Consider the following 72,089-nt stretch of genomic DNA (forward strand, 5'->3'; position numbering starts at 1 on the left):
TCCAATTTCTATGATTGGAGATCTCATATGAAGTTTTAGCCCCGAGGTTTCATTAATATGATTTTGATGATAATAAACTATTTTGCACCAATGGTTTTGCATTTAAAGTTGTAATTCAATGGATTAAGCCATTAAATGTGAAGATTTTAGAAAATACTTGAACAATTATATTTCTTATTTATTTGTATTATTTTCTCACAAATTATAATGAGTTTAATATTGTATATCTCTAAAAATATGTAGAACATGGCACATATGGACTCAAAATGAAAAAAAACAAAACAAAACAAACAAAATTAGAGACTATTCTAGGCTGCTACGAGGCTAGTTGGTCAATCATCTTGGCAAAATGCTTAGGCAGCCGACTACTCCATGGTGGCAGGTCGATTCACCTAAGTAGAATGCTTAAGCAGTTGACTGATCTAAGTGAGCGGTCAATCAATCTTATTTTCATGGACTCCAATGGTTAGTTTTGCACTCTGATAGCTAGTACCCAATCAACTGGCTTGAGAGAGTGATTGATTATCTAAAAAACATAGACTCTAACAAGTGGAAAATGACTAGTTTGTCCAAAAAACTCTACAAATACGCCCTTTTAAGACTAAGGAACTTGCGCCAAGGATTATATACTATTCTATCAAGTGCTCAAACTGCCTTTCACCTCAAAATATTTCTTTATGCGTAAACTTGCTCATCTAAGAGATCATTACCAAAACTCTTAAGCTATCTTTTAAATATTCTTTAGGAGTTACTTGTAAATAGTTCACTGTGAGGAAAATCACTTTGTATTCAAATCTCTTGTAAGATAGTATCATTGCCTTCGTTAAAGTAATGGAGTGTAAATTAGTGTCCTTGTTGCTATTAAGTAAGGGGAGTAGTGGATGCTCAAAGTGGTTGGTCTTAAGAGAGTAGACGTACATTGGATTATCGAACCATTATAAAAGCTTTTAAATTTGCACTCCCTTATCTCCTTTGTCTAATTGTTTTATTTGTTTATTTGATTGACTTGATTAATTTGCATTAAATTTGGTAATCAAACACTTAATATTTATTAAACCCAATTCACTCTCCCGCTTGAGTTGCCACTTGAGTCAACACAAAAGAGACTCAATGTGCAAAAACAACCTATAGAAGTGTGGTTTATAAAAGAAGCATGTATTGATAAAATGAGAGTGTCTTCTCCCTTAATCTATAATGACTGTGCTTGTATTGCGATAACGAGGAAGAGTTTATCCCTGAATGATCCCAAAGTAAAAACTCTTACTAGGCATGTCTCACATACCCTTGGGGGACTCACCTAATGATAATGGTATGACTATGGGACTAGGCTTGCTACTAAAAATTATTATGAGAATCAAGATCAAGTGCATAACCTTTAATAGCGTTAACCTGCAAACAAGTACATTGATTGGTGCTGTGTTGAAATTTGGTCAAAGGACCTAATTCAAGGTTTTAGTCCATTGTGACTCTCTCAAATGGAAATGATTAATACTATGTAAGGTTCAAGTCAAAAGACACCTATGCTCATTTATCAATATTTATTACCTATTAATATTATTTTCTCTTTATATATATATATATATATATATATATATATTAGTTTTTATAATTTATGTTTGTGATTATTTTACACAATGCACGCTACAAGACTCCTTGAATAAAAAACTAAAAAAATAAATAGGCAAATTAAATAATGAATAAAATTTAAATTTATTCGTATATGTATCAAACCATCCCTTATGCATATAACTGGAATATAAAAATTTCATTTCTATATCCTTCATAGTTCTTGGCATTTATATGTATGCGTGTGTGTGTATGTGTTTTTTTTTTTTTTTTATAATCTTGTGAAATTCTACTCCAAAATATGTATCATCCAACAACTATTTTCATTAATTTTTGAATTTATTTCCACCTCTCTCACACATAATCAATGTTTATTTTCCTTACCTGAATATCTCTTAATCAATAGTCAAGCTAATTTCAAAATTTTATCCATTTTAATTTCAAAAATTAAATTATATCAAAATCAAATTAATTTTAATATTTACTCACTCTTATCGTTTCTACAGTTTGATGGTATAACTTAAAACGAAATTGTATGCTATTGTATAGATAATTTGTAACTACTATTGACCCTATTGGTCATATCCCATTTTGATCATAACAAATACCTTGGTATTTGACATTTGCTAAGTTTGTGTGCAGGACCATATTAGTAAGATAATATTAATGACATGTGGTAACTTGAACAAAATGAGGACCTCGACATATTTATTTGTTGTAATTTCTATTTGGGTATGTAATTTTTAATTAAGAAAAGGTCTGTAATAATGTACATCATGCATGTAGAACTGATAAGCTCAAAGACCATAGATTGGCCTTACGGATCACCCTTCGGTCGACTGATACTGAATTTTTTCAGTGTCCTCGTAGAACTTAGAAAATACCTTAGGTCCCTACATAAATGCACAAAAGAGTCCCCATAATCACTTATAATATCAGGGGGAATAAATTGAAGTGTAAATGGACTTAATAGGAAAAAATGTGAGAAGTCGGGCGACCGAACCCTTGGTGTTCAAACATCTCAGGCACCTGGACCGTGGATCGGTCAACAAGTTGACCTGAGTTTGGCAAATCAAACTAAAATGAACATACCATCCACGGGCGACCGAATCGCTAATCTGACCTTTCCCCACCAACTTGGCAGCCCAAACTTCACGTTCAAAATATCCTCGGACGAATAAATTGACAAGTTCGGGCTACCGAACTTAGAGACAGGTGATCGAATCGCGGACCTTTTGAAAATCGCATCAGTTCAGCAAACTGAACCTTGATTCGGGCACCCAAACTTCAAAATAAAATTTTTCATTGTGTGTGTTTGGGCGACCGAATTGTGGATCAAGCGCCTAAAACTCTCGGGTTGTTTTATTTTTCACTGCGATTAAAAGGGATTAATTTTATTAAACAATTTTAAAACTTTTTTAATAATTCCCCTTAAGTCCCCAACAGTCATAGTTTTGCTTATGTCTATGTATACAAGCTCATTTGCAAAATTAAGAGGTGATTAACAAATAGGATTAACTAAAAATCCTCTCAAATTTTCTAAACCCTATTTGTTCATTCCAACCCTAGACACTCATATACTTCCATTCTCTTGAGAAATCCAAACCTTGTGAGTGTTAATATATTGTGCTACATTGCTAGAAACTCTCATTACATTTGATTGATATTTGATTTTCATATTGAGAGTTAAACACAGACTTTTCCACCGATTTAATTTGATAAATCTTGGGTGGGAAAAATCTTATAACTAAGTGGGTCTTTGCATTGTTATTGCAAGACTCATTTGGGCTTGTATTTTTGGTGTGCAAAATATTTTTATAAGCTCTGATTTGAATATCTCTTTGTGCCTTGTTATTTGAGAAACTAATTGTTTGAGATATTATAAATTTCTATTGGTACAAATCTTTGAAACCCTAAACTGAGATTGTGATTTTATCATTGCTTAGTTTTAAAGATTAGCTTGTAAAAACACTCGTGTGCTTGATTTGAGATAATCATTATTCTGAGTGTTGGTTGCACACATACACCATTGAGCTTATAATTCTTACATTATTTGTGTGCATTGATTTGTGATTGTGCTTAGTGGTACATATTCGCTTGTGTAAGAAACATTTCCGGGTACGCAAAATTTTACATTTGTTGTATTCCAGGCGTGGGTCTAAAGAGGGAGACTAGCCCTATTGAATAGTCTTGAATTGGCTTAAACTCGATTGGGAAAGTTAGGTGCACCATCTTGGTAAGGTGTAGGTTGAGGTCAGCCTCGCTAATTGACCTGATTGTAAATGGTGCCGCTCCACCCATTAAGTGAGCCATAGTGGAATCGTTATGCTGGTGAGCTAAGACGGGGACGTAGGCAGTATTGGCCGAACCCCGATAACATACCGTGTGTGTACTTTATTTTTTCGCGATTTATTTACTGCATGTGTATGTTATTGTTTAATGGTCGATGAATGATGCGAATGATTTAAATTTCCGCATATTATATTTATTTGCGCATTTGTGATTGCATAGAAAGACCCTAAATTTGTGTAATATTGGTTGTTGGATTAGTTGAACCTAGGCCAAAATTTTAAATATCCAATTCACCTCCCTTTTGGGAATACACCAAAGTCAACAACTACCCCATCAATATAAAATGAGATATTGATGAATTTCCTTTGGAGTTTATTATACTTCCTTTTAATCATATTTCTAGCAAAAGTTATCATGCCTATGCAACACTACACTTCCTGATAAAATGGGAAAAATACATGAAAATACTAGGTGATGTATCACAATATGATTTGCAATCTTTAGGACTAGAAATAAAGATTGGGCAAAAGATTGCAAGCAAGAGAAAAAGTAAAAAAAGTAACATATATCATTCGAATATTCTATTGCTAGATACTCTATTTTCATTGTCTTCATCAACAAGTGAGAGAGAGGGACATGACTACCTCTTCAAAAAAAAAAAAACCTAAGACAAACATATTCATAAGACATAGGAGGTGATAGGGATGGATGATGGGGAGGATTCATGCACATTTTTATAGGAAGAATTGTTTGTAGGGAAGGAAAGAATGCGAGCATGAGTGAATACTAAAATTAATTTGATTCCTATATCATATAATTTTTGAATTTGAATTGGAGAAAAAATTGAAGAGATATTCGGGGCAAGGGAGACAAAGATTAATTGTGTGTGAGAGAGGTGGAGATATATTTAGAAGACAAAATTTGATTAGAGATTTTGGGTGAGAGAGTGAGAAGAAGAGATATACCAACTGAGAGGAAGATGATTTGAAGTTAAGCAAAAAGATCCGCATGCTAATGCTATTTATGAAATTTGGGTTTGATTGGATAGTGATTTATTGTAAGAGAAATTTTAGGGTGATCGAGAGTTTCATGTCGAGTGTATAAGAGGAGAAAAAGTTAGGTACCCTTAGACCAAGTTGGACAAGTTTATTTATTTATATTTTTAAAACATATGAGAAGTGTGACTAGTCAATAGAATCTTTGAGTTAAATATTCCAGCCAATGAAATTTTTGATGAAAATTCAAAAATGGGAATATTTTCAAAAATTTGTTTCAATGTTTCAAAAATTTGAAGTTTAGATTTAGATTGAATGGTTTTGGACAAATTTCAAAATAATTTTATATTAACTTACCTTCTCCCATTTCAAATACTTTAAGTTACCCACAAGTCAATCTTCTCTTAGTTATTTTGCTAATTTCTTTGCATACAAAAGAAACAAATTAATCTACTCTACTCATTTTCCGTCCAACAAATTCTCGATTCATTTGAATGCATGTTTGAGGATTAGGACAGTAAATATTTAGGGGAGATATTAAATATTTTAATTATAAGTTTATTAAAATCTAGACCCATCTAAATTCGACACCCAAAATCAATTCCTTTTCACAGTTTGTGGTTAAATTTAGCTTCTGCATGACACCAACCAGACCTGCTTGAAAGCTTTTAAGTGTAATTTTATATTGCTGGTTTTATAACTATAGAATTAAATTCAGATCGGAGCGACGCCATTGCGCCAAATCCGCAAGTGCTCTCTGTAGTTGTCTCTCTTGTTGGCCAATGGCCATGGCCTTGAGCACCCTGTCTGGTCTGGGCCTCGCCATCCTGCTGTCAGCCATTGCAAGCATCGATGCGTCTAAGCACTTCTACCTCACAAGCAACTCCTACTTCAGAGAGGTCGGCAATGCCTTCCTCTTCTCCGGCGGCAGCGAGGGCATCGTCGCCGCTCGCACCGCCGACTCCACCGCCCCTTTCTCAGTCCACGACGGTCGCTCCTATATCCGGTACACTTCATTTTCTCTAGATTTTGGTGTTGATCCTGATCGAATGTTGCCGTCCAAAATGCTTCATTTGCTCTGACATTCGCCGTATTATTATTTTTTGTCTTGGTTATTATGTTTTATCTAGCCAGATCTGGGGCCTCATTGCATATTGTCACAGTCCCACATAGGATATGTACTAGGAAGATCTTGGACTCGTAAGAATTGTTTGGATTCCAATCATGAGTCATACAAACCTGTGAGACCCATGGATCAAAATGACCTCATTGGCTATACAAAGGCATAAGCTACTCTGACCAGGGCATCAGAGATTGGATAGGACAGCATGTCATGGTCCCATATAGGATGTGTAATAGGGAGATCTTGGGGTTATAAGAATGATTTGGACTCCAACTATGTGAGGCGCCTTTTATGGGACAAACTTGTGAGGCCAGTGGGCCAATGTGGACAATACCTATCCAGAGTTGGGCTCACAACCATTGCATGTGTGTATGTGTTGATATTATTTCAGTATAGTAGAAATAAAATGCTGAGTCCTTAAAGATGTTGATTCCTTACAACCATTCTTTCTTGTCTATAATTATGTTGATTTGCTCATCAGTATTAGCATATAATTTGTTTTTGGGCACTAAACAAACTAGATTCCTTGGTGAGGTCATTCTCATTTGGGAATTATCTACCAATAATTAGCCAATTTAGGTACCATTGGTTTCATAGGCTTGTTTGTGAGCTTGCAATATCGATACTACTCTTGAAACTTGCTCTAAGCAAGCTGGAATTCACTCAACATACGCAAAGAAAATTTGAAGAATACTGGTTTTCAAATCATGCAATCAACCAAGTTTAGAGCTATCTCTCACAAGGAATGATGAACTTATGTTTAGAGCTACAGCGATGCAATCTTGACAAGGAAGGTATGCGAGAGCCCGTTTCAAAACTTTGCAATCCCTTTCTGTTCTTTTCAATCTCCTCTCTCTCTCTCTCTCCAATTCTTCCCTCTTCTTCCTTCTTTAATTCTTGGAGCCGTTAATGTGGTTACTTAGGAGTTTGTTTACAGGATGATGGGAGCCCTAAGTTTCTTGTGAGGCTTAAGGCAATAACTTGACATCCCCTTAATTTGATCATGATGCTTGGATAGTTAGATATGATGCAAAATGGGTAAAAGATAGAGGGCACTAGGTTCAGCACCGTTGGTGATTGTATGTTAGCAGATTCTATTTTCGGTGTGGGGTTTGCAGCTTTGCATGGTCAAAAAGTGAAATGGTGGGAAAAAGAGAAGTTAGTTGCACTGATGTATGCCTTAGGGATGCCCCACGGCACTTAGTGGGGGAGTTGCTTGTAGCTTGCTCCCTTGTATTTTGGTTTTGTCCCCTCTCCCGATTTTTGATCCTCTTTCCCTAATTCAACCCAATCCAAAGATATGGCCCCAAATTTTAGGGCTTATTTTGTTGTGAAAACAATTTTCCTTTCCCATTTTATAGATTTCCAAACAATTATTAGGCCACAACCTTGTTTTTTGGTTTTTAAGGATTTATGTGGAAAAAAACCAAGAAAATGCCAGAAAATGCTGGAAAAGTATGTTAGTACCTTTGTATAAAAACAAAGGCGATATTCAAAACTGTAATAATTATTATGGAATTAAGATTATGAGTCATACGATGGAATTATGGGAAAGGATAATTGAATATAGAATAAGATTAGAAATGAAGATTTTAGAAAATCAATTTGGTTTTATGCTTGGGAGTTCAACAATAAAAGCTATTTATCTTTTAAGAAGTTTAATGGAAAAGTTTAGGGAAAAGAAGGACGTGCATATGGTTTTTATTGACCTAGAGAAAGCGTATGATCTAGTACCAAGGGAAGTGTTTTGGTGGGTATTAGAAAAGAAGGGAGTTGTAGTAGATATACGGAGGTCATTAAGGATATGTATGATAGAATAGTGACTAGCGTTAGGACTGTAGGAGGTGATTCTAGAGAGTTTCCAATCGCAATAGTTGTGCATCATGGTTCTACTTTGAGTCCTTATCTTTTTTTCTTTAGTAATTGATGAAATTATTAGGAATATGCAAAATGAGATCCCTTGGTATATGTTTTTTTGCAGATGATACCGTGTTGATTGATGATAGTAAGAGCGGAGTGGAATCTAAGCTAGAACTTTGGAGAGCCACATTAGAGTATAAAGGGTTTAGGATAAGTAGGAATAAGACTGAATATATGAAATGTAATAATGTAAGGAGTAGCAACGGAGAGAAGATTAAATTGGATAATCAAGAGATTAATAACACTGATAGACTTAGATATCTTGGATCTATTATGCAAGGTTAAGGGTAAATTGAAGAAGATGTAGTATATAGGATAAAGACAGGTTGGGTAAAATGGAGGAGTGCGTTAGGTATGTTGTGTGATCGTAGAATACACTTAAAATTAAAAGGAAAGTTTTATAAGACAGCTATAAGGCTAACTATGCTTTATGGTTCGGAATGCTCGGCAACTAAGAAAAAACATGTGCAAAAATGAAAGTTGCTGAGATGCATATATTATGGTGGATGATGGTTTAACGTTAAAAGATAAAGTAAGAAATGAACATATACACAATAATTTAGGCATAGCACCGGTTGAAAATAAGATAAGGGAGGAGAGACATAGATGGTTTGGGCATTTGAAACGCAAGCTTAGTAAAGCGCCTGTGAGGAGTGTTAATTTTGGTCATAATCCCTTTTCCATCAAGTTTTCTTTCATTATATAGAAGAGATTTACATAGTTGTTGCTGATTTTCAGCACTTAAGTGCTGCTAGATTTTCAGCATTATTTACAGCCTAAATGCCCAAATTATCTCCGTTAACAACCCCCCTCAAATTGATGCTAGTAAATCAAGAAGCATCAATTTGTCAACCAAGAATTGATGCCGGTGCCAAGAAAGAGCTTTAGTGAATATGTTTGCAGTTTGATGTTCGGTGGAAATGTGAGGAGGAGTAAACACTCGTTTGTCAAAGGATCACCTATGGAATGACAATCGACTTCAATATGTTTCGTACGCTCATAGAAGACAAGATAGCACTGGTATTACCAGCATGAAGAGGATTGGAATGAAGCTGAGAAAAACCAAGTTCACCTAGTAACCCACGAAGCCATGTGATCTCAGAGCATGTTAAAGACGTAGCACGATACTCAGACTCAGTGGAGAACTTGGAAACTCTGTCTTGCTTCTTACTCTTCCAAGAAATGAATGCATTGCTTAAGAACATGCACCAACCAGTAACAAAGCGACGAGTATCTGCACATCCGGCCTAATCAGCATCACTATACCCTACCAACTGTAAGGAAGATTCCTTAGGAAAAAACAACCCACGTTTAGAGGTGCCATTCGGATATCGGATAATGCAGCGGGCAGCAGCTAAATGAAGATGTCGGGGAGCCTGCATAAATTTACTGACTTGCTGCACAGCAAAAGAAATATTAGGACGAGTAATCATTAAATAGTTCAAACTCCCAACAAGCTGCTGATACAAGGATGGATCTGATAGAAACTCGCCTTCCTCTTGATGAAGCTTATGATTTACCTTCAAAGGAGAAAGAACAGAATTACCCGATTGGAGACCAACCAATGAAATCACTTCCTGCGTGTATTTGTGTTGGTGTAACAACATACTAGTTGGAGTAAGCTGCACCTCAAGGCCAAGAAAGTACTACAGGAGACCAAGGTTTTTCATGTGAAAAGAGGCCTTGAGATGCTGTTGTAATTGCTTAATTAGTTCAATTTTAGAGCCAGTAATTACTATGTCATCAACACATACCAGAAGCAATGTAATTCCTTTAGAAGTCTTGCGAAGAAAAAGAGAGGAATCAAATTGACTCTGAGTAAAATGAAAAGCAAGCAAGGTAGAGCGAAATTTATCAAACCATGCACGCGGAGCCTGTTTCAATCCATACAAGGATTGGCGTAGCTGACAAAACTTTGAGGAAGGTGTAGCAAACATGCCGAGAGGTGGAGACGTACAAATTTCTTCCTTCAAATCCTTATGTAGAAAAGCATTCTTCACATCCATTTGTCGAAGATACCGCCCTTGCGACGCAGCAAGTGCCAAGATAATCCGCATAGTAGTCATTTTGGCAATAGGTGCAAAGGTCTCTTCATAATCAATACCATACTCTTGCAGGTTCCCAAGAGCCACGAGATGGGCCTTATATCTGTCCAGTGACCCATTATACCAAAACTTGACTGAGTACACCCATTTACAACCAATAGGTTTGACACCAGAGGGACAAGTCACAAGATCCCAAGTGTGATTATCTTGAAGAGCTTGGATTTCTTCTTGCATGGCCTGCTGCCAACATGCTTGGGCGGTTGCTTGGGTATATGAGTGGGGAACAGAAACAATGTCGAGAGTGGCAGAAAATGAGGAAAACATACCTATCTGGTGGATGTGTAACCTGGGTGGAGCGCCGAGGAATCGCAGAATCAGATGACGGATCAGTGTCTAGAAGGGGTGTTGAAGAAGGAGGAGGACGTCGATGATACACCACACTTGGTTTAAATTGCTCAATAGAAGAAGACACATCATCAAAAGCGGAAAGAAGAGTAATAGTAGTATCATAAATAACCTGAGACTGAAAGAAATATTGATTTTAGAAGACAATCACATTTCGGGAGATCCGGAATTTGTTTGCATGAGCATCATAACAAACAAATCCTTTCTGAGTAGGACTATATCCCATAAAGGCACACGTGACAAAATGGGCAGCAAGCTTGTGACGCTCAAAGTGGTAGATGAACAAAACAAACACACCCAAAAGTATGAAAGGATTGATACTCAGGAGATATGCCAAATAATAGAAAATGGGTAGAATCATAATTTAGAGTGGCAGTAGGCAAACGATTGGTCAAATAGACAGCAGTAGATAAAGCTTCTACCCAGAACTTAGAAGGTATAGAAGAATCAATCAATAAAGTACAAACGACATCTAAGAGACGACGATTCTTACGCTCAGCAAGGACAAGAATGCTGGGAAATGATCCCCTTTTGCTCTGATACCATGTTAGATTACCACTTTACCTAAAAGCTTAAGCTATTAGGTTGTGGGCCAACAACGTATATCAAGTTTTAACACTCTCCCGCACATGCAGCTCGAAAAGGGGTAGGTATACGCCTAAAATAACTTGGAATGAGGTAGTGAGGAAGGATTTACAAACCCTTAATCTAATAGAAGAAAAGGTTTTGGATTGTGTGTATTGGTGGAAAAATATTCATGTAGCCGACCCCACCTAGTGGGACTTAAGGCTTGTTGTGGTTGTTGTTGTTGTATATTGAGAAAAGGGTGTCCTTAGGCCACAAGGCTCTTTTTTTGCGAGGGTAGGGGGAGGATCATGATCATGTACATAGCCTTACCCTTTTTTTTTTATTGTTTATTTTTTAATTTTTTATGTAGAGAGAGAGAGTTTCCTTGGACTCAAACCTATGACCAACTAGGCACAAAGTAGCGACCTTTCTGTTAATCCACGGCTTGCCCTCTAAGATTTAATGGAGAAAGAAACAATAAAAAGATGTTCTCCAAATTTTCTATAGATGTTTGAAAATTTGAAAAAAAAAAAAGTGACTCTTTTGTAGTTTTTTGGAAATCTGAAAATGGAAAAAGAATATTGATAACCACAAATAGATGGACCTTAAATTTTTCTCTCTATCTAGGCCTAGAAATACCCCTTGCATGCCGTTTGGCTCACATGTCCATGGCTTCTGGTTCTCTCATTTGTTTTGGGGCCCAAAAAATACGTGGAGGTAATCTCACATTTCTTAGGAATGAAATATTTCCACAAAAATATAAAATCCCATTTCCATGCTCACTTGTGAGAATCTTTTATGGGAATCCATTACCATGGACATCCCTTTTTGGAGATTAAATTGTCCTCTCTATTTTGGCTGGTTGGACATGAATACCCCCCATGATATAGAATTCTTACGCACTACTATTATATGCATAATAATAAGTTATAGCCATGGTCTTAAATTTTCACGAAATTGTCGAAATTTTCGCTGAAATTTTCTATTTCAATCACCCTTGAAATCGAAATGGTAGTTGATTTCCGTTGTACATAATTTCTGTCAAAATTTCAACGAATCATCAGAAATTTATCAAAATCTCGAAATTTTAGCGAAACTTGTCGAAATTTTAACTAAAATGAAATTTCCTTGAAATTCAAATGAGACGTTTAGGAGGGAATTGAAAATTTTCTCTTAATTTGTTTTATTTTTTTATTGAATAAAAACAATTATTACGAGGGCTTTTGAAATTATATGAAAAAATATACTTACAACAAAATTTTATCTAACCATTCATGTCTAAATTATCATTGTTTGTATAATAAATAATATTTAAATGATTTATGAATTTCATTTGTATTAACTGATAATATGTTTAATGCACATTATTTTATAAATATGTTTCATGCACACATTATATTACAACTTTTCCACCTCATATATAACATAAATGTATTTAACTTGTAATATATTAGTCCTAAAACTTATATTATTATGTCTATTAACTATTTCTAAAGTTTCATAAAAGAATTTCATGCTTTACTACTAAGTTCCATGATTTTTTCAAATCGAAATCAAAATTACCATCAAAATTTCCATACTTTATGAGCTTTGAAATTTGAGTCGAAATCAAAATTTAAGACCTTGGTTATAGCAATATTAAAAATAGAAAGCAATAAAAATGAGAGTACTATTATTATATACAATAATATAAAAATTATATTATTCAAAATTGTAATAATTATCACGAAATTAAGATTATGAGTCATTCAATGAAACTGTGGGAAGGGTAATTGAATTAAGAATAAGACTAGAAATGTGGGTTTTAGAGACTTGCATATGGTTTTTATTGATCTAGAGAATGCCTATGATAGAGTACCTAAGGAAGTTCTTTGGTGGGTTTTAGAAAACGAGAGAGTATGCAATAGATATATTGATGTCATTAAGGATATGCAAGATATAGTAACAAGTGGTGTTAGGGATGATAGGAGGGGAGCCTAGAGAATTTCCAATCACCATAGATGTACATTAAGGTTCTACTTTGAGCCCTTGTCTTTCTGCTTTAGTGATTGATGAAGTTGCTAGGAGTATCCAAAACAAGATCCCTTTGTGTATGTTGTTTGAAGATGATATTGCTCGATTCATGAAAATAGGAGTGGAGTAGAATCTAAGTTAAAACTTTGGAAACCACTTTAGAGTCTAAAGGTTTTAGGATAAATTTTAATATGACAATATATATGAAATGTAATTTTAGTTACATAAGGAGGAATATTGGAGATAAGATTGAACTTGATAATCGAGAAATTAATAGCACTAGTAGATTTCGTTATCTTGGATTTATTATGCAAGTGGAAGGAGAAATTGAAGAGATGTAGTACATAGAGTTAAAGCATGATCGGTAAAATGGGGAGTGCGTTAGGTGTGTTGTGTGATTGTAGAACCCTTATGGATCAAAATGTTGGGCAATTAAGAAAAAACATGTGCAAAAAGTAGAAGTTGCCAAAATGGGAATGTTTAGGTGGATGACATTTAATGATAAATTAAGGAACAAACATATATGCAATTAACTAGGCATAGCACCAGTCAAAGACAAGATGAGGGAAGGGCGGCTTAGATGGTTTGGGCATTTGAAATGCAAGCCAAGTAGTGCACCTGTAAGGAAGAGTGAGTTTGTTATTGTCTCTAGACTCTCTACTATAAAAAGGGATAGGAGTAGGCCTAAAATAACGTAAAATGAGGTAGTGAGGGAGAATTTAATAGCTTTTAAGCTAGCAGGGGAAATTGGGGAAAAGTGTGAATTCTACCTTTCTCTGGTGCCCAAGAAGAATAGATTGATTAAGTTTTGGATTTCAGCCTACTTAGTTAAGTATCTATAAGATCATAGCTAAGGTGCTTGCTAATAGGTTGAGCTCTGTTCTTAGTGAGATTATTTCCCTTGCTCAAAGGAAGGCATATTCTGCGTGCTATCTTGGTTGCTAATGAGGCAGTGGTGGATGTGGTTTTTTTGGGGGTGGGGGGGTGGGGTGGGGTTATGAGTTTCATGCTAATGGTTAGATATGGGAAAAGTTTGAATTCTACCTTTATCTAGTGGCCAAGAAGAATAGGTTGATTAAGGTTCGGATTTTCAGCCTCCAAGTTTAGTATCAAGTGTGTATAAGATCATAGTTAAGGTGCTTGCTAATGGTAGATTGGGGAAAAGTTTGAATTCTACCTTTATCTAGTGGCCAAGAAGAATAGGTTGATTAAGGTTAGGATTTTCAGCCTCCTAGTTCAGTATCAAGTGTGTATAGATCATAGTTAAGGTGCTTGCTAATAGGTTATGTCCTTAGTGATACTATTTCTCTTGCTCAAAGTGCTTTTGTTTAAATTAGACTTTGATAAGGCTTACAATAGAGTTAGTTAGGGTTTCTTGGATAGGGTGCGTAGGATGAAAGGCTTTGGAGTTAGGTGGAGCTGTGGAGGAGTTGGATTAGGGGCTGCCTGTGTAGTTCATAATTTTCTGTAATTATTAATAGGCAGCCTAAAGATTGGTTTTCTGTTTCTAAGGGAGCTAGGAAAGGGGATTGTTATCCCCTTCTCTTGCTGTCCTTGTGGTGGGTGTTGAGTAGAATGATAGATATGGCTGTTGATGGGGGGTTGTGAGAGGCTTTAAAGTGGGAAGAGGACGAGGTTGTTGTGTCCCATTTGCAGTTTGCAGATGTCACCATTATATTTTCTTTGATGATCATGTTCACTCTTTTGTGAACGTTCTCACTATTCTGCAGAGTTTTGAAAGAGTCTCTAATCTTGTAATTAATTTGAGGAGTGATTTTTGCTCGATCAATGTTAGTCCAAGGGTTTTGGAGCAGACTTCCTTACTGGATGTGGAAAAGTGCTGTCCTTGTTTGAGAGATTTCATAACCAAGGTTCTGGCCCCATTTGATTTCCATATAAACCATCATGAGTGTCCTTTAGGATGCATGTTGCTTTGTCTGGTCTTATGTAGCTCACATAGGGAAAGGTATGCAATCTCCTATAGAGTGTTCAGATGCATTGCATATTTGGCCAGCTTTTTTTTTTAATCCCATAGAAGTTGGCCATCTTGGAGGTAAGTAAATAATAGGATTGCTCCACCTCTGTGCTTATTGCCTCAACTGCATTGGCAAATTCACCGGTTGATGGCTGCAGGGATCCAAGCAGATCAATGTGAACAAGGTCTCTTTCTCTGGTGTGGTGCACAAACAGGGACCTGCAAAACTAAACCACACTGGAAGGGGTTCGGGGAATGGCTCTTTGATGCTTGAGCAAGGAACCGTAGGGTGTATCTTGCTCTAAGGACCGACACTCCTTTTGTTTGGATGTCTGCTTGATTTCTTGTAAATGTCCTCTTTAGAGCACATTTAACTCCAATATTCATTAGGGCAAATGATTTTTTAAATAATAAAAAGAAGGTATATTAGATTGAGAGAGAGAAGTTACAAACTAAGGGGAATATTAGATCGAGAGAGTGAAGTTACAAACTAAGGGGACAAGAAGTTCACCCAAAAAAAAAAAAGTGGAAAAAGAAAAAAAGAAAAGAAAGAGAAAATAAAACGAAAAAATAAAAGGACAACAATCAGAAAAATACCAATTAACCAAGGAAACCCCTTTTCAAACCCTTCCCATTGTAATTCACTGAGCACTTCAGATTTTCTGGCTTCCTTTGACCCTTCTTCACTTTGAATTTACCCCCAATAAAACACACTTCTGTTCTTGCAGCACTCATTTTCATATCTAATTTATTCAATATCTCTTGGGCTTCTAAATCCATCCTGGAAATCACCACCTCTAGTGTAGGTAAAATACCATCTTGCACTGCATTTTGTTCTCCAACCCCTTATTATAAAAAATAGAAACCCCCTCCAATCCTTTGAATGGTGCTGGATGAACATATGAAAGCTCCCGAAGATCGTCACAGAATTCAGAAACATATCCATATTGTTCCCGAATCTCATCCAACAGCAAACCCCCGTCACACTCAAACTCGCTAATGTCATCACTATCATTATCTGAAAAATCTCCCCATTTCTTTGCCTCATTTCCTTTGCTAGTTCCATTACTTCCTATATCCTTCATCTTACCAAGTGCATCTTCCACAATACTCAAATCGCCTGCAGAATCTCTTCTTAAAATATTTGACCACATCTCACCGGCGTACTCTCTCTTCGCATCATATATTTTCCTCATTTCTGCACCCGTAAGAGCAGCTTTCTGACAAGCATACACCTTTGGGCCCTTAGATTTTTTAGATTTAAAACCTGAAGTATCAGACTTTGTACCCAAACAAGCTTTAATTTAATTTAATTTAATTTTTTATTTAATTTTTTTATTTTTTTCCATTACTCCTGGATATACCAGCCTCTAACCCTACTGCAAAACCAAAATCAACAACCGATACGACTCTGTTATAAAAATAATAAATATCATCATTTTCTTCCTGAACAGTTTTTCAAAACCAAGCTAAAGTCTTCCTGAACACACTTAATGTTTATCTGCTCTAAATTTTCTTGTATAATTGGAGAGAGGCCTTTGACTTTGTTAGCAATTATCCAACTTCTGTCAACTCCCTTTTCTGACTTCTGTGAATTTTGGCCAGGGGAATGGACCTGATCACTAATGGGATTGGATATGATATGAGCCTGGTCACCCATACCCTCACAATGGGCCTTTCTAGAAGCAAGACCCAGCTGAGAAAACCCTGTTGAAATAAACCCTCTTTAGGACCCATAGAAAGGTTCAAAGAATTATTATTTAAACCTTGGCCCTGTTCCATTAAATGACCCAGTGTTTTTTTTTTCTCTCGATAGAAAAATGGCCCAGTTTTAATAAGAAAGAACTTCCTTTTTCACATACCTGTCTCAAGTCCAAGATGAGGACCAGCCAACCAAGCCCAGCCTTCGTGCTCTTGTCTTCGCAGCAGCAACCCTAGCCACCTCTGTGATGCTTGCAGCAACCACCAGAGCCCTATGTATTTTCACCTTTTTGATGTTCTCCTCCGGACATGATGTGAAGTTATTTGGAACTGTCACTCCGGAATCCTTCAGTCACATATCTCCCCCACACCAAAAATATAATGATCTGGTTTCAAACAACTTGTCGCCTTTGCCTGATTTACCTCCACCTTACTCCATGACCTAGGATGTGAAGAACTTGCTGCACCAGCTTCTTCAAGAATAAAGACAAAACTCCTTCGTGAACTAACAGAACACATCTGCAAATATTCACCATCCATTACCTTTTACACCGAATGATTGGATCATAGAATTGAATTCTCTTTTGTTACTATGGGTGTACCAACCCCGAGGCTGGTGTTTCCCCTCAGTGATCATTCTGAATTGAATGTGGTATTTTGCCGAGTTGACCAGGTTGAAGTGGCGTCTCGGCAAGCCAACTTGGATGACATGGCACCTCAGCAATCTGACTTGGGTGGCGTGGCACCTTGGTGGCCTTTGTTCCTCATTATCTGGAGTCAAGTGCAGGGCTGTCTCAGCATGCTTGCCGACCTCCTTTGTCAATCTCTAGTGAAGGGTTCAATTTTCACTGGCAAGGGATTGCTTTGTAATGGTCAGGATCCTCTTGCAGGAAAACGGGGACAGGTTTCATATTTGAGGGGTATGATATCTGATTATGGAATCTCATTGGTGAATTTGAAATTCTGAATGTTAAATTTTTTGTTGGGTTCATTAATTCTTTTACGCTGCATGGCATTTCATTTATCAAAAATTTGTGCTCCACTATTCTGCTTCTCGTTTCGTTCTATTCCTTCTCAAGAAATTGTAACTTTGTTTCTTCAAGACTTCAACCTTATGTTGATTTTTATTCCAATGCTGACTCTTTCCTAGTCATCAACTATAAGCTTAGGAGTTAAAGAGATAGGTATATGCAAATGTATCTTTTAGATGTAATTAGCTGGTGAATATTCTCCACGTGTCCTGCTCACTAAAATATGTTCTTCAATTCATTTTGGCTCATATGTCAATCCCTTATGGTGTTGAAGGGCTTAGATGTTTTCTTTTTAATAGCTATTTGGACTTGCTGTAATCTCTAGAGTGACAATCTGCAATAGAAATTTCTGTCAAAAAAAAAAATGTAGAAATGTTTACTGGATGCAGCAACTTTATTATGAGATTATACTGCTACAAAAACTGATTTAAGGGCTATAGAAATGCTTGAATTTTTCTTCTCAATTCAGCTTGTGCTCTCTTTGGATCCATGTCATATTTAGTTGTTTTATGCTGGCTGCTACCTACCTAAACCAACCAACTTCTCTCCATTTTGGAACCACCACTTTATATGTGTATTCATTCATGATTGACAATATTCAATACAGCTTTTACAGTGGTAACGTTTTCAAGTTAAAAGAAAGCTTTCTATGGTTAATTTGAAGTCATACAAACTTGTGTATTTATTCTATTTTAGTATAATTTATTTCTATAATGTTAAAGTCAAAAGTCAAAAGTCAAATTCCTCTTCTTTTTTACCTTCTCCCTCACTCACTGGATTTATTCTTTCATTAAAAGCTTAATTTCTGACAAATACAACTAAAATAGATTTGAGAACATCACCTTCTGGAGGAGTAAAGAAGCTGCCAACCAGCATTCAAGCACGGAACACAGTACTGGCTTGATACAAGTTATAATTTTTGAGGTAGCTGATCGTGATAATATTGGCGGTTCTGCTTATGGTGGGCAAAGGTCAATATGTTGCACATCTGATATTGCAAAGCTGGAAGGCTGTAAGCAAGGTGAAGTCATCAGGATACCTTCTGCAACGCATGTTAACTGGCCTATTGTTCTAAATGTACAGTTCAGTGGCAACTTTTTATCTACCAACATGGATAATAAAGAGGTCTACATTATGAAGACTGGAATGTATAACTTGTTCTTTATATCATGTGATCCAAAACTAAAGGGACTAACCATGAGTGGAAAGACTTTATGGAAGAATCCTGATGGTTATTTACCTGGAAGAATGGCCCCATTAATGAATTTTTATGTGTTTATGGTAATTGCATATGTGTTGCTCAGTGTTATTTGGTTTACTCAGTACGTTAGGTTTTGGAAAGATGTATTGCAACTTCAGCATTGCATCACATCAGTTATTGCTCTTGGATTGCTTGAGATGATTCTATGGTATTTTGAGTATGCAAATTTTAACAATACTGGGATGAGGCCAGTTCAAATTACAACTTGGGTTGTGACGGTAGGAGCTATAAGGAAAACAGTTTCACGCCTTATTATGCTTTCAGTTTCAATGGGTTATGGTGTTGTGCGACCCACCCTTGGTGGTCTTACCTCAAAGGTGTTGCTTCTTGGAGTAACTTATTTCTTGGCAACTGAAATGCTGGATATCACAGAGAATGTGGGAACAATCAATGATGTTTCAGGAAGAGCAAGACTTTTCATAGTCCTTCCCAATGCATTCTTGAATGCATTTATAATCCTGTGGATTTTCACGTCTCTTTCAAAAACGTTAGAACAGTTACAGGTACGTTTCTGCCATTAACATTGGTTTAAATTTTAATATTACATTTTTGAAATGAGTAGCAGACTAGGACTTTCTTTGTATTTTGTTTTCAATTTTTACTGTCTATATTTCTAGAAAGTAGTGTTTCAGATTATAATTATTTCTATCTAGGCAAAGAGAAGTTCAGTTAAGTTGGATATATATCGCAAGTTTTCGAATGCATTGGCAGTAATGGTGGTCGCTTCAGTTGCTTGGATAGCGTACGAGGTATGCATTCACTAAGAGAATATGTTTTGATTTTTAATTGACAACAACATGGCCTATGCAGAAGGAATGCATTTATCAATGAATAGTATTTTGACTTGGTTGTTTGATTTAGTGCCCATCACCTGTATCAAATAAAAACAATGTTGTTTAGACATACAATTAAATAAAAGAGAAATCTGTGGTACATGTTACCTGCTTTGGGTTAACATGCTCATTTTTCTTGTATCACTGTACTAATCTAGTTACATGCAATCTTCTTCCAAAGGTTTATTGTTGTTCTCATGCCATTTTTTAAGCATTCAATTTGATGGTGTTGTGCATGACGTTGAGCCAGTGGTAGATGTAGTTCCCAACTGGATTATTTGCATTATTCTTCATGGGCATTGAAACAATGCATGCAAATGCTGAACGTTTTGAGGTCCAAGCAAATGATCATATAATTACGAAATGGCTGAATTGTCATCAATTTTAGTGCTTTTTCTTTAGTTAATATATTGCCTAGTTGAGAGATTTTAATTAATTGCCCATGGACAGGAACTTCTTAAAAGCTTTTTGCTGGCCTAAGTGAGGGCGCTAAAGCTCAATATTTTTTTTTTAAAAGAAAAAGAAGCTTTATTGAAACTAGCGAGAGAAACAGATTAAAAAAAAATAGAGCAATAAATTGTCCACATAAAAAAGAGAATCAAGAAAAACCAGCATAATTTTGATAATGCCATCCAGTCTTAGTCAACACCCTGAAAACAGCCGCTCATAAAACAGCCCGGAGAATGACCCCAAAAGAAAAAATGAGTACTGCACCCTGTCCCAAAGAAGATCCCTTGACAGTTTCTTTCAAAAAATATTTTTAGCATTCCCTTTCAACCAAATCCCCATAAAACAGTACAAGGAGCACACCTCCACAGCCCCTCAACATCCTTACCCTTTTCTCAAAGACCAACAAAAAACATATGTTGGAGACAAGGTTTAGAGTGCCTCCTACTCTGCAATGGATTGATGGTGCTAACTATATTAAGGCTGCTAGCCGAACAAATGCTTTTATTTTAGAAGGAACTTTAGCATTTCATATGCCCTGACAAAGAGAAAAAGACTCCTAAGCCCTAACTAGATTTGAAAAGAATGATTTGCATGAATAATCCCCCAATGAATCCAAATTCCAAATTTCATCATCACTCATACTGGAGGTATATCTACACTCTCTTGCATGAGCAAAGAGAAAGCTCCACCAACTCCATTCAAATCCCTTCTAAAATAAAATTACCAAGAAAAGCAATCACTCTCAAGAGTAAAAAAGGAGGAAATGACATCATTGTGGTGAAAAGAAAGATGATACAATTGGGCAAAGTAACAGGACCATGCAACCTTCCCCACCCAAACATCTTCCCAAAACTGGATACAGTTGCCTCTATCCTAACAAAACTTTGTTATAGGAAGAAAGAACAGGTAAACCTGTGAAACAAACCTCCAAGGACTCTCTGAGGAACTTCTAAAACCCAAATTAGCATCCCATTCATTCTTTTGTAATCCAAATTTGCCTTTTATAACTTTGTGCCAAAGGGAATTTATGTCCAGGGGAAAACGCACAACTACTTAGCCAAAAGGTCAGTGTTTCTAGACACCAAATGACCAAGACCCCTCCCTCCCTCCCTCCCTCCTCCTTTGACTTACCCCCCCCCCCCCCCGGGGGCGCTTATCCAAGTTGCAGAAGGTGCTGGGAATTTTTCACATGTGCAGGGCTAACATGAGGGGCATGTGTGCTGCAGATGGCGGTCCCCTGCTGATGGTTTTAAGGATGGTAGTAGATTGAGGGGTGGTGATTCTAGTGGTTGTGGCTGTCTAAAGAGAAAATACCAGGAAGTTAGGGATTTTGAAAGGGCGATGGCTGGAAAAGCTTTGGGTGGCGCATGGGGCTACATGCCTTGTCGGGTGGACGATAATTTTTTTTTTGTGGGGGTTCTTTTCTGAGATGTCTTGTCTTGGATGGTGATGCTGGTGCCACTTCCAGCAAAGTGGTGTTTGAAAAGGAGTGGAACAACTTTAATTTTCTGGAAATTTTGCAAGGCTTTTCCTGCAGTTTCTGATCCTTGAATGCGTTGCCTGACTTGTAGTTATGCAACATTACATACAGCGCAACATTACGTACAGCAATGGAATTTGAATCAAAATAACTGTAACTTGTTCTGATCTGTGACAACAATGATTGCAAGGAAAGTGTGGACATGGTTCAAAGGCTGCTCTGACACCAAATTGATGTAGGACAGGAACAGAAACAGAAATGGAGAGGTAGAATCAAGGGATAGAGAGAAATTGAAGAAGAGAAGAAGAAGGAGGGAGGAGGAGGAACAAATTGATGCCTGGACAGAGCAGAAACAGAGCGAGTTAGGGGACAGAAAGGGAAAGGGGACGAGAAGAATGAAAAAGGGAGGAAGAAGGAAGAAGGAAGAAGGAAGAGGGAGAGGCTGGAAGTGAGAGGGAGAGACAGAGGAAACCGATTCTGGAATTATGAATTCAAAGTGATAACTATCTAACACAATGCACAGAGTACTTATACACCCAAAATTACAACTAAAACACATAACTACAAAATGAACATAAAATATTTAAAATATATGAAATAAACCTAAATAAATTTCTAAAATAAACAAAAATTTCTGAACTAAAATAAAAATCTTAATTTCTAAAGCTTAAGCCACAATATAAGCATCCAAAATTCTCCATTGGTGGTCCTTCATCAAATAGTATTTTGTAAGATGTTTCTTATTCTTGGATGTGTCTTCTGTTGGTATGAAGTGGTTTCAGTACTTAAAATAAGTAAATTAATTTCTTTGGTGAATGGTGTCAACAGCCCTATTCTCTTTGGGATTAAGTTGCAGAATTCTCCACCTACCACCTCCTTCCTGGAGCTAAATTGAGTTACAAGAAACTTCTGGATCCTGTCTGAGTGGGACACTCACTATGTTTCTTCATGAGTTAGATTGACTCTTATTAGGAGTCTCCCTTCAAATCTTCCAATATGTTTCATGTGCTTTTTTTCCCTGCCCGACAGTCAGTGTCTACGAACCTGGAAAGTACTTAAAATATATTTATTTCAGGGAATTGATGCAGGACAAAAGTGCAACATAATTTTATTCGAAATCAGTTCCCAAAAAGCTAATATGTAAGGGCAGAGTTGCAAAGAAAGAGATAATTTTGCTTGTAATGCTGGGAAGTCAACTGATCAGGTTAACTCTGTGGTTGTTGGCTCATCTGTGCAAATATTGACTGGATTGGGAGTCTACAAAAGCAAACAGAAAAAAAAAGGGCGGCCCAGTGCACAAAGCTTCCATGTATGCAGTGTCTGGCGAAGGGGCGGACCACAATGGGTCTATAGTATGCAGCCTTACCTTGCATTTTTGCAAGAGGCTGTTTTCACGCCTCGAACCCATGACCTCCAAGTCACACAGCAACGACCTTACCGTTGCGCCTAAGCTCCCCTTCTCTACAAAAGCGAAAAGATTCCTCTGAATGTTCTTCAGCTGAAGGAAGTGGAGGATGATTCCTCGGGGGTCATGGGAGTTAAAGAGAAGGCAAAGTATAGGGTTTCTGCTTGAATCGATTAGGGTTGTGTGGAAACTGTAAAAGAGGTTCCAGTGAATCAAAGTTGTGGCACTATGTGGAAAGCTCGGACATTGTTGTTTGGTGAATTCTTCTGGAATGTTCTCAGGCTTTTTCGATGTAATGCACAGTTGATCTGGTCCTCTCTCTCATGCAAAGCAACACATGAAGGTTGGTGGTCGTGGAAAGGATATTGGTCGACTTGGTTTTCAATGGAGAACAAATTGATATGCTTAGGACGACTGAATATCGTAAAGCTAGAAGAGTCTCCATCTTCTAGAAGTGGAAGAGGTGGGCAAGTTTCTTGCATCTTGTGCTCATTTCTAGGTCAGCATCAAATCTCTGTCTTGGTTTAGTAGGAAGATAAAAGGGGAGAAAAACCTGATGCTCCAACTAAATTAGAATGTCTTCAGCAGCTTCCTTTGTCTGTTGGAAAATTAACACAGGTGGGTGGAGTCACATCGCTTTTCCAGAAGGTTTCAACTCCAAAGGATGGTGTAGAATCTCAACAGCAGCAGAAGAGTTGGGTTTTTGAATCCTTCACAGGCCCATCAGAAGAGCTAATGAGACTGGATTAGCAGAGACTTCAAATTGCTCTGCGCTCCCTTGGTTATGACAAAGGACTCTTTATGTGTTGAAGCAACCAGAAATCTCAGTCCCACAGAGTTAGTGGGATCCTGCCCTCATTATAGTCATTGCATCAGCATCTCCCTCAGAAAAAGTCCTGCACAGCTGGTAAGTTTGGAGACCGAGAGACTTGAAGCTTGGCAGACAGCTGGATCCCCCTTGGTTGTATTTCGAAAATAATGGGCCGCCCTTTCAGGCCCTAGGTGTTCAACTGTTTAAGATATTTGGGTGAAAGCCTCTGTTTTGGCCCAAAAGCTTCCTCCCCCTCAAACCAAGCCCTTTAGCCCAGAATCCCTCCTCACCTCTCCCTAACCTTGGGCTAACGTGCCCCTGTAAGGAGGATGGACCCTCTTCACCTAACATTCACCTTTGTAATGCAGAAACAGTCTCACAAACCGAAAGGGAAGGGATTCAAGGAACTAATTCTGACGTTTCCTCGAGGAGCCTGGTTGAAGTTCAGGAGGTTTAGGACTTTTCAGTAAACTCCCATTCATAGAAACACTAATCAAACTTGGCTTTGATCCCAGTGAGTGAAAGACACACTTGGACTTCAATCCGGTGGAAACAGATTCACCAAATTTGGAGGAATATAGATGCATTGATAGTGACAGTGATCAGTTCAAGGATCATTCGTCCAACTGGGTTCTCTGGAAGGTTAAGATGTTCAGCAAGGCCATGTGAGTCTCTTTTGATATTCTGAGGAAAAAGCTATGATCTTATTTGAGGAGATAGAGAAAAAACGGAGAGAGGAAGGCAAACAAAACTTAGGAAGAATGCTAGTAACAACAAAAATAAAGATAAGAGCAGGTAGTTGGAAATATTGGAATTTTCTTTTAACTATGATAGAAAAGGGAGTTGGGTCCCACTTAATTTGTCCAGTCCAACCAAATGGGAAAGTGGTTGGAAGTAGGCTTAGGAGCTTTTGGGTGACCTTAGGAAAATACTCCTCCCAGTCCGTTGGGATTAAAAACCTGTCAATTCTAAAAAAGAAGTAAAATTTCTCCCAAGAAGGCGGAGGTCAATAGGAGCATTCACATGAAGGAAGTCTCAAAATTATTCCACGCTAGCATTCTCCAAAGGTCTTCCTTTCCTTTCATACTGGAAAAGCACCATGTTGAGGTCCCCTCCAATAACTCATGGAGCATAACATTTTGTTTTAGCTTCATAGAGCTCATTCCACAATAAACATCTGGATGGACCTTCACCTAGTCCATACATGCCTGTCAACACCTAGGAGAAATTGTCATCCAACTTTCTGAAGAGATGAGACACTGAAAGGCTTCAATATGTGCTCAACCAATTCAACTATGTTTTCCTTTCAAATGACCGATATCGCCAGTGCTGCCCACAGCCCTTAGATGAATATCCCCAGATATCGCCGGTGAGACTCTTATCATGAGTATCCTGCTTTTTACAGCAGACCGATCATGTCCCCTTTCCAGTATTCAAGAAATACTGCGCACTACAGACCTTTTAGCTTTATCATTGAGACCCCAAATATTGCAAGAGATAAGCCTAAGTCATAAGTCTGGCAAATAAGCCCTGCTGCAGCCAGCCACTCAAAATTTAAAAAAAAAAACCCATTTCTATCATAGTTAACAAAAAATTCCAATCTTTCCAGTTACCTACTCTTATATTTCTTTTTGATGTTACTAGCATTCCTCCTAAGTTTTGTTTCCCTTCCTTTCTTTTTACAGGCATGTACGGACTAGGTGAAGGTCCATCCAGATGTTGATTGTGGAATGAGCTTTATGAAGATAAAACAAAATGTGATGCTACTTGTGTTATTGGAGGGGACCTCAACATGGTGCTTTTCCTGTATGAAAGGAGAGGAAGAACTTTGGAGAATGCTAGCATGGAAGAATTTTGAGACTTTCTTCATGTGAATTCTCTTATTGACCTCCACCTTCTTGGGAGAATTTTTACTTGGTCCAACTCAAGAGAAACCCCCTCTTTCTCAAGAATCGACAGGTTTTTAATCCCAAAGGGTTGGGAGGAGTATTTTCATTAGGTCACCCACAAGCTCCAAAGCCTACCTCCAACCACTTTCCCATTTGGTTGGACTGGAAGGATTAAGTGGGACCCAACTCCCTTTTGCTTCGAGAACATGTGGCTTAAACATTAAGGTTTTGGGAAGCTCATCAGGGAGTCAAGGTCTACTTCCCACTTTGAAGGCTTTGCAAGCTTCATTCTTCTTTCCAAGTTGAAGGAGAAGTCAAATGGTGGAACAACAATACCTTTGGAGACATCCAGGTGAAGAAAGAGACCACCTTGAGGAAAATCCAGGATCTTGATACTAAAGAGCTTGCTGAAAGCCTTAATGATGAAGACAAGTAAAACAGACCCTCTGTGATAAGAATCATCCGAGATTATAAATATGGAATAAATTGCTCGGAGACAAAAGTTTAGGGCCTCATGGATTAAAAAAGGGGACTGCGAAAAATTTTCCATCACACAGCTGATGTCCATAGAAGATACGACACCTTCAACAAAGTCATTGTTAATGGTGAAACTTTAAATGAAGTTTGGGTCACCGAAGAAGGTACTTGCCAGTTCTATTAAGGCCTCTTAGCTTTTTTTTTTTTTTGGAGACTGCAGGTTTAGGGGTTAAGTTTTAGTAGAATCTGCAACTCCACAACTAGGTGGCTGAAATCCTCTGTGCCCTTAGATGCTGCCTTCATTCGTTCAGAAATTGTGGATCGTCACTCTAGAGCTGTAAAGAGAGGAATTTTTTGCAAACTTGATATAGAAAAATCCTTTGACCATGTTTGCTGGGGCTTTCTTCTGTGTACATTCTAAAAAATGGGTTTTGGGAGCTTATGGTTCAAATGGATTGAGAGTGTTTCCCCACACCATCATTCTTTGCTCTCATTAATGGCTGCCTGTCATGGTTTTTTCATTCCTCTAGGGATTACAACAAGGAGATCCACTTCCCTTTGATTTTCATTATTGTCATGGAGGTCCTCAGCCTCCTATTGCAAAATGGCATGGGGACAAGACTCTTGAAGGCCAGACAGTGAAGGGAAATAGTAGGGAGCTGGAAATTTCTCACCTCCTTATTGTGGATGACCATTATCTTCTGCTAGTCAGAGGCTCATTCTTAATCTCAGATGCTTACTTCTTTCCTTCAAAGCAATCTCTTGTTTGAAAGTCAGAGAGTGAGCTTATCCCCATTGGAAATGTGAATGATGGCAATTTCTTGGCTGGCATCATGGGTTGCAAGTTGGGAATTTTTATTTTGAACAACTTTGGTTTCTCTCTTGAGGCAAAGGTAAAGGCAACAAGGATTGGGAACCTTTTGTTGAAAAAATTGGAAAAAAAAGTTGGCTGGTTGGAAGCATAAGAACCTCTCTAAAGGTGGTAGACTCACCCTCACTGAAAGCACCCCTTCTAACCTCCTAGTTTACTTCATGTCCCTTTCCCCTATTACTTGATGTGTGGCCAAAAGATGGGAAGAGATTCAAAAAATTTTCTTTAGTGAAATATGGGAGAGATATTTTTCTATTTGGTTAAATAGGATGCTATTTGGCAACCAATTCCAAGAGGTGGACTAGATTCAAATCTCTTATGCTCTTCAATGATGCCCTCATGGGTGAATGGATGTAGAGATTCATGAATGAGGAGTTTCTTTGGAGAGAGGTTTTCACTTTAGAGTACACGCTGTGCAGCTTCAAACACAATGGGTGGGCTTCTAATGACCCCAGGAAGTCGTATCAGGTTAGTATTTGGAAGTCTATTAGGAAAGGGTGGGAGGATTTTTTCAATTTCATACACTTCCATGTTGGAAATGGGAACAATACTTTCTTTTGGCATGATACTTGGTGCGGCTCATCTCCTCTGAGTTTCCAATTTCCAACAAATTTTAATCTTGCTTGCAACAAAGATGCTTTGGTGAGTATGTGGACCACTCCGTTAATGGGGTAGCGTGGAACATCCCCTTTGTTAGAAATGCCTATGATTTGGAGGTGGAATCATTTGCTGTTTTTTATGGCTGCCTTTATTTCAAATGCCCCCAATTGAACCAATCCGGATGTGCTCTTATGGGAGCTCAACAAAAATGGCTACTTCACAATCAGCTCCTTCTACAAACAGCTTGACAGCCTCTCTGAGGTCAGACCTGATTTCCCTTGGAAAGCCATTTGGAAAACTCTTGCACCAATCAAAGTTGCTTTTTTTGCTTAGGTGGCAACTTTGAGGAGGATTCTCACTCTCTATAAGCTTCAGAGAAGGGGTTTCACCTTGGTCAATAGATGTCCCCTTTAAAAAGAAGATGCTGAACCTGTGGACCACTTACTGCTCCTCTGCCCCTTGACCTGAATTTTTTGGAATCTGGCCACTGCTCTTTTGAGAGAGCACTATGTACTGCTGAATCTGTGGGGAAGGAAATCTGGGCTTGGAAGGATATTTTTATGAATAAAGGAAAAAATCCCTGTCTTTGATCCCTTTTTTACCATTTTCTGGATTGCGTGGAGAAAAAGAAATGTTAGAGCTTTTGAAGGAATATCTTCTTCTCCAACAATCCTCAAGGATAGATCGCTTACTGCTCTTACAAGCTGGCTCAGTGGGCAATACGTGCTGGACATGCATTTAATATTCGATCTCTTGGATACACTGTCACACTGTTGATCCATCTTTTTTCTCTTTCTCTTTTCTTATTTGTACGTGGGTGGCACCCTTTGTGCCCTTTTAATAGATATTTCTCTTTGCTGATAAAAAAAAAATTGTTGTTTCAGCATACTTGTTAATAATGTTGGTCATTCCGATAGTGAGACTTCTTTGACAGAAACAGAGAAACAGATTTGGCTTAGAATGATACCTCGTGATACAGATTGTGCATTTGAAATTGAAGAGTATTTGCCCATTTAGGAATTGTGATAGCTGTGCGAAATTCAGATTTCAATTTCATAACCAGTTATGAACCAACAGACCAGCTGGAGCATTGTAATAATTTTGATGGTCTGTTCTTGGGCTTTGTAATGTTTTTTATGGTTAGCATGAGGGTGGTGACCTTTTATTATAAACTTGTAGCAAGAACCCAGTATTGTGGTTAATGGAGGAAGGAGCCTTGATCTCGTCATCTTGCTCAAGTTGGTGTTGACTGTTCAAACAAGGCTGCTGATATGGTTGGGGTCCAATCCAAGGATGGCAACTTAGCAGTTATACCTATTTCTGCTAATCTCATTTGTGTTTTATGTTCTCATAAAGCTTTTTTTTTTCTGCTGATGTTGAGAAATATGTGAATATCACTTCAGGGGCTCTCGTGGAGTGCATTATGTCTAGACTGGGTATTTTTCCCATTATAGAGAAGGTCAGTGCAGAAATAGAATCAACGATTTGGGAAAGGAAGTTGAATAATGAGGGGCATGCTATAACTTTAGGCCCATTAGGGGGTCCGAGAGATGCTCGAGACCCTCAAACTCTATTGGAGGGTATGAACGGAGACAAATCCTAATGGCCAAGTTATTAATTAGTGTATGGATCATATTAGATACATTTTTTTGGGAGAAAAGAAGATATAATTTCTTGTACGTGCAACATCTGTTAATTATGGTGGGATTAAGGGAAGGGAGAAAGATGGCAACAAAATGAATTCATAAGGAATCTTAGCTTGAAATTTTGGGGTTTGGGGATCCCAAAAAGTATATATATATATTCCTTGAAACCTACTGTTGCACTTGTTTCACATGGAATGAAGAGGAAAAGCCTCACCCCCAAGGATTATTATGAAAATGAAATCCAAAACCACAAACTCTGGTATAAGAAAATTGCCAGGAGCTTGACAAGCACACCAAGAGTAGCAAAAAGCTGGCTTCCTAGTTTAATCCTTTTATCCACCATCTTGGTGGGGTGTTTTCCTTGAGGGTTCATTTAGTTCTTTAATTCATTTCCTCAATTGAGGCCTTTGCTTACTTGAAAAACTAAGTTCTATTACCTCGATATGCTCCCTTACCTGGTAGAGACCTCATTCTATGAGGGTTCTTGAAATAACAAAGGTCTATCCACTTAGTATACCTGCATCCCACCTTGGCGGGCCCTCACTTTGAGCTTCATTTTAGAGACCTCATTCACCCCCTCGGTGGGCATCTCTTTTTGTAAGCAAGTCCCCACTCACTGAAGACTTCCTGAAGCAGAGCTTATGTTTTGCCACATACCCCAAAGGTGATATCAAACTGTTCTTTTTTCCATTCCCCTTGGATTGTTAGTGTCTTGTTTAAAACATTCTTTTGTTAAATTGTTTTTGAAAAGAAAATCCTCCTTTCCATCAAAATCATTTTTCTAAAAATCTTTTCCTTCCTTGAAGTTGTTTTCCAAGAACTCTTTCTTTTCAAAATCATTATTTCCTGTAACACATTTGAGGCTTACTTTAAAATGGGAATGATGGCAAAAACTTTTCAGACAGCAGTAATCCTCTATTGGGAAAACTATGAGGACTTTGATCGTTGTTCGACAAAAAAAAGCCCTTGGGATCTAAACTGAAGTCTGGGCCAATCCCCTTTGAAGCCCAGTGTGGCAGTGTCTCCCTCTTTTCTTATCATGCATTGCATCTAGCCAATTTAAAGTGTTCAACCTTATAACGGGACCCTTCTTGGCACAAGGTGTGTGTCTAAAACCCTTTGGTTTGCAAACTAAGTCAATAAGAGCCACTTCCTTTTTCAAATCATTTTCGGAATAAAAGATTTTTCTTTGTTTTTCCTAAGCTAATATTCTTGCCATTTTTGAGAATCTACTTAAGTCCAAACCTAGAGTTCTCAAACTATGCCATATTCAATTTCAGTGGAAATCAAATCTGGTGCAAGTTGTGCAAATTTGCCTCACTTGATCAAGTTAATGGTTTTGCCAGTGATGCTGAGAAAAATCACTAAATATTGGACGGATACTTGTGAGAAAATATCAACTTTGACAGAGTCACCACCTTGGCCCCACCAAACCTCCTTATCCAAAGAGTTGAGAAGTTCCCACTTGCATCTTTGTGTTTGAAATACTGAAGTTTTCCTGAGGAAGACTATGTGTGAGAAAATATCAACTTAACAGAGTCAACACCTTGTCCCCGCCAAACCTCCTTATCCAAAGAGTTGAGGAGTTCCCACTTGCATTTTTTTGTTCGAAATACTGAAGTTTTCCCGAGGAAAATTATGCTACTATAGTGGAGGGTACTTAAAAAAGCACAGATTGGAGAGAGCTCTTCCCATGACTGGTGGATGCAGACATATATTCCAGGATGAGGATGGAGAGGATAATATTACTATCTAGCAGTGGTGTTCTATAATTTGCAGGATGTTTGCTTTTTCTACAGGTTGTTTTTTCAGCTAGGGGAAACTGATGCAGTAAGCAAGCAGGACAATAATTATGATTTGCTTTTTTATTTTTGATGTTTTTTGTTAGGGTAATGTTCTTAGATCTGTAGCATTTGAGCTTATTTAGGTTTCTAAAACTATTTTCCATGTTTTACAATATAAAGGTCCCTTATGTGAGTTATATTTTTTGTTGATCTGGAATTAAATTCTGTTGGACTTGTGTCCTGCGTCAATTCTGCGTGAAATGTTTTAGATTCTTTGGAATGAAAGGAAATGGAGAGTTATCGATGTTGTAGAACTTCCATTCCAAGCTATGAAGGCATAATGGATTAGAACTCTTCACTTTCAGAAAAAGAGGGTGTTTTTGTTCTTTCACATTTTGGATATTGTAAAATTTGTGGCCAGTTTATACTCATATTAATTTGATTGCACTATTTTCTTCTTCAGTAGCAATAACTTCTGTAAATCTCCATAAAATAAATAAATAAAACATCAGGAAAATATAAATTAAAATAGAGCTTGGAATTTGCTAACATGACAGAAACTAAAACTAGGACTCAGAATGATGAAAACTAAAACTAGACTCTGTTTCTTTTTTTGGATGAGAAACAGATGAGGTTTTATTAAGGAGAAGAAGAAGCATGACAAGGAGCATAAGAAATCCTCCTTAAATGATAGAAGAACAAAAAGCAGAAGAATCAAAAGAAATAAAACAGCGCAGCTAGCTAATCATGCTGTAAATCAGAAAAAGAAATCCCTTTGAAACATCCTACTGCAAAAGGCCATGAGGAGGCCTGATATCCCAAAGCATAATCGAAGACATCCTCTTTCCCATAAAAATATGAGCATTCTACTCCAATCAAATCCCGCACAAAACTGCAAAAATTGTACACCTCAATAACGCCAAACCATCTTTACCTCTTTGGAAACCTGAAAATGAAATAGCCAACAAATCCTCCACTGACTCTGGGTACACCCAACTCTCTCCAAATAAGCCAAAAAGATATTCTATTCCTTGGATATTTTTAATCTCTGAGTTTGCTTTTCCTGAATTGTCTAGTAGTCAACATCATTGGTTTTCTAAATGACATAAGCAGATATTGTGAGCTGGTGGTCTCAAAGTGTTTGTGAATGGCTTGGAGGATACTTTAGGGGAAGTGGTTTTTTGCATGGGATGCAATTAAGAGAGCTGTGTAGCGATCCCTGTGCAATCAGAAGTTGCCTTCTTTTTCGTGTGCAAATAAGTCACAGGGATGCTTATATTATAGCCCTTCCTCTGATTCAAGAATAGTCTTTTCATTTCTTCTTTGACTTTTTCATATTTTGTTCCATTAGCATCTTAAGACATTTTCAAAGGTTAGAAAATTGATTTTTATAATAAAAAATTCTTACTACAGCTCCTTGCGTATCACTTACGATTCCCTGCTGTTTTTTTCTCTTAGAGAAGAGAAAATGGATTTCGGATACTTGTTTTTCCCTCTCTAAATTAGGGTGTTTTAAGGAAATCAATTTAAGAGTAGAGTACGTGAAAATGTTTGTGGTTCAATTATTAATAGCATTTCATTGGTCAATTGCACTTGCATGGTTATTAGGCATTGTTTAATGTTTTAACAAGGTTGACTTCTGCAGATTTACTTCAAAGCAACAGATCCATTTAATGGGCGGTGGCAGAGTGCTTGGATCATCACTGCTTTTTGGGATGTTCTTGTGTTTTTGTTGCTCTGTGTAATCTGCTGTCTCTGGGCGCCATCCCAAAGCTCGCAACGGTGCGTCATAGTTTTATAATTATTTTGAATGAAGTGAGCTAAAAAACTACTTTTTTATTATCTATTGCAAAATTGTCGAAGAACATCAGCTGAATTTTCACGCTCTATAGAAAACTCAATAAATGTTTTTTCTCAACCATTGGCCCCAACCTGAATTCCTGAAAGGTCCCTTGATGGTTTTAAATATTATTTCAGGATCTTACTCCATATTCAAAATCCAAATGCATGGCAACATGGCCATGCATTTTTTTCTTTTTATTAGGATAATAAGACCATGGGACATTCCCCATTTTTTGGGTGCATACTAGCGGTTTGTAGAGCCCTAGTATATGGGCCTCCTCAAAGTTCACTTTCTAATGGATTTTATTTAGGTTTGAAGATGTTTTGTTATAATTTGAAGGGTTATCTGAGTGAGTAAAAGTTTAAGAAAGGGAATCTGTTTATTGAAAATGTTATCAGCAGTGTTTATTTTTCTGGATTCTCATATCCTGCATCTGGCAACAACTAGAAATTTTTGTAATGACTTGCTCACCCGTTTTAATGTCCAGATATGCTTATTCAGAAGAAATGGAAGAAGAATTTGACGAAGAAGAAGCCCAATCACTAACTAGAGGAAATCTGGAAAGTGATCCAAATTCAGTAGAGCAGGAGAAGAAAGAGACGAGTGTAGGGAACACAGGCATTTTCTGTATAGAAAATGATACTGAAGAGGGCAAGAGGGAATGATGCCAGAAATGCCATGTCAACAACCTTATTCCATAGGGTTTCAGGCAAAGAGTGTTGTACAATTTCACTAAGATCTGGAAGAATCAGAAGGTGACCTATCTGATTGTTATAGTTCGCAATGTTGATTTTGCCATATTATACATGTAAAGTTAGGCCTGCTACTGGTATCTATAAAGATTGAAAAAATATGTAAGTTTAGGAAGAGAGGAGGCCAATAGCTCATAATGGAAAGGAGAAAAAATGGAAGGGGGTGAGGTTTTTTCACGAATCTTGGTCATGAGTCATCTATTACTAAAGAGTTGCTACTCTGCCTTGTATAAAAAGTAAATATTTCTTGAACTATGTTTACTGTTATCTGTATGATCTTTAAAAACCGAAAAACAAAAAACAAAAAGAAGCTGGCAATTCTTTTGATTAGTTAATTAGGACTTCACATTCAAAAGCAGGTGAAGTTCATTCTCTTTGACATTCCACAGCAGGTAAATTGCACCATCAGTTCATTGATTGAGTTTTATGCCCATCCCTAAGCTTGAAAGTCTCACTGGCAGTCGTAAAGTTTTGAAATTGTTTCAATGCTATCCCACCATCAATCGTAGTTGGGGATTTTGGATGGAAGGCCTCAGATGCTAGCCACCTTGTCCATTGGGGCCTCCTGAGTGGGAAAAAAACCAGTTGTATTTCTTTATAGTACTTTCATTGACTGAGGCAAACTTGGAAGTACATTGCTTGGCAGAAAATTGGGGTATTGGCAGCTCTGGCTTAGAACCTTCGATATTTATTATCAATAACATTTATGCTCCCTGCATCCTCTCTATACAAATACTAGATTCATTTCTGATGTAGGCTAATGTTTGGAATATCCAGTATAGGGTATAAATTTTCCCTCCGAAGAGATTGCATTTCATAGAAAATTGCAAATGATCTTCTTTGTATATGGTGGCATCAACATGTTCCAAACCAGACTGGACTGTGATCGATTGGACTGTGACTGTTTACTTCCCTGGTTCGGGTTAATAGCAAAAATAGACTACATGTTGACCTGGAAAAAACTGGACCAAACCAGTGGCCCAGCTGACCCGGACCAAACTGGGGTCGACTCCTTAGGCTCAAAATTTCCCCTGTTTATTTTTTTTTTGCCATTTTTTGCCAACATATATTTGGTCCAACTATGCTGAATTATTGTATTTTCGGCCCAAAAAACCTGTCTGGTGCCCGCAACTCACTCATCTTAGCCTTACTCTAATAATTTTAGCCTTTCAAGGTTTCTCTTTTATCTTTTCAATTTTCAGTCTTCACTCTTCAGCTCCTGCTCGTCGCCTCCTCCAGTGCCTGCACGCCATAGCTCTCCCACGCCCAATGCCCGGTTGCCTGCAGCTCCTCTAGTCCCCACAAATTTCTGTTTATTAGGATCCATTTATGTTTCTGGTTTATTGAAAAAATTTCTTTCATATTTGGGTTTAGTAGTTTTTAATGCTTAAATTCAATTGCAAGATGATATTAAATTTAATTTATGGCAATTGTGAAAATATATTGCTGTATAACTTCAGTATTTATCTTGTTAATTTTAATTTCTGTAAGCAACATTTTCTTCAGTCTCAAAGGTTTAGTCTCCCTTGGTTTCATTGTTTTACTGTATTACACAATATGCGTACTACAAATACAGTAGTCAGACAATACAACAATTTTTGGGTTCGCTATGAACACAGAAACGCCCAAAGGAAGAGATTCCTTGCTTCCAAAGTTTCACAATAATATGTAGTAATTGGCGGAGTGGGTGAACGTACTCGTAAACCCAACAACTTTTTTAATTTTTGGTTGGGTTGGTAGAATGTAAGTGCTTTGATATAAGCAAGTTTGCACATGCCAATGGCTTCTTTTCTTGAATGGAATGTAGCAATTTCAGAACTAAACACTTCAGTGAAAGGCAACAACTCCTTATCGACTTTCTGAGCTATGTCAATCAGATGTGAATTTGTTTCAAGTTAATGGCTTTTAGCTTTTTGTAGAATGCCAATAGGTTGTTCCATTTCAACCAAGAACACTTCAAATAAAACATCAATACCAGGATCCTTATAATTTTATCATGCTTATAGGTAATATTTATTAGAACATGGACCCCAACATCCAACGCAATCCTATTTTCATTATATTCATGTATGTACAGTATTTTACATGGATTTGAACATACACAAAACCAAACACCATCTATCACCAAACATCTGATTGTACAAAACAAACAATAATGTTGTTGCATTTAATACGGAATCATCACCAAAAGAAGTAGAATATTCAAGGAGCCAAGGGAAGTTGACATTCACTATCCCATTCTACTCGAGCAAGGTGCTATCAGCTATAGGTTGGGCAATTTAAATGCACATCATACTCAAATGAAGTCCACATTCAGTCTTTGAGGAACCAAAAAGCCTAGCATGAACATCTCAAGCATGCACCTAACAGACCATATTCACTGCATCATTACTACAGAATAGTACAAACCACGCACCTTTCACTGAACTTCACACACACAGAGGTAAAACAGTCAATGGATTTAAACATCCAATTTTGCACAACAGAGCAAATACAACTGCATTTGTCATTTCTCAATACCAAATTATGTGCAAATGAAGTAGAATATACCAGGAGCCAAAGACTGTCTACTATGAACTACATATTGTGCAATTTCACCATCATTTAGTCTCCATTTGATGTATTCCTCAATTCCATGTTTAATTATCCAAACATTAACCAATATAGATTGAACGCCACCAAAACAAACAAATTTTGTAGAACAATTCGCATTGAAAACTCAAATTCACAGTTAACTATCTACACCAAGTTACATTCATGCATATTTCTAAAGGGTACAAGATCATATAACAATTCTATACAACAAGTGGTGTTAATACAATAACGCAAGTTCAATCTTTCATATACTACCACAAATTTGCAATAATTTGTCATAAATAGTTCAAAATAGTTAAGTAGTTGTAGCAAACCCACCCACAGAATTTACAAATAATGACTTAACACCATCAATTTTACTTGTTTACCCTTGGAAGCGAGAACTACTTTGCACCCCATTTTAGTTCGTGCCTCCGTCAATCCCATCATCCACATTTCCCCCATATAAGTTATCGTCATCCTTGACATTGTAATGACCACCAACAAAATCATACTCTTCCTCACTTACTTTATCGCTCCCTCCTTTATGATTTCCTCTTCCTCATTCAATTGTTATGTTGCTTCATCCTCTCTAAAGTAATTAGGAGCTAGCCTTGGACAGCAAATATTTACTGTAATTTCCTTTACTTTTACTAAGACAACATAAGCCAAAATTTACATTCGTTCTATCATCTAGTAGACAACATATAAAAAAAATGCATACATAACTAAGCAAAAAATAATAAACCCATTGCCCTGTGCAATAAATCAACAATGATAACGCATAAAGAACCTAACCATTAAAAATGAAACCAAAACCTTCTTGTTTATTGCAAAATCGTTATATATGAAGGAGCAAAACCCTAAATCGTCATCCTTGACATTGTAATGACCACCAACAAAATCATAGTCTTCCTCACTTACTTCATCACTCTGTAGTAACTCGAACAAAAAATAAAATAATAAATAACTAAATAAATAAATATAATAATAAATATCTTGGAGGAGATATTTTAGTTACTTAAGAGTTATGTATTTTTTTATATAACTCTCTCTCTCTCTCTCTCTCTCTCTCTCTCTCTCTCTCTCTCTCTCTCTCTCTCTCTCTCACTTCGATCTTTCGCCAATTGTTGCCCTTTTCAACGATCGGAAGTTACTACAAGGATCACGGAGTGAATATCTACAAGTCTAGCGGAGCGGATTCTTGAACTCGGGAAAAGTACAGGAGATTGTGTGGTAGGTGAATAATATGTATGTATTATGTTATAACCGAAATGATGAATGTTTGTGAAATACTGAACTATTTGCAAAATATACTAGAACTGCTTGTGAAAATACGAGATGATGTTTGCGACCGTGAGGGCTAGGTATATGTTTAACGACTGCGAGCCGGGTATGATATGATGGCCGAGGGCTGGAAGTTACATGTCAGGTTTTATATGAAATGATTATAAAATATGGTTTTATTACTTAAATTACACAATATGCTTTAAGAACCCTGATGGACCATTATGTCAGGAGCATGGTGCCATTGCTTGGATTTATATATGTGACCATGTGCGCCACACTATATTGTGAGAGTGGTGTGGTGTTCTATGCTGATTAACCTCGGTAGAGGGTGTACCATACTTGGAAGGCCGGACTTTCAGGACACGGTAGGGCAGTCGGAGCACACAAGTACTTTACGTATGCCTGCGCAGTCAGAGTTATGACACAGATGAATGTTGAGAGTTTGTTTGGGTTGATCAACCCATGCTTAGTCCAGCCTTCGGGCAGCACAATCCTGACCACGGTGGTTTATATATGGCGTTAGTCTCAGGAGGTGTCTTTTATGCATATCTATACATTTATGTAAATTATGTTAGGAAAATGAAATAAGTATTTCCAACTGTATATGTATGTATGATATTAAGACAACTATTTTCGGTTATATGAAGAATGAATGTTTTCTGTAAGCACTAAAAGCATGCTGCCCACACACTGATATTAACTTGATCACCCTTATTGAGAAGTGTCTCAGCCCAATATACAAATCATCTTTTTAGGAAACTACAAGTAGCGTGCTTAGCAGGATCAGGGGGTGAAAGTTAGATTAGTTCCTTTTTGAGAGTGTCTATAAGAACTCTAGTGTATGTAAGTTATGTTGTTAGGATTAGGGCTTGTATTATGGTTGTATGGAATGAACTAGTTGTCTAGTTTTGGTCGGATTGTAATATGGATGCATGAAAACTTTAATATATGAACAAACTTATAACTCTGGTAATGTATGGAGAATGTTTCATTACTTCTTGCTGCATTATTGTTACATAATTATGGTATTAGGTACGCAGATGTCACTTTGGTAGCACCCCGAGCCCACGTGGCGGGTCGGGGCGTTACAGGTTGTATCAGAGCCTAGGTTTATTAGGTTCTATAGACTTTGTCAATGATAATTACCAGAGTATAGGTTGAGAAAAGTTAAGGATGAGAATGAGTAAGTTAGGTTGGGCATTAGTCTGGGAGTTCTGGGACGATGATCTTTCAATGGTCTTCTGTGCTTTTCTTGGAATGACGATTTCAGGAAAACCATGGTAAATCCATCAATGGTTTTGGTTCTAGATTGAAGGACTACGACTCAAAAATTTAGGTTAGGAATGATAGGATGGAAAAGTATGTATGTAGTGTCAGTGTTATGATTAGGGACTCGTACCTTGACAATTCTGTAGTTGAAGTGCATAAATGATTTCCTTTAACTGCAAACTCATATGTTATGTTATTTATTCATTCCATATTTGCATTGACCAGGATAAATGTGGAATTTCTAAGTCAGTTTCTATCCTATCTTCAGGATGAAACCCAGGGGAAAGGAAGTTATGACAAGAGGGGACAATCATTTTGATACCTCTAGCGATGATGATGTTGAGGCCTTGGCCGTGCTGCGTAGTAAAGCATGACAGGCTAGGAAAGAATCTTAGAGGGATTCGTGGGAACGGAGTTAGCCATCGGTTGATAGAGGCTGCACATTCGAATATTTTTCTTGAACGAATTCACCGGCATTCTCGAGAGGATCAAATCCGATTGTGGCGGAAGACTAGATTCAGGAGATAGAGGAACTGTTGGATGTGCTGGAATGCACAGAGGAGCAGAAGGACCGATTTGATGCCTTCAAACTATCGGGGGAGGCAAAGAGGTGGTGGAGATCGGCTAGGTTGGAGCAGCGTCCAGGGTATGTATCTGTAACTTGGAGTTGTTTCAAGGAGATCTCTTCAGCAGATATTTCCCTATTGCCACTCGGGAGATAAAGGTAGAGGAGTTCTTATGCGTAACCCAGGGATCTATAATCGTTCATGTAACAACCTGCTTAACTTATTATATAATAAGACATATTTAATAAGGTCAACTTGAATCCGTGGGTAACGGGGACACATCTAACATTCACAATGGAAACCTAAGCAGTAGTAAATATAATCACGTCTTCATAACTATAGAATATAAATACCAGAGTTAACTACATTCCACAGTGATACTATATTCATATACAACCTCAAAATATCAAAAATACATATAGGATCTCACAACAAAAATCTCCTGACCTTTAGTACAAAACTTACCCTCCTAACGGGGTAGCACAATAAACTCAACGGTGGCCACGACCCGCCAGTCCTTCTGGGTTTCCTAAAAATTATTTAAGTTCGGGAGTGAGACACTTCTCAGTAAGGGAAAATAAACTAAATACAACTGTGTGGCAACATGAATATTTGATGCAATTATACGTATACAGTACATTTCATATACCTAAAAACATTCATCATATCATACTGAATAATCATATACTTTCGTATTTTCTAATAAATCATATAGTTCATAAAATGTATGATATAACTGATAATATTGAAAATCTACCCAGGATGTATAGCTAGCTAATGTCATGTATTACCCCTTATGACGGGTTGTGCAGCACGAAGGCGGGACCCGACAATGGCTGGCCGACCACTGCCGAGTCAAAAATGTTTGTAAGTACGATGGGCCCGCCACACCTTGGTCTGGACTGCCAGGTGGACATCTACAACTCTACACTGAAAGCCACATCGACTATCCATCTCCCACCCCCTCGTGGGGTGGTTAGCACAAGTCTGAACATACATATCTGATCTATATAGCAACGGCACCGTGTTTCTTTAAATGAACTGAACTATCATCCGGGTATACATAATACATGATAATATACAGTATAACGTAAATAGATTGATAGCTTTTCTGTAACAAAGTAAATACATACGGCCTTGCGCCGTTTACTTTCATATCTATGGCCTCGCACCAAAATCATACATATACATGGCCTTGCGCCGACTATCAATCATGACCTTGGGCTTAATATTCCATACATGTCATTCTGATTAAGTAATCCATTTATCATGTATTTTAACATCATAGTATATTGCATTATTTCATAATCTCTGATTAAGTAATCCATCTATTCCCATTTTTCTCTCTCTTAATTATTATTTAAATACCATTACACTTCGGGTTATTACATTCTCCCCTCCTTATAAAATTTCATCCTCGAAATTTACTATTCATATAATTCATCATCCCTTAAAAACAAAATGGTTTACTTATTTTATTACTTACTCTCACTTATGGTAGAGGAATACTGTGGTTACATTTCGAGTCCTGGGAGACTACATATACAAAAAGAAAATTTCCCCCAAAACTAAAATACCACTTACTAACTAAAGTATTACATGTACCTGCAAAAGAAATACTACCTATTTACTTACATTTTCTAATTATATCCGAACTTCTTGGAATAATTGCGGGTACTTCTGTCTGATCTGCTTCTTGAGCTCCCAAGAAGCCTCTTCTATTATGTGATTCCTCCATAGAACCTTTACTAGAGGAAACTTCTTATTACGTAATTTGTATTCTTTTCTATCTAGAATTTGCACTGGTACCTCCTTATATACTAGCGAATCATTGAGCTCTAACTCACCATAACTGATAATATGAGAAGGGTCTGGGACATATCTCCACAACATAGAAACATGGAATACGTTGTGCATCTTAGATAATGCAGGTGGTAAAGCTAACCTGTAGGCAATCGGTCCCACCTTCTCTAAGATCTCAAACGGACTGATAAATCTAGGTTTAAGTTTACCCTTTCTTCCAAACCTCATAACCCCTTTTAACGGAGCTATCTTCAAAAATACACGTTCTCCAACATTAAATTCTAAAGTCTTGCGGCGATTATTGGCATAACTCTTCTATCGGCTCTAAGCTACACTAATTTTATCCCTGATGAGAAGAACTTTATCGTATGCCTACTGCACAAGCTCTAGTCCCACAATTTTCCGGTCACCTATCTCATCCTAATACAAAGGAAATCGACATCTCCTACCGTATAAAGCCTCAAACGGTGCCATACCAATACTGGTCTGGTAACTATTATTATACGCGAACTCCATTAGCGGCATGAACTGAGTCCAACTACCCCCAAAATCTAATACACATACTCGAAGCATATCTTCTAGTATCTGTATCATCCTCTTAGTCTGTCCATCTGACTAAGGATGGAATGCCGTGTTGAACGACAACTAAGACCCTAAAGCTCCATGCAAGCTTCTCCAGAAATGTGACATGAAACACGGGTCTCGATCTGACACTATGGACACAAGAACTCTGTGAGAATGAACTATCTCCTAAACATAAGTCTCCACTAAACGGCTAAGGGAATTGATGATCTTGATAGGGAGAAAAATGGGCGGTTTTAGTCAATCGATTTACTATCACCCAAATCGCATTATGGCCATGTGATGTCGACGGAAGCCCTGAGACAAAATCCATAGATATATGGTCCCACTTCCACTTTGGGATAAATAGTGGCTACAACTGACCCACCGACCTTTGGTGCTCAGCTTTTACCTACTGGCACGTCAAACACTGGGTTACATACTTGGCAATTTCCTTCTTTATACCACTCCACCAGTAAAACTCTCGTAGATCCCTGTACATTTTTGTACTTCTGAGATGAACTGTATACAAAGATCCGTGAGCCTTCTCCAAAATAGTCTTTCTGATGTCAGTACCAGTAGGAACACACAATTTGGAACGGAACCATGAAGCCTCATCATCTGAAATGCAGAATTCCTCTCCCTGTCCATTTTGCAATCTATCTATCACCTCTACTAATTAGATCTTCCTTCTGAGCAGTTTTAATCCTTTCCTATAGAGTAGGTTGTATTACTAAACTGGCGATACATACTGAAGGATTACTCTCGATCAATTCGATGTCGAGTCTCTCCAGATCCATTATGATCAAATACTGGATCTTCATAGCTGCTACCACTGATCTCGCAGACTTCCTGCTCAACGCATCAGCTACCAAATTTGCTTTCCCTAGGTGGTAACTGATAGTACAATCAAAATTTTTAATTAACTCTAACCACCTTTTCTGTGTCATATTCAGTTCCTTCTGAATGAAGAAATACTTTAAACTCTTGTGGTCGGAGAAAATCTCACACTATTTGCCGTGCAGGTGCCTCCAAATCTTTAATGCGTACACCACTGTAGCCAATTCAAGATCAGGGGTAGAGTAGTTCTTCTCATATTCTTTCAACCGTCTGGACGCATACGCCACCACCCTGCCATGCTGCATCAATACACAACCAAGTTCCTTCAAGGACGCATTATTATAGATAGTATAACCCTCACCCCTTGATGGGATGATCAGTACCGGCACTGTGACTAGCCTCTGCTTTAGTTCCTGAAAACGCTGCTCACAGCTGTCGTCCCATTCAAATCTGACATTCTTCCTAGTCAATCGTGTCAGAGGCCCTGATAAGGCTGAGAATCCCTTAACAAAACGACAGTACTATCCAGCTAACCCCAAGAAAATCCTTATCTCTTGGACGTTCCTCGGTCTAGCCCAATTCACTACCACCTTAATCTTACTGGAATCCACAGAAATTCCGTCTCCAGAGATAACATGCCCCCAAAACACAACTTTTTCGAGACAGAAGTCACATTTACTAAACTTAGCATACAACTTCTTGCCCTTGAGTGTTTGCAAAACCTGCCTCAAATGTATCTTATGCTCCTCGTAGCTCTTTGAATAGACCAGTACTTCACCAACAAAAACAACAACAAATTGATCTAAATATGGCTGAAAAATCCTATTCATCAAATCCATAAATATAGCAGGAGCATTCATCAGGCCAAACGGCATAACAAGAAACTCTTAATGCCCATACCTGGTCTTGAAAGCCGTCTTTGATACATCTTCTGCTCTTACCTTTACTTGATGGTAGCCTGACCTGAGGTCGATCCTGGAATATTCTCGTGTATCCTAGAGCTGGTCAAACAAATCATCAACACGGGGTAGAGGATACTTGTTCTTAATTGTCACTTTATTAATCTCCCTGTAATCTATGTATATCCTCATAGACCTGTCCTTCTTCTTCACAAATAGTACTGGAGCTCCCCACGGGGATACACTAGGTCGTATGAAACCCTTATAAAGCAAATCATGTAATTGATCTCTCAATTCTGCCAATTCTGTTGGCACCATTCGATACGGTGCTTTAGATATCGGTGTTGTACCTGGAAGTAGATCAATGGGAAAACCCACCTCACGATTAGGTGGGAAATCCGGTAATTCACTTGGAAACACATCGGTAAACTCCTTTACTACCGGTGTACTGGTGAGCTTCACTTCATTCCCCATTGTTTCCTTCACGAAGGCCATAAATCCCTGACAACCACTTAGGAGTAGTCTTCTCGCCTGAATAGCTGAGATCATCTTAGGTAGAGATTGCACTCATGACCTTGTAAATTTGAATTTTGGTTTCCTCGGAGGTCTAATATCACTTCCCTCGCATGACAATCAATGCTGGAAAAATTAGCTGCTAGCTAATCTATGCCAAATATAATATGAAACCCATGCATGTCCAGCACTACCAAAAAATCAAATAAAATTCTCCCCTGAACATCAACTGGACAACCACGGAGCATCCTACTACACCTCAATACAAATCCGGTCGGTATAGCCACTAATAATTCAACATCTAATGTTTGTGTTTCAGCCCCACACAACTTAATACATTCCACAGACGCAAACGAGTGCGTGGCCCTTGAGTCAAATAATGCAATAACTTTAAATGAAAACATATTAACTATACTTGTCACCACATCGCCGGCTGCCTCAGCATCACCCGACATTAGAGTGAAAACCATGGTTGGAGCCATATTCCTCTACTGGCCTCCATGTGGCGCCTGAGAACCTCCTCGTGCAGGTCTAGGAGCAGGAGCAGCACCAATCTGAGCCTGACAATCCCTCATCATATGCCCTAGATCCCCACACCAGTAACAGACACCTCGCCCTGCATGACACTCCCCTAGGTGTTGTTCCTACAAGTCGGGCAAACTGGAGATGGCTGTACACCCTAAAAACCGTGATTCCTGGTCTCTTGCCTTCGGTCTCTGTAATAGCTACCTCTTTTTCATAAACCACGATCGAAGGTGCGGATCTTTTCTTCTGCCTTTGCTCCTCAGCCTCCAACCGCTCCCCAACCTCTACTATAGTGGCCCTATCCACCACCTCAGCAAAATCCTACAACTTCAGTATCGACACCTGCTTATATATTTCTCTCCTCAGTCCTCTTTCAAAATTTCGTACCTTCTTCATCTCATATGGTATGATGTACGGGGCAAAGAGAGATAGTTCGATGAACCTTGTCGTGTACTGCTGTACGGTCTGCTGACTCTGCTTCAGATTCAGGAACTCCTCTATCTTAGCTTCCTTGGACAAGGCTGGAAAATACCTATCGAAGAATGTCTCGTTAAACTGCTTCTATGTCATCTCCACAGGTACCATCCTTTGCTGTTCCAAGAGTTTCACTGCCGTCCACCACCTCTTGGTCTCCCCAGTTAATTTGTAGGTAGCAAACAACACCCTCTGCTCCTCCGAACACTGCAGCACTGTAAATATTTTCTTGATCTCTTGCACCTAGTTTTCAGCGACTGCAGGGTCAATTCCTCCTGAGAAAGCCGGAGGATTCATTTTAATGAACTTCTCGATCGAGCTACCGTGGCCTACCGACGGACCACCTTGTTCTCTTGAACTCCTGGCAATTTCAGCCATAACTTGCCATGCCACGTTGCGTAAGACTCCATATGAATCTCCACCTACAACGCCTGAGGGTCCAGCACCCTCATTCCCGCCGGCATGAGCACTACTTCCACTAGGGTCCATCTTGAAAAACAAATAACCTAACTTAGAACCCCTATCACCATATCATATCTTCCAACTAGTGTAATATATTCCCAATTAATTCATCTCTCGTGGTCTTAATTCAAGGTTCAATCCTACAACCTAGATACCCAACCCGACGATAGTTTTCCATGACTTTCCTGAAATCGTCACCTCAGGAAAATCACACAAACCACCACGAAGTCCTACATCTAAACTACAAAACCAGACCTCAAATCCCCTTATCCTATACTCTAGTATTATTACTGCTGCATTCTAGAGTTTACAGAACCTAGCATCCTAAGCTCTGATACCAAACTGTAATGACCTGCTTAACTTATCATATAATAAGACATATTTAATAAGGTCAACCCGAACCCATGGGTAACGGGGACACATCTAACATTCACAGCGGAAACCTAAGTAGCAGTAAATATCATCACGTCTTCATGACTATAAAATATAAATACCAGAGTTAACTACATTCCACAATGATACTGTATTCATATATAACCTCAAAATATCAAAAATACATCTAGGATCCCACAACAAAAATTTCCTGACCCTAGTACAAAACTTACCCTCCTAATGGGGTAGCACATCAACGGCGGCCACGACCTGCCGGTCCTTCTAGGTTTCCTGAAAATTATTTAAGTTCGGGGGTGAGACACTTCTCAATAAGGGAAAATAATCTAAATACAGTTGTGTCGCAACATGAATATTTGATGCAATTATACATATACAATACATTTCATATACCTGAAAACATTCATCATATCATATTGAATAATCATACTTTCGTATTTTCTGATAAATCATACGGTTCATAAAATGTTTGATATAATTGATAATATTGAAAATCTACCCAGGATGTATAGCTAGCTGATGTCATGTATTACCCTCCATGATGGGTTGTGCAGCCTGAAGGCGGGACCTGACAATGGCTAGCCGACCACTGCCGAGTTAAAAATGTCTGTAAGTACGATGAGCTCGCCACACCCTGGTTTTGACTGCCAGGTGGACGTCTACAACTCTACACTGAAAGCCACATCGATCCATCTCCCACCCCCTCGTGGGGCGGTTAACACAAGTCTGAACATACATATCTGATTTGTATAGCAATGATACCATACTCCTGTAACTGAACTAAACTATTATACGGGTTCTGATAATGCAAAATACATGATAATATACAGTATAACGTAAGTAGATTGATAGCTTTTTTGTAATAACGTAAATAGATATGGCCTTGCGCCGTTTACTTTCATATCTAAGGCCTCGTACCAAAATCATACATATACACGGCCTTGCGCCGACTATCAATCACAGCCTTGCGCCAAATATTCCATACATATCATTCTGATTAAGTAATCCATTTATCATGTGTTTTAACATCATAATGTACTGCATTATTTCATAATCTCTGAAAAACATACTTTATTCATAAAATTGTCATATCATAATACTTTCCGTGTAAAATAATATTCATGCCACACAAAACTGAGTAAATTTGTACATTTAATTATAAAACCACATTTTCTATATAACAGCAGTATTTTCCCAAATATGCATTTTCTCAATAATATTCAAATGTATTACATGCTTTCCTCAAAATTAATTGCTGATAAATAATAATACTTTGCATGGAAAGTAACTGCTTTAGTTTATTCCTTTACCTGGTACTAAAGAAAACCCCCTAAAAATTCCACTCGTCCTGTATCCACAGGGTTCCCCGTTCAACACCTTGAATTCAACAACTCCTAGAACTAAACTTCAGTATTTTCACGTGAATATCATTTCCTATAACTGTAAAAAGACCTAATTTGGCATAAAAAGCCTTACCTCAACTCGGGGATGAATTTCAACTCGCTTCCACCAACGATCCGCTCCGATAGATTTGCAGATAACTTCCCAGGAGCGTCGTGGTGGCCTCAGATCGTCGAAATGGCAAACATTGGAGCCGAAATCAAAGAGAGAGGAGAGAGAAATCGTAGGGAGGAGAGAGAGAGTGAAATTTTTTTAATTTTTCTACATTTAAATCCGAGTTTTAGGCTATTTATAGGGCCGGATTTGTCGACGAGACACGTCACCTCATCGACGAGTCCCTGAAGAGTTTCATTGATGAACCTTCACCCCTCGTCGATGAAATTCAGAATTTCCAAAACCCTCCTCGATATTTTCTCATCGACGAGACATACCCTCATCGACGAGCCCATTTTCTGCGTCGTCAACGAAGTATGCTACACCCTCTTTCTATTCCCATTTTTCTCTCTTTTAATTATTATTTAATTACGATTATACTTCGGGTCATTACAGCTCAGCAGCGGTCTGATTTGAGGAGCTATCCCGATTTGCTCCATATATGGTCCTGGATGAGCCAAAGAAGGCTCAGATGTATTAGAGAGGGCCGAGATAGATGATACGCGTGCAGGTGGGGGCGTTATTGGTCTAGAACTTTAGTAAACTTGTGGATAGGGCTATGGCGGCAGAGGCCGGTATTCAAGAAGGGGAGAGAGAGGCAAACCAGAAGAAGAGACCCTTATCTCATGGGTCTTAGTTTAGCTCCAGTTAGAGTACGTGGAAGCGGCCTAGTAATTTTACGGGTCAGCAGTAGAAGTCAGGATCTTGAGCCTTTGAGGGGAGCTCTCCAAGTGCCACTTGTACCAGATGCCATAAGAATCATTTGGGGGAGTGCAGGGTTGGAACAACTGTCTGCTGCTAGTGTGCAGTAGAAGGGCATCAGGTGCGGGCCTGTTGCGCGATGTTGAAGTACCCACCTCTGTTACAATAGCATAGGAGAGGGAACCAAGCACCTCGAGGGGGTTACCAGGGGAATACAACCTAGGCACGGGTGTATTCTATGAGACTGGGTGATGCCGAGCCCCAGGAGATGTTGATACAGGTATTATTTATATGCTTTCCGATAAAGCTGTTATGCTTGTTGATTCAAGTGCAACCCACTCATTTGTATCTAGGAGGTTTGTTAAAGTATGTGAAATAGAGACTCAACCATTAGAAGTTGAGTTAAGTGTGGCCAAGCGATAGGGTTGGTTGTTGTATGTGGTAAAGTGGTTAGGGACTATCCACTGGAGATTCTTGGGAGAAAGCTGCCTCCTAGTCTAATCGTATTGCATATGCATGGATTTGAAATTATTTAAGGGATGAATTGGCTAGCATCTAGCTACACAAGCATAGAATGTGACAGGAAAGAGGTAGTATTCAAACCTTTAGGGGAGCAGGAGTTTAGATTTATAGGGCCGTGTGTGCGTTCTGCACCACAGATCCTTTCGGTGATTCAAATAAGGAGATTTCTTCAGGAGGGTCGCCAGGGGTACCTTGCATATGTGAAAGAAGCACCAAAGAAAGGATAGGAACTGGAGGATATCCCAGTGATAAGGGAGTTCTCGGATGTGTTTTTGGAGGATTTACCAGGATTACCTCCTGACCATGAAGTAGAGTTCACTATTGAGTTGACTCCGGGGACGGCGCCAATTTCCAAGGCTCTATACCAAATGACTCTGACTAAACTAAAAGAGCTAAAGGAGCCACCACAGGAACTTCTGGATAATTGTTTTATCAGATCGAGCGTATCACCCTGGGGAGCGCCGATATTGTTCGTGAAGAAGAAAGATGGGACGATGAGGATGTGCATCGACTACAAGGAGATTAACAAGGTAACCGTAAAGAATAAATATCCATTACCATGTATTGATGACCTGTTTGACCAATTGAAGGGTACTCAGGTTTTCTCCAAGATCGATCTGCAATCCGGGTATCATCAGTTGAAAGTGAAGTAAAAGGACATGTCGGAGACAACCTTTCAAACCCGGTATGTCCATTATGAATTTTTGGTTATGTCATTTGGTTTGACGAATGCACCTGCAGCATTCATGGACTTGATGAATAGGGTGTTCCACGCATACTTAGACCAGTTCATGGTGGTGTTCATTGATGACATCCTGATTTATTCGAGGAGTTCTACAGAGCATAAGACTCATTTGAGGCTAGTACTTTAAGTACTCAGAGAGAAGAGGTTATTTGCTAAATTCAAGAAATGCGAATTTTGGCTCGAATGGGTTGCATTTCTAGGACATGTGGTGTCCAAGGAAGGAATATTAGTAGACCCGGGAAAAGTAAAGGTAGCAGTAAACTAGGTGAGACCGAAGAACATACATGAGATTAGAAGTTTCTTGGTTCTGGAAGGGTACTTTGGTCGATTTATCGGGGGTTTTTCTAGGTTGTCAGGTGCTTTGACACAGCTTACGAAAAAGAACAGCAGGTTTGACTGGACTAGTGAGTGTGAGCAAAATTTTTAGGAGTTGAAGCAACGTCTAGTCATAATCCCAGTGTTGACCATTCTATCAAGGGATAGTGATTACGTGATTTATGGTAACGCATCCCAAGAAGGGCTCGGCTGTGTTTTGATGCAACAGGGTAAAGTTATCGCTTATGCTTCTCGCCAACTCAGGAATTACGAGAAGAACTACCCTATGCATGACTTAGAGTTAACTGCTATGGTTTTTGCATTAAATATCTGGTGGCACTATCTATACGGTGAAAAGTGCGAGATTTTTACGGATCATAAGAGCCTCAAATACTTCTTCTCTCAGAAGGAGTTGAATATAAGGCAACTCAGATGGCTTGAGTTGATTAAAGACTATGACTACACCATTAGTTACCACCCAGGAAAAGTTAATGTCTTATGCATTGAGTCGGAAGTAAATGATTATGTCCATTTCAGTAGTTGTGCTACAACATCAGATCATGATGGATCTGGAGAGGCTGCGAGTGGAGTTGGTGGACAAGGATCCACGGGCGTTCATTGCCAATTTAGTTATTCAACCAACTTTGTAGGAGAGAATCAAAGTTGCTCAGAAGGAAGACGCATAATTGGTAGAGGTTATGGAAGGGGTTCAGGATGGTTTAAATTTAGATATCAATATCTCAGATGATGTGGTATTGAGATTCTAGACTAGGATTTGCATATTGAATGACGCCGAGATTAAGAGGGTCATTCTAGAAGAGGCATATCGTTTGCTCTACATAGTACATCCGGGGAGTACGAAGATGTACAAGGATCTCTGAGAATCTTTTTGGTGGTCTAACATGAAAAGAGATATTGCGCGTTTCGTAGAGTAGTGCCTGACATGTCAGTAGGTTAAGGCAGAACACCAGAGGCTAGTGGGACAGTTGCAACCACACCTTATTCCTAAATGGAAGAGGGAGCACATCTCCATAGATTTTGACATGGGGTTGCCATCAGCACTCCACGGACATAATGCGATTTGGGTTGTGGTTGAGCGATTAATGATGATAGGCCCATTTTGTTCCAGTGAAGGTCAGTTATTCTATGAATAGGCTGCCAGATCTATATGTACAGGAGATTACATGACTCCACGACATCCCAATTTTTATCATTTCAGATCGAGACCCATGATTTACCTCTCATTTCTGGAAGAGTTTGCAGGATGCTTTGGGATCGTAGCTCACATTCAGTACTGCATTCCACCCGCAAACAGATGGTCAGTAAGAGAGGACTATCCAAAAATTAGAACATATGTTATGGGCGTGCGTACTAGATTTCGGTAGCAGTTGGATTAGATATTTGCCATTGGTTGAGTTCGCCTACAACAATAGTTATCGGGCAAGTATAGAGATGGCACCATATGAGGCTTTGTATGGTCACCGGTGTCGGTCTCCGTTATGTTGGGATGAGGCAGGCAAGTAGAAGATTTTGGGACCAAAACTAACTCAGAAGACCTCTGCAAAGGTCGAGCTTATCAGGGAGAGGATCAAAACAGCTCAGAATCGGTTGAAGAGCTACGCAGATAGACGTTGAGCGGAGCTAGAGTTTGAGGTAGGTGATGTTATATTCTTAAGAATTGCTCTAATGAAAGGAGTGAGGAGGTTTTGTAGGAAGGGCAAGCTGAACCCTAGGTACGTCGGGCCATTCGAGATTCTGTAAAGAGTCGGTTCGGTGGCGTACAGGATAACATTACCTCCCACATTGTCTAGGATTCACAATGTATTTCACGTGTCCATGCTTATGAGGTATATACTAGATCCTTCGCATGTGATCAATTACGAGTCGTTGGAACTCAGGGGCACGTTAGTATATGAGGAGACACTCGTTCAGATCCTAGATCATAAAGAGCAGGAGTTACGTACGAAAAATATTCCTCTAGTAAAAGTACTATGGCGTAATCATGCAGTAAAGGAGGCTTTATGGGAGTTAGAGTCATAGATACGTCAGAAGTATCCTTATCTTTTTAGAGACGCTCAGAGCTAGTTAGATAAGTAGAGCAGTAGGTAAGTGGTTTTATGTATGTATGCTTTGTTCATGTTTAGAGTATGTATGGTCTTTAGGAGAGTATTGTATGAATATTATAATCTCCTGAGACATGGTATGTAACCATGGTATTCCTCCGCCATAAGTGATGGTAGGTAATAAACATGGGACAGGGTTACTATGTGGGTGGCCATCGGAACTTACGAAAGTCGGCCCAGCAGATAAGTAGTAATCCAGTGGAAGTAATGGGAGTCAGTCAGCAAATTCCGAGAACAAAATTTTTATAAGGAGGGGAGAATGTAGTAACTCGAATAAAAAAAATAATAAAATAAAAAAAATAAAAAAAATAAAAATAAATAAATAAATATAATAATAAATATCTTGGAGGAGATATTTTAGTTACTTAAGAGCTAAGTTATGTATTTTTTTTATACAAGTCTCTCTCTCTCTCTCTCTCTCTTCAATCTTTCGATGATCATTTCCCATTTCAACGATCGGAAGTTACCACGAGGATCAGGGTGTGAATATCTACAAGTCTAGAGGAGCGGATTCTCAAACTCGAGAAAAAGCTTGGGTTCGATTTTCCAGTATCTTGGGTTTTTTTTTTTTTTTTTCAGGAAATAGGTAATTGGATCTAATTAAGTCAGCTTTTTAATGATTTTGAACCGTACAAAATGTTTATGGAGTAAATGTATTTATGTTTTCAGTTGAGGTTTCAAAAACCGACCGTTCAAAAGGTCATTTTTCAAACCTAGGATATATGGTATCCTACTTTAAGTACAAATGAACGGTGGGAAGGCCGATTTTATGTTTTTATACCATATATACTATGTTTTCATGGTTGCCTACGGGTTATGTTAAAAGTACAAGAGATTGTGCGGCAGGTGAGTAATATGTATGTATTATGTTATAACCAAAATGATGAATGTTTGTGAAAGACTGAATCGTTTGCAAAATATACTAGAACTTCTTGTGAAATACAGGATGATGTTTACGGCCATAAGGGCCAAATATATGTTTAACGGTTGTGAGCAAGGTATGATATGACGGCGGCTGAGGGTTGGAAGTTACATGTTAGGTTTTATGTGAAATGATTATAAAATATGGTTTTATTACTTAAATTACACGATATGCTTTAGGAACCCGGATGGACCATTATGTCCGGAGCACGGTACCATTGCTAGGATTTATATATGTGACCATGTGCGCCACACTGTACTGTAAGAGTGGTGTGGTAGTCTATGATGATTAGCCTCGGTAGAGGGTGTACCATACTTGGAAGGCCGGACTTTTAGGACACGGTAGGGCAATTGGGGCACGCAAATACGTTGCAGATGCTTGCGTTGTTGGAGTTATGATGTGGATGAATGTTGAGTTTGTCTGGGTTGATTACCCCAGGCTTAGTCCAGCCTTTAGGCAGCACAACCCTGACCACAGAGGTTTATACATGGCGTTAGTTCTAGGAGGTATCTTTTATGCATATTTACACATTTATGTAAATTATGTCAGAAAAATGAAACAAGTATTTCCAACTGTATATGTATGTATGATGTTAAGACAGCCTATTTTCGATTATATGAAGAATGAATGTTTTCTGTAAGCACTAAAAGCATGTTGCCCACACCTTACTGAGAAGTGTCTCACCCCAATATACAAATCATCTTTTTAGGAAACTACAGGTATCGTGCTTAGCAGGATCAGGGGGTGAAAGTTATATTAGTTCATTTTTGAGTGTGTCTGTAAGAACTCTAGCATATGTAAGTTATGTTGTTAGGCTTAGGGCTTATATTATGGTCATATGGACCGAACTAGTTATTCAGTTTTGGTCGGGTTGTAATATGGATGCATGGAAACCTTTATGTTTGAATGAACTTAGAACTCTGGTAATGTATGTATGGAGAATGTTTCATTACTTCTACTGCATTATTGTTAAATGATTATGGTATCAGGTACGCATACATTACTTTAATAGCACCCCGGGCCCACGTGGCGGGTCGGTGCGTTACACACTCCCTCCTTTATGATTTCCTCTTCCTCATTCAATTCTTATGATGCTTTATCCTCACTAAAGTAATTAGGAGCTAGCATTGGAGATAAAATATTAATGTAATTTCCTTTACTTTTACTAAGACAACATAAGCCAAAATTTACATTCGTTTGATCATCTAATAGACAACATATAAAAAAATAAATGCATACATAACTAAACAAAAAATAATAAACCCATTACCCTATGCAATAAATCAACAATGATAACGCATAAAAAACCGAATCATTAAAAATGAAACTAAAACCTTATTGTTTATTGCAAAATCGTTATCTATGAAGGAGTAAAACCCTAAATCTTCAATCTTATTGCAATGCACCTCAAACCTTATGATAATTGAATGAAAGTAAATAGCATGTCATCATCTACCATTTTTCTCTAAAATTTCAGGGAAAAAATCCTAGTTGTGCATTGGTATGGAGTTATTCTTGAACTATGTGATTCCCCAATTATTTATTGTGTGCACATTGGAAGCTACTGTGGATTTCCATCCAAAGTCATCAACTAAGGTTAATATTGGAATGATGTTGAATTAATTTAGCAAGTTCATAACTATTAGTAAGACAAGATCACTCTTCCTACTTTATATAATTATGACTTGATTTATTTGCCCTGCCTTGTGCTAAAAAAAGAAATCAAATTTGCAAAGAATTCTTGATAATGAACTTGCTTGAGGGATTGTGTAAAGAAATGGGTGACAATAGAATTATCTTTGTGACGCCCCGATTTTTGTTCAATTTTTTTTAAACAATAATAAATATATATATATATATATATATATATATATTCACTCGTCATCCACAACATTCACAAATGGGCCACGTCAACAACCCTACTACTATTCATACGACCCGACCTGCATTGGGTACCGGGTAAAAAGTCATTTTATTATTATAACCTAATAGCGGAAGATAGTATATACTTAACAACCAGAATACAATACTCACAGTATCAACATACATATATAAATACATCACCATCCCATACTAAAAAAAAAAAACTCAACTCTAGGGGAATTACACCTCCTCTAGTCCAAAAACTCACCCTGTATGTCAGGGTCTCAGCTCCCTATGGTCACAGAGCTCTATCACTTGGCCTATCCCTGTTCCCTGAAAAATTTAGATAATTTGGGTGAGGCACATCTTTGTAAGAAGGAATAAATTATTTATAGTGTGTGGCCATATGAGTTCAGTTAAAACACACTTTACTTTTCAAATCAACATTTCATTTGAGAAAAATACATTGATAAACATATTATCATAATGATATAGATATACAACACAAGCTTTTATAAGTTTTAAACCATTTCTCAATCATTTCCAACACATATTTACTCGTGAAGTTCCTGAGAATAAGGAAACTTACCTGCCTATACAGGTAGCTTCCCTCTGCCCTAACACATTATGCAGCCAGGTATAACCACATCTAATACCTATCAGGGCACACACCTTACTCAGTAAGCCCTCAGGTGGGGAGTTTCACTTCGCCTCAATTATTTATATTATTAACTCACACGAATCCATTTCTTAATTTTACCATTCTCTATTTCTCATTTCCATTATTTCTTTCATTTCTCATTTCAGCCTATTTTATCATTCTTTCACTTTCCGTTTCCATTTTACTATCCAACTCATAAGTGTCCTTGGTATTTATTACCAACATCGCGTCTGTAACTTATGGTCACCCTGAGGATCTTTCTTTTGACGCCATGCTTCCCCCTATGGTCATGATTGTGCGGCTCGAAGGCTGGATTTAACCGCGGTTGGCTGACCCGGTTAGATCAAAATATCATATCGCGTCTGTAGTACGACTGGTCGGCCTATATATAATGTCCCGAACCCTTAAACCCAGGTTCGGTGCGTTATACCTGGTAAAATCCTGATAATCCATAATCCATATCATAAGTAGTGGAAAACATAAAAATAATCTCCATATAACAATATAACAGAGTTTACTAATTTTAACTATAATCCATATTATCCATTCATCACTTGCATTTCCATGAATACATACATCTCCAAAAGCATTTCAATATTTTCCCAACCATTCCGTTCTCAACAGGTTTAAAACATAAAAACTTAAAACATAAATATTTACATTCCCCAAAGTCTTATAAAAATATACCTTTCTCTTTAAGTTCCTCAAAATGCTAAATACCCTTGAGCTCCCTAAGCTCGACCTTGAGGATGTCCTGAAAAAGAAATAATCATATTCGGGTGAGACACATCTCAGTAAGGGAAAAAACATACATATTAGAACAGTGTGTGGCAAACATGAGGTGTATAGATATCATTTTTGTTTCATTTGCAAATCATCATATAACATTGAAATCGTTTTCCAAACCTAAATAATCACATGCAAATTTTTACCCACGAGATTACTCAAGAATAAAGGTGATTACCCACCCATACAAGTAGCACCCCTCTGCTCTGATACATAGGTAACCCTAAGGTCACAACTAAAGCATACCAGGGCATTTACCTTACTCAGTAAGCCCTCAAGTGTTAGATTAATCTCGTACTCATGCATTCAACAATAATTTACCAGAAAAGGCCCTAAGGATTGGGAAATCTACCCGCCTATACAAATAGGTTCCCTCTACCCTAGTACGTTATGTGGCTATTGTCGCATCTGAAGCTACTAGTGCACTCGCCTTTCTCAGCAAGCCCTCAGGCGAAGAGTTCGCCTTGCCCAATCGTAACATGTTCTACGTACTTACATACTTCTAATATCGTAATACATCATTTTTTCCTATCATTATACATTCATACACATTCATTCCTGTTCATAACTTAACTTTGCTTTTCGTTTCACTTTAAATGACTCTTTCCCATTTTCATTCATGTTTTCACATTTCATTTCATTGCATTGTCATTCCTTTGTCATTTCATTGCATAACATTTTCATTTCATTCCTTCGTAGTACAGCTGGTCTTTAGCCATCATCAGTTAGTTTCCACATAGATATACGCTAGAATCTGCTACAGTTAATTTCCATATAGAAATACGCTAGAATATGCTAACATGACTGTCTTTCAGCTGTCTTACATTTACATGGTTGCATTTAACATACACAAGCATTATTGTCCATGTCACATTTCATTCATAAGCTTTACTTAACCTGCATCTCATATATCTAACATATATTTGATCAGAATCTCATGCCACACAGTTTTTGCAGTGAAATCCATATACATTTCTCAAAAAATAAGCCAACCCATAGTTAACAGTGATATATTGAAAATACATTTCATTTTTTAATTAATTTCTTAGAAAAATTACTTTCCACTTCCATTCATTCATTTTCACATATACATGACTATATAAACATTCCTAGGCTTAGAAAACATAAATTTCATGGTGGGCATTTTAAACCCACATATAAACATATATACATAAATAACGCATAATCCATTTTTATTTCATGAAAAACCTGGTTTAATGTATAAATTTCCCCCTTACTTGACTTTCAACTACGCTTGTAGAATCCCAGAACTGATTCCCGTAGCATTCACTTGGACCCTGAATCCAAAATCCTAACTTAATTAAAATAAATTCCAATTAACTCAAATCTTAAGAAAAATGCTTATTTATTACTTACTAGGCTCCATACAACATTATTCGTTAAGGAAAACCCCAAATAACTCACTTACCTTGATTTTAGGATGTTTCCCAAACTCCTCAACCCAATGATTAGCTCCTACAGCCTTGAAGAGAATGATCCCACGAACCTTGTGGCAGTTCTGGATCATCAAACTAGGTCAAAATCGGCCCGAAATCAAAGAGAGAAGGCTGGGGGATCATTTTTTGTGAGAGAGAGAGAGAGAGAGAGAGAGAAGAGAGTGCCGAGTTTTCATGCTGAAAAAGAAAGAATGTCAATTTATAGGCAGAGCTTCGTCGATGAGACACATCGATTAGTCGACGAGGCGCCATAGAGTCTTCATTGATGAGAAGATACCTTCGTCGATGAATTTCAAGGTTTCCAAAACTCTCTCTCGGGATTTCTTCGTCAATGAGAAACAGACTTCGTCGATGAACTTAGAAGGACACTCGTTGACGAGGCCTGCTTTTCCTTAAAAATTCTTCCTTTCTTCCCCTTATTTTCCTTTAATCCAATTTATTCATTATATTTTCTAATTATTTGAAATTCCGGGTCGTTACACTATAGCCCTGATCCGAACTCAGGGGGCACAACAACTCTACAAAATGGCTCAGTCAACTGTCACGCCACACGCTTCAAGAGTCCGTGTGGTTGCACTACACCACTAGCAACGATACCATGCGCAAAATCACAACCCATCATTAAGGTTTTCATAACCGTCCATCAGAGTTCACTACCACATACCCACAATCATTATGCGGTATTGACATTTCATCAATCATATTTCAATTCCATATTGTAGTATTCATATTTCTCATTTTCACATTTCACTATTTCCATATCAATATAGATCATTATTCTCATATCAGTATATCTTAATTCATCTCAATATAAATGTTCTCATCATTTTCTGTGCACATTTCATCATCTCATAATAGTATATATCGTATTTCACGTATTTCAACATTTCTCAAAATGCCCATTTCAATAATTCGCAAAATCTCATTTTTCATGCAAATTATTTTTACTCACATATAAATACCATATTTCATTATTTTCCACTAATCACAACAATAATTCTGATTTCAATATTTTCTTAGAAATTACTCATCATTATATTTCACATTTTTCAATCACGTCATATGCCACCTAGTTCTCATCTAATATTCATAACATATTAATTTCACACACCAAAACATCACAATTTAATATTACTCAAATGCTACACAATTTATCTAATATTTACGTCATAATAATTTCCTGACAAAATACCATATGCTCATTTTCACATATTAATTCAAATAGTAGTTCTAAAATTAATGTTATAATTTATTTCCCTTACTTGGTTTACTGAGAGCTTCGTTAGAATCCAAATCCTACGCCATTGGCGCCTGAAACTCAAATCCTACAATTTGCATTTTTCCTAGATTAATTAATTCATATCCCTAAAATAATACCCAACTAACCTTCCTTAGGCTCCATATACCCCAAATTAATATTTAAACTATTATTTAACACCCCTACTTAATTTCTAGAACTATGCCTATGGGGTCCCTAAATTACACCTGCGGTGCCCACTCGGGCCCCAAATTTCAAAAATCTTACTTCAACCCCAGATGCTCAGTATTCTAGCATTTCTAAATCAACACTAATTAAATAGTAATAAGCCCCTTAATAACCCCTTATCCCAAATTTGGGGTTATTCCTACGACGACCCCACTAGAAATTCATTCCACTAGACTTGAAGAGAATTAACCCTAGATTCTCATGGTGGTTTCCGATCGTCAATTGGAATTATAATTTGCAAGAAATTGAGATAAAAGCAGAAATTAGCTTACTCCAGGAGATACGCCTATGCCGCTCCTACCACCAATCCGCTCTGGTAGAAATGACGGTAGCGAAAAATGGAGTCTAGCGGTATCTTCTGATATTCGATCAGACGAGTATCTGTCACAGAATTAGGGAGAGAGGGAGGGAGAACGAGGAGTGAGAGAGAGAATTTCAGAGAGAGAGGGGGGGGGGTGGTGCTGGATCTCTGAACTTGCTTGAAGCCTCTTTGAAGCTTCAGGTAAGTTATTATATATAATAATAATAATTATAATAATAATAATAATAATAATAATAATAATAATAATAATAATAATATATTTTATTAATAAAAATAAAAGTAAATTTTAATTATTTTTTTAAATAAATTTATTTATTTAATTAATTAATTTTTTTTTTGGGAAGCACTCCACTAATATTGTATACCTATTTTTTGGGTTATTATATTCTCACCTCCTTATAAAATTTTGTCCTCGAAATTTTCTATTCATCTGCTTCCCGTCCTTTGGGAAAACACTTCCAATTTTATTAATTACCCTCACTTATGGCGGAGGAATATCGTGGTTACAACGAGGATTCTGGGAGATTATAACTATTCAAAATTCTCCCAAAGTCATTCACGTTTCAAAACTGGAAACTCTATCTATCCTACATTACACTAAACAAATAAAAATGCATAATATTATTCCTTTTTATTCTGACTGGCTCAACTCTAAACTCCACTAAATAAGTATAGATATCTCTAGTGCATCTGATCCTCTAGTTCCCAGGAAGCCTCCTCAATGGCATGATTGTTCCACAAAACTTTTACCAGTGGAATCTTCTTCGTGCGTAACTCCTGCTTATTCCAGTCAAGAATCTGCACTAGTACTTCCTCATAAGCTAAAGTATCACCCAACTCCAGTGCTTCATAGTTGATCACATGGGAGGGATCTGGGATGTATTTCCTCAGTATGGAAACGTGAAATACGTCGTGGATCCTAAATAGGACCGGTGGTAATGCCAACCGATAGGCAACTGGATCCACTCTTTCAAGATTCTCGAATGGTACAATATACCTAAGGCTCAGCTTACCCTTCCTTCCAAACCTCATAACTCTCTTCATTGGTGCATCCTTCAAAAATATGTGATCTCCTGCGTCAAACTCCAGTTCTCGCTGGCGAGTATCTGCGTAACTCTTTTGCTGGCTCTATGCTGTTCGGATCCTATCTCTGATGAGTTTGACTTTATGCTAAGTCTTCTGTATCAGCTCTGGCCCCAATATCTATCTCTATCCCAATCTCACCCCAATATAATGGGGATCGGCACCTCCTGCCATACAATGCTTCATACGGTGCCATCCCAATGTTGGTCTGATAGCTATTGTTATACGCAAACTCGACTAGTGGCAAGTACTGTATCCAATGACCTCCAAGGCCCAGCACACATGCTCGCAGCATATCCTCCATAATTTGTATGGTCCTCTCCATCTGCCCATCTGTATGAGGATGAAAAGCTGTGTTGAACGACAACTGAGAACCCATGGCCCCTTGTAGACTCTTCCAAAAATGGGATGTGAACTGTGGGTCTCTGTTTGAAACTATGGACACTGGGATGCCGTGGAGCCTAACTATCTCCTAGAAATATAACTCAGCCAATCTTTCCATGGAGTAGCTAACTCTAGTCAAAAAAAAGTGGGCAGTCTTTGTCAATCGATCCACCACTACCTAGATAACGTCGTGTCCATGCAATTTCGGCGGTAATCCTGTGATGAAATCCATCGCTATATGCTCCCACTTCCACTTAGGAATGTGGAGTGACAACAATGATCCCGCCGGTCTCTGATGCTCAAATTATGCTTATGTTAGTGCTAGCACACATCTCAGATAGAGTGTGGGAGATGGCAGTCGATGTGGCTTCATGGTAGTGTAGGTGTCCCACTGGCAGTCCAGACCACGTGGGGTAAGCCCATCGTACTTACAGACTTATGTTTGACTTAGCATGGTCGGCTGACCATTACTAGGTCCTGCCTTTGGGCCCATAACCCTGTCATGTAGGGGGTAAGACATGACATAAGCTAGCTATCCATCCTGGGTATTATTTCAAGTATTGTACAATTATATAAGATGATTCACTTGTACAAAAATTTAGTATGTTATATTATGTTATGTCAAATCATGTTTTATTCAAAAACTATACAAGCCATTTTACATGTTATACAATTAAGTATAGTTCATGTTTATGTCACGATAATAGTCATGCTATCACACACTGATGTTAGTTGATCTCCCTTACTGAGAGATGTCTCACCCTAGCATTACAAACATTTTAGGAAATCTAGGTAGGAGGGCGGATAGAGCCCTACAGCAATAGAAGTTGACCGAGCTACCCTGTCAGAAGGGTAAGTAGTTGAGATAGGGTAAGATGGGTTTTTGGATTGAGACCCTAGGATACATTTTTGTCTTCTTGTGGATGATTGTGTATATATATATATATATATATGTCAGACTCAGTAGAACTCTGGTATTATGTTTGATGTGGTATGACATGTATGTAATTTATGTTTTCCGCTGCTTAGGTATTAAAGATGTATGACAGGTATATCCCTGGTACCCATGGGTCCAAGTTGACCATGGCTTTGGAAGTTTAGAAAGTTATTAGAATTATTATAATGCTATTATGTGAAAAAATATATATAGCAAAAATAAGCGGGTCATTACGATTTGGTATCAGAGCCTAGGTTTCTAGGTTATGTAGACTTTAGAGTGCAGTAGAAGCAATACTGGAGTATAGGAAAAGGATTTAAGGTTTTTTTCTATAGTCTAGAGGCAAGACTTCCATGGTGGTTTCTGTGTCTTTCCTAGGGTAACGATTTTAGGAAAGCTATAGTACACTATTGTTGGGTTGTGTTTCTAAAGTGTAGGACTGAATCTTGAATTAATATAAGGATGTCAAGATAGAGGAAAAATATGAGATTTTGGTTAGATATGTAAATTATAGGGATAGGGTCCCTAAGTCATGTTTATTGTATTTCAAGATGGACCCTAGTAGTGGTAGTGCTCATGCGAGCAGTATCGAGGGTGCAGGGCCCTCGGGTGCAAGCGGTGCTGATTCAGATGCGGTGTTACGTAGTGTAGTTCAGCAAGTCATGACTGAGATTGCATGGAGCTCTAGAGAGTAGCGAGGGTCATCTATAGGCCATGGGTGTACGATAGAGAAATTTACCAAGATAAATCCTTCGGCATTTTCAGGAGGAGCTAATGCTGCAGTCGTCGAAAATTGGATGCAAGAAATAGAGAAAGTATTGGTGGTGCTATAGTGCACAGAGGAGCAGAGAGTCTTATTTTCCACTTATAAGCTGACAGGAGAGGTCGAAAGATGGTGGACTACCGTAAAACTGTTGGAGGAACAGAAGGCGGTGCCTATAGCTATGACTTGGTGCCGATTTAGAGAATTGTTCTTTGATTGATACTTTCCAGCCACTACCAGAGAAGCCAAAGTAAAGGAATTCCTAAATTTGAGGTAGAAGGCAGGGGTCCGTGAGGTTCAGGGAGTGTAGACCTACCCTGTATGTCAGACATATGGAAAGAGACACTTGGGAGAGTGTTAAGTGGGGAGAGGCGTCTGCAATCATTGCGGTAGATGATGACGTTTGGTACAAGATTGCCCTATACCACCTGGTACCGCTCCTGATCCTAGACCTTACCGGGGAGATTATCAGGCGCTCTATGGAGGCCAGCAGAGGAATGTAGCTTTGGCGAGGGTATACGCTTTGACGTTGGGAGACACTGAGGCTGTAGGTGATGTCATGATAGGTACCTTTACTGCTTTATTGTATCAAGTTATTGTTTTGTTTAATTTAGGTGCCATCCATTCCTTTGTGTCTACTGGATACGTTAAAATGTTTGGTGTTCAGACACAATTATTAGCTGTTGAATTGTCAGTAGCAACACCGACAAGGTCTGTGGTGAGGTGTCGTAAGGTGCTCAGGGGCTAGCCAATAGAAATTCAAGGGACAGTATTACCAGCTGACCTAATTGTGCTAGATATGCATGGATTCGATGTAATACTGGGTGTGGACTGGCTGACAGCTAATTATGCTAATATCGACTGTCATTTGAAAGAGGTGATTTTTAGACCACCAGGAAAGAAAGAATTCAAATTTGTGGGGTCATAGGTGCATTCCCCGCCTCAGTTAGTGTCAGCCATACAGGTGAGGAGATTACTCCTGAATGGATGTCAAGGGTTTATGGCCTATGTAAAGGAAGCAATAGAAAATGGATTGAAGCTTATTGGTACACTAGTGGCAAAGGAGTTTCCAAAATGTTTTTCCAGGAAGACTACCTAGGTTTCCTCCTGACTGCAAGATAGATTTTGCTATCAACGTACTTCCAGGAACGACACCGATCTCTAAAGCTCCTTGCTGAATGGTTCCAGTGGAATTGGGAGAATTAAAGGATCAATTGCAGGATTTATTGAATAAAAGGTTTATCAGACCTAGTGTATCACCTTAGGGAGCTTTAGTTTTATTTGTGAAAAAGAAAGACGGGTTTATGAGAATGTGCATAGATTATAGGGAAAGAAACAAAGTAACAATTAAGAACATGTATCCTTTACCCCGTATAGATGATTTATTTGATAAACTCTAGGGAACCCAGGTCTACTTCAAGATTGACCTTAGGTCAGGTTATCATCAGGTGAAAGTTAAAACTGAAGACATCTCAAAGACAGCAAGACTTGGTGTGGGCATTATGAATTTCTAGTTATGCCATTTGGTAAGACGAATGCTCCTGCTGTATTCATAAATTTGATGAATAGAATCTTTCACTAGTATTTAGACCAGTTCGTTGTGATTTTCATTGATGACATACTGGTCTACTCGAGGAGCTTTGAGGAGCATGAGATGCACCTAAGGTTAGTACTTCAGATGCTTAGGGAAAAGAAATTGTATGCCAAGTTTAGAAAATGTGAATTCTAGTTAGAGAAAGTTGCGTTTCTAGGGCATGTTATATTAGGGGATGGAATTTCAGTAGATCCCAGAAGATAGAGGTAGTGGTGAATTGGGCCAGGCTAAGGAACGTTTAGGAAATTAGGAATTTCTTAGGACTAGCGGGATATTACCGTCAGTTTGTAGAAGGATTCTCAACATTATCAGGGCCTCTGACACAACTAACTAGAAAGAATGCTAGGTTTGAATGGGACGATAGTTGTGAGTAGGGCTTCCAGGAATTGAAACAAAGGTTCGTCATTGCACCAGTATTGACTATTCCATCGGGAGGTGATGGTTACGTGATCTACTATGATGCATCTATGAGAGGGCTAGGGTGTGTATGATTGTAGTTAGATAGAGTGGTAGCATATGCCTCTGGACAATTGAAATAATATGAAAGAATTATCCTACCCATGAGCTAGAATTGGCTGCAGTGATTTATGCATTGAAAATTTGGAAGCATATCTGTACGGAAAGAGATGTGAAATATTTTTAACCGTAAAAGTTTAGAGTACTTCTTCACACAGAAGGAGTTGAATATGCGGCAGAGAAGATGGTTAGAGCTCATCAAGGATTATGACTACACCATCAGTTACCATCTAGGTAAAGCAAATGTGGTGGCTGATGCGCTGAGCCAAAAAATCTATGATAGCAGCATTGCCAATAATAGAAATTCAACGCCCGATACAGATGGACTTGGAAAGGCTTGGCATGGAATTAGTAAGGAATGATCACCAAGCATTTATTGCCAACCTAGTGATGCAACCTACCTTATAGGATAGGATTAAAGCTGCTCAAAGGGATGATGCAAATAGCAAAGCTGATAATTAAAGTGCAAGACGGATAGGGAAAGGAGTTCAGTAGTTGTGATGACAGAGCTCTGAGGTTCCATACCAGGCTATGTGTGTCTGCAGCTGTGGATATCAGAAGGACGATCCTTGAGGAGGCTCATAGATCCTTATACATGGTTCATCGAGGCAGCACTAAAATGTATAAAGATCTGCGAGAGTCTTTTTGGTGGAGTGGCATGAAGAGAGAGATTGCCAAGTTAGTGTTGCAGTGTTTGGCATGCTAGCAGGTAAAGGCTGAGCACCAGAGGCCAATGGGCCAGCTACAGCCACTTCACATCCCTGAGTGGAAGTGAGATCATATTGCTATGGATTTCATGATAGGTTTACCATTGGCGCGGCAGCGACAGAATGCTATTTGGGTGGTCGTAGATCAACTAACAAAAACCACTCACTTCATTCCCATCAAAGTCAACTACTATATGGAAAGACTGATGGAAATATATATTCAAGAGATAGTATGATCACATGGGGTGCCAGTGTCTATAGTATCAGATTGAAATCCACGTTTCACGTCACGATTTTGGAAGAGCTTGCAGGAGGCTCTGGGGTCTCAGTTATCATTCAGTATGACGTTTCATCCTCAGAAGGATGGGCAGACAGAGAGGAAAATTCAGATATTAGTGGATATGCTTCAGGCTTGTGCGCTGGATTTTGGGAGTAGTTGGACCTAGTATTTGCCGCTGGTTGAGTTTGCGTATAATAACGGTTATCAGGCCAGAATTGGTATGGCACCTTATGAGGCGTTATATTGTAGGAGATGTCGTTCTCCTCTATACTGGGATGAGGTTGGTGAGAGGAGATTTTTGGGACCAAAAATAGTGCAGCAAGCATATGACAAAGTCTGACTTATTAGAAAAAGAATTAGTGCAGCTCATAGTCGGTAGAAAATCTATGTAGATAATCGCCGTCAGAAATTGGAATTCGAGGTGGGAGACCATGTATTTCTGAAAATAGTTCCATTGAAAGGTACAATGAGGTTTGGGAGGAAGGGTAAGCTGAGCCCTAGGTTTATTGGCCCTTTCGAGATACTTGAGAGAGTGGGGTCAGTTGCCTACTGGCTTGCCTTACCACCAATTTTATCCAGAATACATGATGTGTTTCATGTTTCTATACTGAAGAAATATGTCCCAGATCCCTCCCACTTGTTCAGTTATGCGGGAATAAAACTCAGAGAATCGTTGGCTTATGAGGAAATACTAGTGCAGATCTTAGACAGAAAAGAATAGGAATTGCGTAATAAGAAAATTTCATTAGTAAAAGTCCTGTGGAGGAATCATATGATGGAAGAAGCTTCATGGGAGCTCAAAGAAGAAATACATCAGAAATACCCACATTTATTTGGTGGGGACCAACAATAGACAGAGGGAGAATTTTATGCTAGGCAGGTAAAGTTTAATTATTTTATGCTAAGTAGGATAATATAGGTATAAGTGTTATTGTAGGTGATAGGACAGATAGTGTTTTGGTTTTGGGGGAAATTTTTCCTTTTATGTATATTTAATCTCCCAGAACTCTGATGTGACCACAGTATTCCTCTGCCATAAGTGAGGGTAATTAATAAAATAAGTAGCCATTTTTCTTAATAGAAGGTGCAATACAGACAGTAAATTTTGAGGATGAAATTTTATAAGGGGGGGAGAATGTAGAGACCCGAAGAATTATAGTAATTAAATAATAAAATAAAGGACAGAAAATGAATTTTAAAAGGGGTTTCAGTAGGGTCTCGTCGACGAGTGTAGAGTGCTTGTCGACGAGTAGGCCTCTTTGACTCGTCAACGGGGACGTGTGTCTCGTCGATGAGAAATTACTGAAAGGGCTTCTTTCAAGGCCCGAAACTCGTCGACGAGGAGTAAGTATTCGTCGATGAACTCCCTTCATGTACTCGTCGACGAGATGGGGTGTCTCGTCGACGAATCTGAATTTTATAAATGTACCAACTCCGGATTCCTTGCGAGAAAATTTCAGGAAACCCTCCCTCTCTCTTTCCTATGTCTCTCTCACCTTCTCTCTTCAATTCCGACTTCATTCTTCATTGGTTTGACGATCGGAAGCCGCCACACTACTCCTGGGAAGATTCTCTTCAAATCTGCTAGAGTAGTTGGTTGGTTAGGCCAACTTGGGCATCATCCCAAAATCTGGGTAAGTTAGTTATTTTATGCTTTATAAGTTATTTGGTGTTGTTGGACTAGGGAAAATGCTTTAGATAGTATTATACTAAAGTTTGGTTGGGGAAAATGTAATTTCAGGATATTGAGCTGGGGAACACACGGGTGTAGATTTGGAGTATTTTGTGGGCTTCAAAGTAAGTCAGGTAAGGGGATAATTAAGTCAGCATTTTCCATGTAATCATTATGAATTAAACAACATTTATTTTCAGGAAAATATGTATAATATAGGATTATGTTTGGGAATAATGCTATTGAACAAGGAAATTATTTTAATATGTTTATTATGGAAATATGATTTCAGAATTAATTAAGAGTTTATAAGGTTATGTACATTTGTGTGGCATGAGTACAATATTTTTATGAAATTATGCTATGTTAAAATATTATGAGTTTTCCTAGATAAATATGTTATGGCAATTTTTAGTAAATCCTAAAATAGTACGGGAACTATATTTTAAGAATATGTTAAATAATGCAAGAATTATGTTTATTACGATATGAATTATGCCGGCGTAAATGCCGTGATTTTATGTTATGAAATATGCAGACCAAAATGTCATGATTTTACGTTATAAATTATGCTGGCGCTGATGCCGTGATTATGTATGATATGTAAGAAACCATGAAATATGTTTACGTTAGATATTACTTTGAATTACGAAACAGTTATGTTTAAATATGAAATGTATTATATGTTATTAGAGCTCAGTTAGTTTAGTTCAGTTTTATGAAGCACGATACCATAGCTATATGTTTATGATTTTGAATATGTTAGTGCTACCACACATCTTATGTAGAGTGTGGGAGATGGCAGTCGATGTGGCTTTATGGGAGTGTCGTAGTTCACTTGGTGGACCAGCACAGGTAGAATAAGTCTATCGTACTTATAGACTTATGTTTGACTTAGCATGGTTGGCCAGCCATTACTAGGTCCTGCCTTCGGGCCGCACAACCTTGTCATGTGGGGGGTAAGACATGACGATAGCTAACTAACTATCTATCCTTGGTAATAAGTTACGTATGATATGATTATATAAGATGATTTTTTAGTACATAAATTTAGTATGATACATTATGCTATGATAAACCATGTTTTATACAATGTGACAAAACTGTTGTACCAGTTATGAATTATGTACTGCTTATATGTATACCACTAAAAATACTCATGTTGCCACACACTGATATTAATTTGTCTCCCGTACTGAGGGGTGTCTCACCCCAACATTACAAACTTTTTAGGATATCCAAGTAGGAGAACGGATAGAGCCTCGCAGCAGTAGAAGTGGTTTGAGCTACCCTGTTTATAGGGGAAGTGGATGAGCTAAGGTCAGATGGATTTTTAGGTGGAGACCCTAGGAGTACTTTTTGGTCTTTTTTGTGGATGACTGTATGTATATGTATATGACAAATTTAGTAGAACTCTGGTATGATTTTTGGTATTAATGGCATATATATCATTTTATGTTTCCCGCTACTTAGGTATCAAAGCTTTATGAAAGATATATCCCTGGTATCCACGGGTCAGGTTGACCATGACTATGACAATTTAGTTGGATATTATGTGTGTTATTATGCGAAAAAATAATAATAAAATAAATATGGTAAAATAGGCAGGTCGTTACATTAAAGATTACCTCTTTCTAATGGCAGTCATTGCTGGCATAGTTAGCTACCACCCAGTCCATACTCAATATTATATTGAATCCCTGCATATCTAATACTACAAGATCGGTCGGTAATATTTTCTCCTAAATGTCCACTGGATAATTTTTAAGTATCCTTTTACATCTCACTACTGATCTAGTTGGCGTGGCTACTGAAAAATCAGTATCTAACAATTGTCTCTCAACTCTAGTCGTCTTGACATATCCCAAAGACACGAATGAATGGGTAGCACCTGAATCAAATAAAACAACAACTTTATATGATAAAGAAATAATCATACCTATCACGACGTCGACTGCAGCCTCATCATCTCTCGACGTTAGCACATAGACCCTCGCCGGTGCTATGTTCCTCTACTAGCCACCACCCCTACGAGCCTGGATATTCCTACCGAATGGTCTCGGAGCAGGAGCAGTACTGTACTACATATGATAGGTTCGTGCTATATGACCCGGTCCACCACATCAGAAGCAGACATTCCTCCCTACTCGGTATTCTCCCCTGTGTCTCTTCCCACATATAAGACAAATTGGAAATGCCTGCTTATCCTGAATCTCCCGTCTCCTAGTCTCCTACCTCTGAACTCTGCTATATCTGTCTCCTCTCCAAAGGCCTCGGTTGGACTAGACCTAGAATCCTATAGGTGTGGGCCTCTTCCTCTGACCTGACGCCCCACATCCCTCTGACTCTTCTCCTCTGCCACTGTTGCACTGTCAACTAATTCATAGAAATTGTGTACCTTTAGGACCGCCACCTCTCTATGGATGTCATGCCTCAAACCCATTTCAAACATTCTTGCTTTCTTAACTTCATCTGGCATGATATAGGGAGCAAAGCGTGACAGTTCAATAAACTTTGTTGCATACTGTTGCACTGTCAATTGCCCCTGTCTCAGATTCAGAAACTCTGCTCTCTTAGCTTCTCTAACAGTAGGAGGAAAATAATGATCAAAGAATATCTCCTCAAATCGATTCCACGACATGACCACTAGTACGGGTCTCTATTCCTCAAGCAATCTCATGACTGTCCACCATCTCTCAGCCGCACCTGTCAACTTATATGTAGCATATAGGACCCTTTATATATCGCTACAGTAAAACAACGCTAGTATTTTCTCAATCTCCTACATCCAGTTTTCAGTAATTGCAGAAACAGCTCCCCTTGAAAATGTCGAAGGATTCATTTTAGCAAACTTTTCTATAGTACAGCCTTGGTCTGCTGTCGATCCTCCCTGCTCCCTAGAGCTTCGTGCAATCTCAGTCATAACCTGCTGATCACACTACGAAAAACCGCGTCTAAATCACCACCACCTGCACCAGAGGGGCTTGCACCATCATTTCCAGTAGCATAGGCACTGCTACCCCCAGGGTCCATCCTGAACAGAAGATAAACATAGTCTGGGGACCTTCTCTGCATAACATAACTAACATATTTATCTAACTAAAATATTATATCCTCAATTAACCTAATGTCCTTATTCTTAATTTAAGATTCAGTCTATAAATTGAGAAACACAACTCGACAATAGTTTACTATGACTTTCCTGAAATCGTCACCCCAGGAAAAACACAGAAACCACTACGAAAATTCTGCTTCCTGATCACTAAAAATAACCCTAAATACTCATCTTAATTTCCCTAACATTGACTTACTAAATTCCTAATCTATCCACATACTTTGGTATTGTATCCACTGCAAACTAAAGTCTGCAGAATCTAGCAACCTAAGCTCTAATACCAAAATGTAACGCCCTAATTTTTAAACCATTTTTTCCTTTATAAAATATTATTACTCTAATAAAACTCTAATACCATAATTTATAGTTAAAGTCAACCTGGATCCATAGGTACCAGGGATTTACCTATTATACATACATATTACCTAAGCAGCGGAACTATAACATACTTAACATATATACAATAACCAGAATTTCAATCTCTACATATAAACACATAAACCCCAAATATACGCCATGTCCCTAACTCATCTACTTACCCTACTACTTGGTAAAACCAACGAACTCCTCAGTCATGAAGCTCGCTCCACTCGTCTGTCGAGGTTTCCTGAAATATTTGCAATTTTAGGGTGAGACACCTCTAAGTAAGGGAAATAGACTAATATCAGTGTGTGGCAATATGAGTATTATCATACGATAAATATGTGCTGCAAGTAATTTGATTGTAGTATAACTTAAACTGTAACTGATAATACGTGGAAATTTGTACTTATAAACATATTCATAATAGATATATATAACATTTAAATCATCTACCGAATCTGTATAATACTGAGTTTATAAGCTGGATGTCCAAGTATCATGACTCCACCCCTCATGATCTGGGTTGTGCGCCTGAAGGTCAGACTTAACTTGACTGGTCTATCATGTTAAGTCAAATATAACATACTATGCACGAATGCCCGCCTAACCTAGCGAGCCCATCCTACTACACCGCATGCACTTCTAGCAAGTTAGTAACACAATGGGTATCCTACTACTCCGTCACACTTCTGGGCTAATCAGCCACCAACCCACACTTCCGCATAGCCTACTACACCGTCAAAACCACTGGGGTTGGCACTCAGTGGATATACCTACTACACCGATCTGACTAGCTAGCTACGGTACCATGCTTCTAACCTAAGTAACCATTCGGGTTCTGATACTATATAATACATTTCACATAATACATATTTCTGTTCATAAATAGCATTTTCATATTTCTATAATAGAATTTGACTTTCACATATTTCTGTATAAAAGCTGTTATTTCATAATTTCTGAATCATATAATCATAATAATAATAATACTGTTCACAACATTTGTGCCAACTATCTTATCTTGGCATCTGCGCCGGCTATTATACCTCAGCATCTACGCTGGTTATCATATCTCGGCATCTACGCCTATTATCATATCATAATATACTGAAAAAGTATCTGGATTCCTATACTGATTATCATTTTTCTAAAATCACTGTAAAATCATGTTTGTCTCATGAAATATAAACATTCTTTGGTATACTATATATACATTCAATTTATACTTCTGCCACACGAGTGAGTAATTCTACATAATAATATTTGGTCTAGAAAACATAATTTACTGATAAAATATTATTAAATATCAAATCATG

At 38.2% G+C, this 72,089-nt stretch overlaps 1 protein-coding gene across 1 annotated transcript; it reads left to right on the top strand.

The window, feature by feature from the left end:
- Positions 1-5,446: 5,446 nt before the first annotated feature.
- Positions 5,447-33,990, top strand: LOC131164287 (uncharacterized). Its single transcript, XM_058121369.1, has 5 exons — positions 5,447-5,859; positions 18,461-19,397; positions 19,548-19,643; positions 32,786-32,922; positions 33,471-33,990. The coding sequence occupies exons 1-5, from the start codon at positions 5,636-5,638 to the stop codon at positions 33,646-33,648; spliced, it is 1,572 nt and encodes a 523-aa protein (XP_057977352.1). The 5' UTR covers positions 5,447-5,635; the 3' UTR covers positions 33,649-33,990.
- The last annotated feature ends 38,099 nt before the right edge of the window (positions 33,991-72,089 follow it).

The sequence above is a fragment of the Malania oleifera genome, chromosome 9 (genome assembly GCF_029873635.1).
Source record: "Malania oleifera isolate guangnan ecotype guangnan chromosome 9, ASM2987363v1, whole genome shotgun sequence".
Lineage (NCBI taxonomy): Eukaryota > Viridiplantae > Streptophyta > Magnoliopsida > Santalales > Ximeniaceae > Malania > Malania oleifera.

Excerpts from the sequence above, each read along its gene's own strand:
- LOC131164287 (XM_058121369.1), top strand. The coding sequence starts at position 5,636 with ATGGCCATGGCCTTGAGCACCCTGTCTGGTCTGGGCCTCGCCATCCTG. Across the intron at positions 19,398-19,547 it reads AAACGTTAGAACAGTTACAG|GCAAAGAGAAGTTCAGTTAA; the intron begins GTACGTTTCTGC and ends ATTTCTATCTAG. Across the intron at positions 32,923-33,470 it reads CCATCCCAAAGCTCGCAACG|ATATGCTTATTCAGAAGAAA; the intron begins GTGCGTCATAGT and ends TTTAATGTCCAG.